Source organism: Mauremys mutica, chromosome 17 (assembly GCF_020497125.1).
Source record: "Mauremys mutica isolate MM-2020 ecotype Southern chromosome 17, ASM2049712v1, whole genome shotgun sequence".
Taxonomy (NCBI): Eukaryota; Metazoa; Chordata; order Testudines; family Geoemydidae; genus Mauremys; species Mauremys mutica.
The window spans coordinates 15,094,752-15,157,595 of NC_059088.1; the positions used below are offsets into that span (position 1 = coordinate 15,094,752).

The 62,844-nt window shown below is 51.8% G+C and overlaps 2 protein-coding genes across 4 annotated transcripts; both read left to right on the plus strand.

Moving 5' to 3' along the window:
* The first annotated feature begins 4,453 nt into the window (after positions 1-4,453).
* LOC123351655 (trypsin-like) lies at positions 4,454-28,553 on the plus strand. Its single transcript, XM_044991154.1, has 5 exons — positions 4,454-4,577; positions 7,419-7,578; positions 26,491-26,744; positions 27,957-28,093; positions 28,356-28,553. Exons 1-5 carry the CDS (start codon positions 4,538-4,540, stop codon positions 28,533-28,535), a joined length of 771 nt encoding a protein of 256 aa, XP_044847089.1. The 5' UTR covers positions 4,454-4,537; the 3' UTR covers positions 28,536-28,553.
* A 25,695-nt stretch (positions 28,554-54,248) lies between these two features.
* On the plus strand, positions 54,249-57,808 carry LOC123351657 (kallikrein-14-like). Of its 3 annotated transcripts, none has more exons than XM_044991158.1 (4): positions 54,249-54,581; positions 55,999-56,252; positions 56,856-56,995; positions 57,629-57,808. In XM_044991158.1, exons 1-4 carry the CDS (start codon positions 54,427-54,429, stop codon positions 57,779-57,781), a joined length of 702 nt encoding a protein of 233 aa, XP_044847093.1. In that variant the 5' UTR covers positions 54,249-54,426; the 3' UTR covers positions 57,782-57,808. The 3 variants fall into 3 exon arrangements, with proteins under 3 accessions (XP_044847093.1, XP_044847094.1, XP_044847095.1); XM_044991159.1 differs by having other exon boundaries at positions 54,250-54,581; positions 56,859-56,995; XM_044991160.1 differs by lacking the exon at positions 54,249-54,581 and adding an exon at positions 55,611-55,615.
* Positions 57,809-62,844: the final 5,036 nt, after the last annotated feature.

Below are 62,844 nucleotides of genomic sequence, written 5' to 3' on the forward strand. Positions count from 1 at the left end.
TAACATGATCCAATAGGCCTAACATGATAGGTCTAGCATGATCCAATGGCAGGGAAAGTTGAAGCTAGACAAATTCTGACAGGGAATGAGGTAGACATTTTTAATGGTGAAAGTAATTAAGCATTGGAACAGTTACCAAGGGTTGTGGTGGATTCTCCATCACTGACCATTATTAAATCCAGACTGGGTGGTTTTCTAAAAGCTCGGCTCTAGGAATTATTTGGTGGAAGTTGTCTAGCTTGTGTTATGCAGGTGGCCAGACCAGATGATCACAATGTCTGGCCTTGGAATCTATGAACTCCCATGAATATTTTTGGAGAGTTCAAAATGTTTTCCCGTCTCGAATTGGGGGACACAGTCAAAATCCTGAAAATATTCATGAACCGAAAAAAGGATTTTTTGGTCTCCATTTTGGGTCAATGGAAATATTCTGTTTCGATCATTTCAAAATGTTTTGTTTTGATTCTGACCTTTCTTTCTTCTTTTTCTCACTCTCATTAGCTTCAACTCTGCCTTCTCTGAGCGAAACTCCACAGATCGAGCTTCTTCAGTCTCTGGCTCTCAGGCAGGTTTTCCAGCTCTTGGATCTCTCCCGTTGCTCTTCTCTGAACCCTCCCCAATTTCCTGACATCTCGTTTGATGTGCAGCCCCCTAGAGCTGGGGGAATCTCCAGTCATGATCTCCTCAATGCTGTATCCACAGAAGATCCCACCTTCCAGCTCCTACTCGCTCTTCCCCTGCTTCTGCAGCCCAGGGTTGCACTCAGCCTCTTAGCCAAAGCATCTCCCAGGGAGCTCATGGGCTGTTGGCCCCATCAGGTCTCCTGGGTCCTTCCCAGCATCACCAATCTCCAGGATACAGTCCACCACCTTCAAAATAACTTACTAAGAATGGAACCTCTTTGGAGGCAAGGACCATCTTTTTGTTCTGTGTTTGTGCAGCACCTGGCGCAGTGAGGTCCTGCTCCATGACTGGGGTTCAGAGGCACTTCCACCATAATAACAAGAATAATTAATTAATTAATAAGTGATAACTGCCTTGGAAACCAGAAATATCCCCATTTATATTAGATCAATCTAGCCCAGACATTTTTTAAATAACTGACAGAGCTCCTTCTCCGCCTCAGTCGGTTCCGCGCTTCCGTTTAGTGGCAGGCCGGGGTACACACCTTGCCTGAGCAGGCTTCCTCCCAGGCTCCTTGACGAGAGGAGGGGAAGCCTCTTAGTCTCTGGTAGCCCCTCCGGGCGTGGTGGCGACAGGCCAGACCCTCAGTTCAGTCTCTTCCCTCTGGTGGGGTCTCTTCCCTCAGACCGTAGGGGCCCAAAAGCGCTGTTCGCCCTGTTGGGCAGGGTTTCCCCTGCCCTTTGCCCCTGTACCTGTGGGGTTTCCTCCTCTGCACCGCCCAGCTCACCAGCAGCTCGCCTTCCTCCCACAGCTTCTATCCTACACCTCTCTCTGGCTGGAGGGGAGGCTCATAACAGGTTCTAGCAGGCCCTTGATTGGCCCCAAGTGTCCTAATTAGCCTGGAGTTATCCCTGTTCTGTTACCAAGGGAAAAGGGACCTGCTTCTCCTGGGGCTGCCTTCCAAAACTCTCCCACAATCGACTCAGCCAGCCCGAGCGTAAGTTAGCGCCGGCACGTTCCGATCTGTCTCTGGGAGGTGGGAGTCTAGCGTGCCCGGCTCCCTGCTGCACAACAGCTTGTAACCCGATTCCCCGTTCACTCCCCATGGCATAAATCAAGAGTAACTAACTTCATAGCAGTTGGTGGCGGAAGATATGACTAGATCTGTCTCTGAGGCCGCTTCAGCCCTTGTCTCCTTGGTTCAAGGGCACTGCTGGGTACCAGCCACTGGCCTCAAATTAATATGGGAATGAGGAAGCCAAGAAGGAGGCAAAGTAAGAACAGAGGGGGGGAACGGCACACGATTTGTCTCCTGCTTTCTGTTCCCCGGGGGGTTGCATTGTCCTGCTTTTCTACCCAACCACTGTTTTGCCCAGCAGCAGACTGGCTCCCAGGCAGGTTCTCGCTCCCTTAGACCTCACTGCCTCCTCTTTGCAACAACCCCCCCTCAACGCTGCCAGTTCAGTCTCTCGTACAGGCTGTCTTATTGCTGTCACTTCATGTGGGAACTTGGCAGCCAGAAAGGCAACACTCCCTCTGAGGGATAGTAGCTAACAAGGGATAGGGCAGCTCCTGGGATGACACACACAGAGCTATTTTCAGAACCTATTGCACAAACGGCCAGTGGGATTTGAACCTTCAGCCTTCACGCATTTCACAGTCAGTTCGGGCCTTGTCTGTCTTTCCCCTGGTTTCCCCAAGGTTTTATACCCTATCCAGCAGGACTCCTGACTGGAGTATTTTCCCCCCCCCCAATTTGGATGGTTCCACTATTTAACTCAAACGCCATCTAAACTCTTGGGTGGAGAGCAGTCTTGGTTAATTGTTCAGTTATGAAGGCTTCCAGCCAGGGCTGGCTTCAGGACGCGCAGGGCCTGATTCGAAAGAGCTGCCGCCGAAATGAAGATAGCGGCGGCAATTTGGCGGCCGCTCAATCGGTTGCCGCCGTTTCCGGCGGCACTTCGGCGGAGGGTCCTTCCTCGGCAGCAGTTGTCTTCCAGGGCCTTACTTTGCGGGGCCCCTCTTCTGGACGCTGCGGGGCCCTCTTAGGCGCGGGGCCCAATTGATGGGAATTGAAGGAATCGGCCTAAAGCCGGCCCTGCTTCCAGCCCACTTCTCTCGACCCTAAAGGGAAGGAAAAATTGCAAATCCTGCTATTTTGCAAGTTGTATGTAAAAGCCTGGATGGGCTTGTGGGAAAGGTACTAAACTTGTCCTCCACAGATCTGTGTTTGATACCTCACGCTGCCACAGACTTCCTCTGTGACCTTGGCCCCATCTCTGCCCTGCCCTGGGCCTCAGTTTCCCCTCTGTACAATGGGGCTAATAGCACTGCTTTACTTAAAAATAATGCCAGTGCCAGGGTGAATGCCCGTATTTGTTTGCCTTATTATTGCTAATAATAAAAACAATGACACCAAGCACTTATCTCGCTTAAGTTGATTAGAACCAGGTTTGAGTGAAACGGGGCTAGGCCAGGGTAAAGGAGAAAAGCCACACACCCAAGGTCTCCACAGCTGATATCTGATTCTAGGACAACATAAAGGGGCCCAGTTTTCAGAGCAGTTGAAGGTCAACCCTCAGAAATCCAGGCTGCTTTAAGTAACGAGGCGCAGTCCAGACACACAGCGAGGGACGGTCCCTGCCCCAGCTGGGATCAGGGCCCTGTCGTGCCAGAACCGCAGGCGGGCAGTAAAGGATTGTGAGTGATTTGTCTGTGGGCAGTGAAGGATTGTGGGTAATTTGCAGTTGGGCAGCGAAGAAGGATCATGGGTAATTTTGAGTGGGCTGCAAAGGCTTGTGGGTGGTTTGCAGGTGGGCAGCTTTGTTTTTGGTATTAGGAAAGGCCATTTTTTTGCCATTAAAACTCCAGCCTAGGACCTGGGTTCGAATCCTGACTCCCACCTCAGACTGCGGGGGCAAGTTACTGAGTCTCATCGTGCCTCAGTTTCCCTACCTCTAAAACAAGGATGTGGGGTGGGGTGGGGTGGGGGGGGGCACTGTAAGGATAAAGTCCACTGATGTTTGTGAGGCACTGGGATTCTTTTGGGCATGAGGGTAGGGGGAGACAGATACATCTGTAGATCAATGTGTGACACCCATGACCAAAGCAGCATAGGTGTAGACATGCTTAGACCTTTTTATATATTTTGCTAGATGCATTAATTAAACCTACCCATCTTCAGATATTTCCCTGCCCTCCCCCCATCAGCTGGGCAGCTGGGGAAACTGAGGCATGGAGCAACTCAGGGACCTTCTCGAGGAGTCGGGGCAGAGGAGGGCATTAAATGCAGCCCTGCAGCAACCCCAGGTGAGGGCCCTAATGCTCGGCCTGCCGGCTGCCGGGGCGACGCTGCCACCGCTGTGCGAGCTGGGCTGGCCTGAGGGAACATGGCGCCCTGGGCAAACGTGTTTTTTGCCACGCTTTCTTTGCGTTGGAGACCAGCAGCATGGGGCACGGGGCGCGAGGACCAGCTCCTGGCCCCAGAGCCCAGCCCCCAGGCTCGCCCGCACACAGCCCAGGCCCTCCAGCTTGCGCCACTCTGACGGCGCCCTCCCGCCAACCACGGCACCCTGGGCGGTGGCCCACATCTCCCCCCCGTAAGGCCAGCCCTGTGTCCGAGCCTCGTGGCGCCCACCCCAGTGGTCTCTGAGTCACGGATCGGGGGGCCCAGGAAGGCCGGGGAAAGCGAGGGCAGTTTCTGCTCTGCCTCTGGGGCAAGGCACCCACCGGGAGGGCGTGTTCCCTGCCACAGAAACTTCAGCTCTTCCTGGCCAGGTGCCAAGGGAAGGCGGGGCCGGCGGGGATTTAAGGGTGATGAATTTCCCTGCTAATAAACCATCGGCTCCTCGCCGCCCAGCCCCGTGCAGCCAGGAGGCCAGGCCGCCGAGCCGCCCGCGCGCCCGCCTGAAACATGGTCCTGCTGGCTGCGGCGATGCTGCTGCTGGCTTCAGGTGAAAGGGGGCTGGGGGTGAGTGTGCGTCTGTGTGTGTGCGGGGGGGCAGCTGTGCGTTTGCGGGTGTGGGCGTGCGCCTGTGAGTGTGGGTGACTGTGTGAATGTCTGTGTGCGTGAGGGTGTGCGTGTGTGTCTGTATATGGCACAGGCAAGTGTGTAAGTGTCTGTGTATGAGTGTGTGTGTCAGCGTGTGCAGGGATGTGTGTGTCTGTGTGTGCATATGTGCGTATACATGAGTCAAGTAATTGTGTGTGTGTGTGCATGTGTGTTTCTGTGTCTGTGTGTCTAGCCACAGGGCTGTGTATATGTGTGTGTGTACATGTTACATGTGTACATGAGTGTGGGGGCATGTGCACATGCATGTGTGTGTTACCATGTGTGCGTGTGTTACAGTATGTGTGTGTAACTCTGTGTGTGTTACTGAGTGTGTGATACTGTGTGTGTGTTACTGTATATGCATGTGTGTGTTACCAAGTGTGTTCCTGTGTGTGTGCATGCATGTGTTTGTCCATTACTGTATATGTGTGTGTTATTGTGTGTGTGTTACTCTGTGTGTGTGCATTACTGCGTGTTACTGTGTGTGTATGTTAGAGTATATGTATGTGCATTACTCTGTGTGTGTGTGTGTTTTACTGTATATCCATGTGTGTGTTACTGTGTCTGTGCATGCATGTGTTTATCCATTACTGTGTATGTGTGTGTTGCTGTATGTGTGCATGTGTCACTGTTTATGTGTGTGTTACTGCGAGTATGTGTGTGCGTTACTGTATGTGCATGTGTGTGTTACCGTGCCTGGGTTACTGCGTGTGTGCCTGCGTGCGTACGTGTATGCCAGGGTGTCTGTCCGCCTGTGAGGCAAGGCAGGAGCCCCAGCATCACCGAGCACCCGTTGGGTGACCCTGGGCGCTGGCAGAGCGGAGCTCGGAGGGACAGCTCGGGGGCTGGCTCTCGGGGAGGGACATGGGGGGTGTCAGACATGAGGGGATGGCTGGGCAAGGACAGTTAATGGCTCAGGAAGAATGTTTGTGCATCCCCAATGTACTCCCCTGCCCCACGCCTGGGCTCCCCACCCCACATACTCTCCCACCCCTCCCCCTGTGCTCCCCACCCCACATACTCCCCCACCCCCACCCCATGTACTCCCCCGCTCCACCACCCGTGCTCCCCATGCCACCTACTCCCCTGCCCCCACCCTGTGCTCCCTACCCCACGTAGTCCCCTGCCCCCACCCCTGTGCTCCCCACCCCATATACTCCCCCACCCCCACCCCATGCACTCCCCCGCTCCACCACCTGTGCTCCCCATGTCACGTACTCCCCTGCCCCCACCCCTGTGCTCCCCACCCCGCATACTCTCCCACCCCTCCCCCTGTGCTCCCCACCCCATATACTATCCCACCCCCACCCCATGTACTCCCCCGCTCCACCACCCGTGCTCCCCATGGCACGTACTCCCCTGCCCCACCCCTGTGCTCCCCACCCCGCATACTCCCCCACCCCCACCCCATGTACTCCCCCGCTCCACCACCCGTGCTCCCCATGCCACGTACTCCCCTGCCCCCACCCTGTGCTCCCCACCCCACATACTCCCCCACCCCCACCCCATGTGCTCCCCACCCCGCATACTCTTCCACCCCTCCCCCTGTGCTCCCCACCCCATATACTATCCCACCCCCACCCCATTTTCTCCCCCGCTCCACCACCCGTGCTCCCCATGCCACGTACTCCCCTGCCCCACCCCTGTGCTCCCCACCCCGCATACTCCCCTGCCCCACCCCTGTGCTCCCCACCCCATGTTCTCCCCTGCCCCCACCCACTGTGATCCCCACCCTACATACTCCCCTGCCCCACCCCACCCTACATACTGCCCCACCCCATACCCAGTGCTCCCCACCCCACGTACTCCCTCAGCCCACTCCCGTGCTCCCCACCCCACTTACTCCCCTATGCCACCCCCTGTGCTCCCCACATCCCCTGCACTCGAGCCTACTCTGCCATGAGCAGGAGCCTCCACCAACCGTTTAATATGGTCTACATGTCTGTACATCTTCAAACAAGGGGTGAGACCCCTGCACTCCCCCATAGATCCCCCATGATCCCAGCTCCCCCCATCCCTCTGCCCTGTCCCCCTGCAGCATTCCAGGTCCCAGCCCAGCCCCAGAGGCCCCTGCCTGGCTCGGCAGTGGCTCCTAGGAGAAGGCGCGGACAGGGGGTCTCCACGCGCTGCACCCGCCCCGAGCGCTGACTCCGTAGTTCCCATTGGCCTGGAACAGGGAACCACGGCCAATGGGAGCTGCGGGGGTGATGCCTGCAGGCAGGAGCAGTGCGCAGAGCCGCCTGGCCGCCCCGAGCCTAGGAGATGCTGTCAGACATGCCACCGCTACCGGGAGCCACCCATGGTAAGCGCCGTCCAGCTGGAGTCTACACCCCTCACCGCCTCCTGCAGCCCAACCCCCTGCCCCAGCCCTGACCCCCCTCCTGCCCTCAAACGCCCTCCCACACCCCAATCTCCTGCCCCAGGGTCAGCCTGGAGCCCCCTCCTGCACCCCAACCCCCTGCCCCAGGATCAGCCCATGCGCCGAACCTCTCAGCCCCACTCCCCAACCCAGAGCCCGCACCCCAATCCCCTGCCCCAGCCCGGTGACAGTGAGTGAGGGTTGGGGACAGCCAGCAACGTAGGGAGGGGGGCTGGGCCTCCGAGGAAGGGCGGGGCAGGGGCAGGGCCTTGGGGAAGGGGTGGGACAGGGGCGGGGCAAGGGTGTTTAGGTTGATGCAATTAGACAGTCGGCAACCCTAGTTCGGACACTGACATTTCCCCCCCCCACACACACACACTTTAGTGGCTGCTGAGGACGAGCGGATCATCGGGGGACAGTCCTGTGGCCGGCACCAGCAGGCCTACCAGGTGGCCCTGATGGGCTCCCCCAACACCGTGCGCTGTGGGGGGGTGTTGATCGACCCCAGCTGGGTGCTGACGGCTGCCCACTGCGACACCGCGCGGTAAGGAACCCAGGGCCGGGAGGGGGGACGCAGGGAGGGGATGCGGGGGGGGGTGTCGGTTAGGACACGAGCCAGGCACTCAGGACACCCAGCTTCCATTCCCTGCTCGATGCTGACTTCCCTTGGGCAGCTCACTGAGCCGGCCTGCGCCTCAGTTTCCCCCATCCGGACAATGGGGATAACAGCCCTGCCCTGCTTCACAGGGGGCTGGTGAGGGGAAAGAGGCCTAGACGCTATGGCGATGGGAGCTGTGTAAGGACCCCAACTAGCTGTGCTGGTGGATGTGGGAGGTGTGAGATTCAGAACATGTTTCACCTCCTCCTGCTCTCTGGCGGGGCCTTGGTTTTGTGGAGTGTAAGAGCTTCCAGGCAGGGCCTCTCTGGCTGTATCTGGGCAGCGCCCAGCACGACAGGGCCCCGATCCCACCCGGGGCAGGGACTGTCCCTGGCTGCGTCTGGGCAGAGCCCAGCACAGCAGGGCCCCAAACTCAGCTGGGGCAGGGACTGTCTGTCTCTGGGTCTGTGCAATGCTCAGCACAATGGGGCTCTGATCTGTAAAGGGTACTTGGAAATGTGACCTAGATCCTCAAATGGCATAAATTTGCTCCAGTGGGGTTACAACCAATTGCCACCAGCTGCGGGATCTGGCCCAGCGTTGCTATTTTACCACTAGTCCCCCAGTAGTTAGTGGTGCTTTTCTCCAAGTCCCAGCCCCTGGAGTCCAGTGACTATGAGAGTATCTCGGCTTCCATTGTAACAAGAAAAGTAAGTTTCCACCTTCCTAGTTGGGGAGAAAAGCTGGAAAATTTGAGAAATCGAAAGAGTCTGAAACCAGGTGGTAAATTTAAACAAATAATAAAAATCTGCGCTTCTTGCTGTATTTGGTCTGTAGTTTTAAAAAATTGCAAGTAATTTCCTGATTTTTAAGCCAATCTTGTGATTTTGAGGGGCTGGACTCATGACTTTGGAATGTGTGGGGTTGGCAGTTCTGGAAGCAGAAGGGAAATTTCTCCCTCGATATCCATTTCGATGCTGTGCAAAGAATCTATTTTTCGGTCCACTGGCACTGCTGAAAAATCAGGGGGAAATGGTTTGGGGTTCACATTTTTCACAATGTACAACAAATCGAAAAGTATAACAACACTTTTTTGTTTCGGGCGGGATGGAATGTTTTGTTCGGCCTGAAACGGAAGATTTCATTTTGATACTGAGCGTTTTTTAATGTTTTTTCAAAATCAAATGAAGGGAAATTTTGAACCAAAATAATCAAAATTTTCAACTGTCGACATGAAACATTTTGGGTTTTTTCATATTTTGGTTTTAAATGAACCATTTGGAAACCGACACGAATTGGTAAAATAGTGTTGCCAAATCTGGATTTTTCACCAGAAAAAATGGTCTGGCTGAAAAATATCCAGTCACGATAAATGTCATTTCTAGCATATTAGCAACCCTGATTTCCCCAACATGTAAGCCCTTTACTATACCATAGTATAGTAATGACGATCTGGAGTTAGGCTGGGATTTGAAAGCCAGCCACTGGGTTTTGATGCCCGGTTCCCATTTATTTGACTGGGAATTGGGCATCCCAATGCATTAAATGGCTTTGAAGTTATCAGCCAGCATTCACAGTTTGCAACATTATGGCTAGAAACAATAGACCATGCGACATCTGCTTCTGATGGAATGATTTATTGTATATTACCAATCAGGGATGAGAGTTAAATCACGTCTCCTATTTTAACCAACCAATAATGCATCCATTAGGAGCACGCATCATGAACTGTTCAGGAAAAAGAAGAGGGTTTATCCCGAGTCTCACAATATTTGATCTTTTTTCCTAAGGCTTCCATTGGTGGAGACAAGAGAATCTCAGTTTTCATTTTTCAGAAGTTTCTAGTCTTCATGAGTGCAGCAGCAAAAAGAATCCAAATTGCTCCAAAAACAGAACACAAACAAAAAAAACCTTAAATCTTTTATTTCAAAATAACTGATGATTTTTAAGCCAATCTTTTGACTAGACTTGGACAATTCTTTTGACTAAAACCTTTTTTTTTTATTTTGGTGAACAATGCAGATATTTTTCATCTAAAAAAGCAGATTTAATTAATTTAATTAATTCATGTTGATTTCAGGGGAAAAAATCCTAAAATATAAAAATTCAGAAAAAAAATCAAAATATTGCATTCTGACATTTTTGAAATGACACGTTTTAATTTTTCAATTCGAAAGGACTTTTTTGTTTAGAAATTTCCTGCAGGATTTTTTTTTAAATTAAATATGTCACAAAAAGATTGAAATGAAATATTTAGTTTCAGGACAAACGAAACATTGTTTGGCCTGCGATTATTTTTTCAGCTTTTGGATTCTCTGAAAATTTAGAAAAAATTCATTTTCAGTTCAACCCAAAATAATTTGGGGGGGGGGGGTTTCAGAATTGCCAGTGAGTGAAAAATCCATTCTTTGCCCAGCTCTTCTAATGATTTGGGGGCCTGACTCGTGATTTTTGAGTGCTTCAGGTTGGCAACTGGGAGAATTTCTCCTTGTGGAGAAGCTTGTCTATACTTGCAGTGTTTTGTACTCAGTTCAAGGGGGAAAGACAGATGCAATATGTCAGTGGGTGAACCAGAGGCTTGGGGAGGCGAGCCCTCGGCCCAGTCCACCCCTTCTGCTCGAGGACTGCCCCCCCTTCCCCCGCCAAAGTCCAGAGCCCCTCCTTCCCCCTCCCCTGGCCCCAGGCCCAGGGCCGGCTCTAGGCACCAGCAAACCAAGCACGTGCTTGGGGCGGCACATTTTCAAGGGCGGCATTCCGGACTTTTTTTTTTTTTTTTTGCTTCTGGTGGCCCTGTTTAGCCGCTCCGCCCTTGCTGGGGGGCCTGAAAAAATTTTTCACCGGGGCCCGAACCCGCTCTCGGCGGCCCTGGGCAGCAGGGGGTGCGAGTGGGGTGGGGAGAGAGAGCCCAGAGCTGGGGTGGCAGGGGGTGCGAGTGGGGGGGGAAGAGAGAGCCCAGGGCAGGGGTGGCAGGGGGTGCGAGTGGGGTGGGGAGAGAGAGCCCAGAGCTGGGATGGCAGGGGGTGCGAGTGGGGTGGGGAGAGAGAGCCCAGGGCAGGGGTGGCAGGGGGTGCGAGAGGGGTGGGGAGAGAGAGCCCAGGGCAGGGGTGGCAGGGGGTGCGAGTGGGGTGGGGAGAGAGAGCCCAGAGCTGGGGTGGCAGGGGGTGCGGGAGGGGGGGGTAGAGAGAGCCCAGGACTGGGGTGGAAGGGGGTGCGGGGGGGGGGGAAGAGAGAGCCCAGAGCTGGGGTGGCAGGGGGTGCGGGTGGGGGGGAAGAGAGAGCCCAGGACTGGGGTGGCAGGGGGTGCGAGTGGGGGGGGGAGAGAGAGCCCAGAGCTGGGGTGGCAGGGGGTGCGGGTGAGGGGGAGAGAGAGCCCAGAGCTGGGGTGGCAGGGGGTGTGAGTGGGGTGGGGAGAGAGAGCCCAGAGCTGGGGTGGCAGGGGGTGCGGGTGGGGGGGAAGAGAGAGCCCAGAGCTGGGGTGGCAGGGGGTGCGGGTGGGGGGGAAGAGAGAGCCCAGAGCTGGGGTGGCAGGGAGTCGGGTGGGGAGGGGGAGAGAGAGCCCAGGACTGGGGTGGCAGGGGGTGCGGGTGGGGGGGGAAGAGAGAGCCCAGAGCTGGGGTGGCAGGGGGTGCAGGTGGAGGGGGAGAGAGAGCCCAGAGCTGGGGTGGCAGGGGGTGCGGGTGGGGGGGGAAGAGAGAGCCCAGAGCTGGGGTGGCAGGGGGTGCGGGGGGGAGGGGGAGAGAGAGCCCAGAGCTGGGGTGGCAGGGAGTCGGGTGGGGTGGGGAAAGAGAGAGCCCAGGACTGGGGTGGCAGGGAGTCGGGTGGGGAGGGGGAGAGAGAGCCCAGAGCTGGGGTGGCAGGGGGTGCGAGTGGGGGGGGGAAGAGAGAGCCCAGAGCTGGGGTGGCAGGGAGTCGGGTGGGGGGGGGGAGAGAGCCCAGAGCTGGGGTGGCAGGTAGTGCAGGTGGGGGGGAAGAGAGAGCCCAGGGCAGGGGTGGTAGGGAGTCGGGTGGGGTGGGGAAAGAGAGAGCCCAGGACTGGGGTGGCAGGTAGTGCAGGTGGGGGGGAAGAGAGAGCCCAGAGCTGGGGTGGCAGGGGGTGCGGGTGGGGGGGGGGAGAGAGAGCCCAGGACTGGGGTGGGGGGGGCAGCCAAAAAATTTTTTGCTTGGGGCGGCATAAAACCTAGAGCCGGCCCTGCCCGGGCCACCCAAACGCCTCCAGCCCCAGAGTGCCAGGCAGGCGGGCAGCACGCAGCCCCCAGCCCTGGAGCGCCGGGTGAGACCCATGGCCCCCAGAACCTCCAGCCCCAATGCCCCCAGCCCTCCCCCATCCCAGGGCAGGTGGCCACAGTGCCCCCAGCCCTGCAGTATCAGCAATGCAGCCCCGAGCCCCGGCCCCAGTGCCCAGGGGGACCCCAGCACTGGGCAGCCCCAGCCACCCCAGCTCCCAGCTACGGGCCGGCTTCCCTGGCCCCAGCCCCAGCCCCAGGACTCTTCCCGGAAGAGGAGCAGCCTGCCTGGGCTGAGGCCAAGGGGGAAGCAGCAAGTGGGAAGGGGGGTTTCTCAGGGCGGGGCCACGCAGGGCTGTTTGGGGGGGCCCAGCTTTGCTCAGCCTAAGATACGCGCTGCCCATGTGTGTCAGAAAAATGACGTGTTGCAAACGATTTGCTCAGCTCTAGAAAGGAATGACATCAAACAAAAATATTACATATGCAATGTCCCCTTTATGCCTTTCTCTCCATTTGCAGAATGGCACCTAAGCCTCCCCCCCCCTAAAAAAAGTCTTGGGCCAAATCTATTCATTGACTTTGTGTTCAAGTCACCAATAATTTAAGGGCAACCAAAACGCCATTTTTCAGCAAGTAAATTATTCACGGTCCAAAAAACATTTGTCCAGAACATTTTCTCTTTGTGACGCTTCTTCTATTCTAGGCAAAGTTAGCACTGTGCGGCCAGTGAATTAGGCCCACAGCCGGGAGCTCTTTTGCGTTGGTAAATCACCAAACTAAAGTGAACCTTTTGAGGAATTAATTCATAGATTCCAAGACCAGAAGGGATCACCTGGTCTGCCCTCCTGTGGCACAGGCCAGAGAACGGCCCCAAAATAATTCCTAGAAACGCATCCGCTCTTGATTTAAAAGTTAGCAGTGATGGAGAATCCACCATGACCCATGGTAAGTTGTATAGATTTCAATTTACAACATTTCACAAAATTGTGGGGTTGAAGCCTTTTTTTTCCCATTTAAATCTATTAAAATTTTCACAGTTCTGGGGGGGAATCGGACAGCAGGGGCTTAAGACAATAATTATTTAATGACACTAGACCTGGAAATTCAAAAAGTTAAAACACAAATGGGCAACATCACACGTCGAAACCTACAGAGTAAATATCTTGAAATCAAAACTCTAATTAGTTCTCAAGCAGCATCTTTTTTCAATTTTGCCCCTCTGTCCATTTCGATTATTGTCAGTGGAAATGTTCTTTCATCGGTTTGTGTGTGTGGGCCGTGAAATTGCGGTTTACTGACATTTAGCAATGAAAATCGAGTCCTTCCAAGCCTAATAATGAATGACAAATTAAATGGACCGGGGGAGGCTATGTATAGTACCACTGGCAACACTCAGCTTATGCTCCAATACGTCTGCTAGACTATAAGGTGCCACAGGACTCTGTCGCTTTTTACTAGTAACACTGGAGAGGGCTTACACTGGGACAGGTGCTGAAAGTCAGGATTCCTGGGTTCTGTCCCCAGCTCCGGGAGGAGAGTGGGGCTTAGTGGTTAGAGGACTGGAAGCCGGGTCTCCTGGCTTCTATCCCTGGCTCTGGGAGGGGAGCTGGGTCTAGTGGTTAGAACGGGGGGGACTGGGAGTCAGGACTCCAGGGTTCTATTCAGAGGAGAGCGGGGGCTGCGACACTGAGCTTAGGGGAAGGCGGCGGCTGCTGTTTTCCCCAACAAAAGCTACGTTTACCTTGTCCTGACATGACTGAAGGCGCCAGGAATGTAGCAATCCCAGCACCTATCACAAGACTGGGCAGCTATCCAGAGGGTGAGTCTATAATCTTATGGACAGCACTTAGCCAGACTGGAGCGTGGAGAGTGGACTGGAAGGGTGGCCCTGTGGTTAGGCCCCTGGCCTAGACTTGGGGAGAGCTGCGTTCGAGGCCTTGCTCTGCCACAGACTTCCTGGATGACTTTGGGCAAGTCACTTAGCCTCCGTCTGCCTCAGTTTCCCTATCTGTGCAACAGGGAGAATAGTCCTCACAGCTAACGAGGCAGGATTTCCGAAGGATGCCCAAAAACTTATACCCATCGAAACAGACGACACAAAACCCACAGTGCCGAGTCTCAGCTGATTTGGTCTGCAAGGCTAAGAACTGCAGTGGGGATGTTTGGATCCGGGTTCTGAGACCCTCCTTTTCTTGGGGTCTCGGAGCCTGGGCTCCATCCCGAGCCCACGCCTCTACACTGCAATTTTGTAGCCCCTCGGCCCAAGCCCTGGGCCAGCCATGCCATGGGTCTTTTATCGTGGCGTAGATGCACCCTAACTACCTTAGCCCCGCCCAGCCTTTGCCTTTCCCTCCGAAATCAGTTCCTCTGCCTTCTAGATCATTTCCCGGCCTCTTGGCTGGAACGCCCTGCGTCTCTTGGCCTCAGTGCCTCGCTGGGCGGGAGTTAAGCACTGAAATACCTTGAGGGAGCTGAGGCTCAGCACCTCGCCCCAGACGTGCTGCCCAGAGCGGAACAGAGCCGTGCAGCGTCTCGGTGTGTCTTTGTGCAGCACCTGGTGTACCTGTAATCAGTAATAACATGAACAATCTGCAGTAAGTATGCAGCCCAGAGTAGCAATGACCTTTTGCATGTATTTTCGGTTGCAGTCCTATCAACTGCAAATCTCTGTCTAATTTGCTGTCTGCCCCGCTCCCAAATTGCTTCTGCCTTGCTGTCTAATTCCCGTGGTCTCAGCTCCCTGGACTCAGGGCTCTTTTAAACACCATTAAGTTAGCACAGTAGCCTCCAAGGACGATGTCCACCTGACATTTCCCCCTGCCTCTAGGCCATTAACACAATGGGGCAAGATCCCCACCTGGTGTCAATTGGCCGCAGCTCCATTGGAGTCAATGGGGCCAGATCCCAGCTGGGGTCAATGGGCCGTAGCTCCATTGGAGTCAATGGGGCCAGATCCCAGCTGGGGTCAATGGGCCGTAGCTCCATTGGAGTCAATGGGGCCAGATCCCAGCTGGGGTCAATGGGCCGTAGCTCCATTGGAGTCAATGGGGCCAGATCCCAGCTGGGGTCAATGGGCCGTAGCTCCATTGGGGTCAATGGGGCCAGATCCCAGCTGGGGTCAATGGGCCGTAGCTCCATTGGAGTCAATGGGCCAGATCCCAGCTGGGGTCAATGGGCCGTAGCTCCATTGGAGTCAATGGGGCCAGATCCCAGCTGGGGTCAATGGGCCGTAGCTCCATTGGAGTCAATGGGGCCAGGCCCCCAGCACCTCTCTTCCTTCCCCAGCAAATCTCTGCTCCGTGGCTCAACGCTTGGATCTGCCATTACCCACACAGCTGACGATTTCAAAACCGCCTTCACTCCCTTGAATTCCACAAAGGTGATGCTGAGTGGGGGCGTGAGACGCAGACAGAACCACCCTGTGTAGGTGTCTCTCTGTAGCCTCCGGCAGGAAGGGCTGGAAATCCAGAGGGTTGGTATGGCACAAATGCAGGCAGGGAAAAGATTGTCCCTTGCTTTCAGATGTCTGCCTCACTCAAAGCCAGCGGTGTCATCACCTCAAAGCCCTGAGAAAAAGCACCAGGTTGGCATAAAAAGCCCTGAGACTGGCTTTTTAGCCAAGAAATGAGATAAGCATCAGAAAACCACAAGACTGATTTAAAAATCATGAGATTGGCATAACATCAGGAGATTGCTTTAAAAATTACCGAACTGGCAGGAAAAAATCATGAGATTATAATGACCTGGGGTTAAAATTATGAAACTGTGATTAAAAAAAAAAATCATGAGACTGGCAGAAAAAAAGTTGTGAGATAGGAATCCAAAAATTAGTTTGACATAAAAAAACCCCACAAGATTGATTCAAAAATTCTGAGATTGGCAGAAAAAAATCATGCGATTATCACTGGCAGCGGGGAAGCTGTTTGTAATGGGAAACTTAGATCTTGAAGCATGAGCCCCTGGGGAAGCAAAGCCAGATGTGGTGCAGGAAGGTCAGATGTGGCCTCTGGACTATGTTTGGCCGGCAGCCGACACGACATCTATAGATTCTGCAGGTTCATAGCTTTCATTAAAACGAAGGTAAATGTCTCGCCCTGGTGGCTGCAGAGTATAACTGTGGGTATAACTCATGGGGTGATGTCCTCATCTCAGCTGGGGTCTGTGCAGCACACAGCACAATCAGGTCAGCAAATGTCCCTTGTCCTTTATTCATCTAATTGGATCACTTCAGTGTCAATGTGATCTATTTAATCACCGATCCTTGTGCTGGATGGAATGGGTGGGGGCAAGGAGATTGGGAGTTAAGTGCCTTCTGTTTTCAGTGCTTGAAAAATACTACATCTCTCATGATGCACCGTGACTTGTTAGTTGCCGTAGTGCAGCATGGGAGATGTAGTCCCGATGGGAAGCCCAGCCCATAAAGGAAAACAGTGGCATGCGCGACTAAACTGCAGTTCCCATGAGGCACTGAGGCAGTATTTCCAAACTGAAGTTTTGCCATTTTTAGATACAACATGCTGGTTTTGGGGCGTTCTCTTTTTGATGCAATGTCTAAATTCTCCCAGAAAGCAGACACTTTTCACAGTAAATTTTGCATTGTCAAAAAAACAATTTTCCACCAAAAAACGAGTTTCCAATGAAAAATTTGGACCAGCCCTGATGGAGAAAAGGGAAAAAGGAAACAAAGAAAAGGAAAAAAATGTGGATGTGAGTGGGGGAGGGAGTGTCCACAAAACTCCTAGATCCCACTCACCCTGTGGCCTTAAGTGGCGAAAAATTGGAGGAAACCCAAAATCTGAATGTCTGATTTTATACCTCGGCCCATCATTAAACATGGAATTAGGCCTTTTCTTCTGAATGAATGCCATCTCCATAGTCTGCCCCCGGTGGCATCTGGGAAACAATTAAAGGCCTTGTGTACCCAACTGGATTTTCACACCTGCATGTCTATGCCAACTGGCATGAGCGTTACTGACAAAGAGCGCCCGAGGACGGTGAATGCCGGCCAATGGTATCAGGGCAACGAGGTGTATGTGAGGAGTATATAAGAGCAACACAGGACTTGTTAGAGATGGAACAATGGATCAGTCCAGGCCAGGATCCTCACTCACTCCTTGCTGCCCTGGATGCAGACTGGTATCCACCACCCTTCCCTGCCCTCCTGAATCAAACCCATGGACCCATCTTGCCCAGTCTCCCCTCCCACGTCAGGTCAGACCCATGGATCTGTCTAGCCCAGTGTCCCTCACCCCAGATCAAATACAGAGGCTCGTCGAAGTGGGTGTCCCCCACCCCAGAACAGAGAAGGTTCAGAGAAGAGACATGAGAATGATTAAAGGTTAGAAAATCTGCCTTCGAGTGAGAGACTCCAGGAGCTCCGTATATTACAGCATAAGAACGGCCACACTGGGTCAGACCAAAGGTCCATCTAACCCAGTATCCTGTCCTCTGACAGTGGCTAGTGCCAGGTACCCCAGAGAGAATGAACAGAACAGGGAATCGTCAAGTGATCCATCCCATTGCCCATTCCCAGCTTCTAGCAAACAGAGGCTAAGGACACCATCCCTGCCCATCCCAGCTAATAGCCAATGATGGACCAGTCCTCTGGGAACTGATCAAGTTCTTTTTTAAACCCTGTTATAGTCTTGGCCTTCACAACATCCTCTGGCAAAGAGTTCCACAGGTTGACTATGCGTTGTGTGAAGAAATACTTCCTTTTGTTTGTTTTAAACCTGCTGCCTGTTCATTTCATTGGGTGACCCCTAGTTCTTGTGTTATGAGAAGGAGTAAATAACATTTCCTTATTTACTTTCTCCACAACAGTCATGATCTTATAGACCTCTGTCATATCCCCCCTTAATCGTCTCTTTTCCAAGCTGAAAAGTCCCAGTTTTATTAATCTCTCCTCATACGGAAGCTGTTCCATTCTCCTAATCATTTTTGTTGCCCTTTTCTGAACCTTTCCAATTCCCATGTATCATTTTTGAGATGGGGCGACCACATCTGCACGCAGTGTTCAATGTGTGGGTGTACCATGGATTTATATAGCGACAATATGAGATTTTCTGTCTTATTATCTATCCCTTTCTTAATGATTCCCAACATTCTGTTTGCTTTTTTGACTGCCACTGCACACTGAGCGGGTGTTTTCAGAGAACTATCACACTGACTCCAAGATCTCTTTCTTGAGTGGTAACAGCTAATTTAGATCCCTTCATTGTACATGGGCGGTTGGGATTATTTTTCCAGTGTGCATTGCTTTGCATTTATCAACACTGAATTTCATCTGCCTTAACAAAGCTTAACAAAGAGAAGGGTGACGTGATCCCCATCTATAAGCACCTACATGCGGAACGAATATTTGCTAATCATAGAATCATAGAATCTCAGGGTTGGAAGGGACCTCAGGACCTCAGGTCATCTAGTCCAACCCCCTGCTCAAATGGGCTCGTCAGTCTCGCGAGGTAGGTCTAACACCACCCAGCGGCTGAAAGCTGAAGCTAGGCAAATTCAGACAGAAAAGATGGCATAATTAACCATGGGAACAATTTACCAAGGGTCATGGTGGGTTCTCAATCACTGAAAGATTTTAAATCAACACTGGGTGTTTTTCTAAAAGATCTGCTTTGGGAATTAGTTTTGGGGCAGGTCTCTGGCCTGAGCTCTGCAGGGAGTCAGACTAGATGATCACAATGAACCATTCTGGCCTTGGAATCTATACCTCTATGAATCTAGCTTAGACACATGGTCCATCTAGCCTGGTGTATTCCCTCCCCCGACTTCTAGGATTGCCACCTGGCCGGTTTTTGTTCTGCCAGTTCAAAGATTTAATATGCCAGTGACACAACCTGGGACACGTTGGAGCGCTTCCCAATTCCCACCCCTGTAGTCCAGCTTGGGCTGCGTGAGGATAAGGTAAGGAAAACGATAACATCAGAATACATATATTGTGGGCGGTGTTTTGTTGTTTGTTTGTTAGCCCAGCGTCCCCCATCTCCTCACCCCATTTCAGACACAGGGGACCACCCGGCCAGGTATCTCCCAGCCTTCAACCCATATCAGATCCATGGTCCAGCCAGCCTACCCTCCTGCAACTTTGGGCTTGGCAGAATTTGGCTTTTATTTTTTGATCATTTTGAAGGGCAATATTGATGCTTCTTTGTACGTTTTTTTTTATTATTTTAAATTTTCACAGCTGTGCAAAATGATACGTTTCCAGCATCTTTTTCCCCCTGTTCTTAGTTATTTAAATTTTCGTCATTGCGGGGGGCAGACAACGGGGAGGAATCAGATGATTATTTAACGGTAGTAGACGTGGGGAGTCAAAAAGTTAAAGCTCTGTAGCCGTTAAAACACAAATTGCCGGCATCGCCTGGCGATCCGGACAAAGCAAAGAGCCTGAAAACCAAAGGGCTCGAGCCGCACTTTTCTTACTTTGCCTTTCGCTATATTTTGATCATCATCCATAGAAATATTTTCCCCACGGTTCATGTGTGTGCCGTGCAGTCGCCACTGATTAATAAAAATCATATCCTCCCAAGCCTACGCATATTGCATGTGAGGAATTCCACCTTGTTTCCCCTTTGCCAGATGTCCTGGAGCTGATCTGAGCTGGCTCTAATTTATTTGATTATAGAAAAGATGCACTGCAGCAAGACACAGCACAAGCCCAAGCGGATTTGCCGAGGAGGTTAAAGTTTAGAATCTTTAAAGGGGGGGGGGGAAGTGGGGCAATTTGCCCCAGGCCCCGGGCCCCTCAGGGGCCCCCACAACAGTTTTTTGGGGCCCCTGGAGCAGGGTCCTTCACTCGTCCCAGGGGCCCCGGAAAACTCTCGTGGGGTCTGGGCCCCCGGAGTGCCAGGTCTTCGGCGGTAATTCGGTGGTGGGGGGCCCCCGCCACGGGTCTTCGGGCCACTTCGGCAGCGGGTCCCGGAGCGGAAGGACCCCCCGCTGCCGAATTACCGCCGAAGCGAGGGCCCCTCGCCGCCAAAGACGCCAGGCCCCCTGAATCCTCTGGGCAGCCCTGCTTCTGGAAAAGCTGCCCTGGTTTTAACTCAACTGTTCTTAGGTCCATCTAGAACGGTGGTCCCCAAACTGTGGGATGGGGCGTGGAGGAACATCCGGGGGGGCATAGCGAGGCCCATGCCCCCAGCCCCTCTGAGCTGTGGCCCTGGCTCCATTCTGAGCCCACGGCCCTGGCTGTGGCCCTGCTTCCAGCTGCAGCCCAGCCCTTGGCCCCCACTCTGAGCTTCTGCTTGGCCACCGGCCCCCACTCCCAGCCCCTGCTCTCAGCCACCAGCCCTCTGGCCACTGCTCTTGGCCTCTGCACCTGGCCGTGGCTTAGGGTTGCCAGGCATCCTGTTTTTGACCGGAACGCCCAGTCGAAAAGGGACCCTGGCGGCTCCAGTCGGCATTGCTGACCAGACTGTTAAAAGTCCGGTTGGCTCCAGGCAGGCTGGGGCACGGGAGGGGGTTGGGGCATGGGCTCTGGGCGGCGCTGACCTGAGGCGGCTCCCGGAAGTGGCCAGCATATCTCTCTGGCTCCTAAGCGCAGGGGTGGCCATGGGGCTCTGCGCACTGCCCCCCGCCCACAGACGCCGCCTCCGCAGCTCCCATTGGCCACGGTTCCCAGCCAATGAAAGCTGCAGAGCGGGCGCTCAGGGAGCAGCGCGTGGAGCCTCCCTGACCTCACCTCTACCTAGGAGCCAGAGGGACATACCGGCCACTTCCGGGTGAGGTGAGCCTGAAGTGAGCACCGCCTGCCTGCACCTCAAACTTCTTCCTGCGCCTCAACCCGCTGCCCCAGCTCAGAACCCCCTGCCACACCCCTGAAGCCCCTCCCACACTCCGAACCCTTGGATCCACCCCCCAGCCCGGAGCCCTCTTCTGCACCCCAAGCCGCTTAACACTGGCCCCACCCTAGAGCCCTCACCCTGCACCCCCTCCTGCACTCAAACTCCCTGCCCCACCCATGAGCCCCCTCCTGTACTCCGAACCCCTCAGCTCCAGACCAGTCTCCTCCTGAATCCCAAACCCCTCATCCCTGGCCGCACCCCCAGCCGGAGGCTTCAGCCCCTCCCACACTTCAACCCACTGCCCCAGCACAGAACCTCCTCCCACACTCTGAACCCCTCATTTCTGGCCCCACCTCAGAACCCGCACCCCCAGTCGGAGCCGGGGCCCTCCCTCCCTCCCACACCCCAACTCCCTGCTCCAGCCCGAAGCATCATCCCACCCTCCGAACCCCTCATCCTCTGCCTCACCCCAGAGCCCGCACCCGCAGCCAGAACCTTCACCCCCTCCTGCACCCCTGCCCCAGCCTGGTGAAAACACACAAGTGAGTGAGGGTGGGGAAAGCAAGCAATGGGGGTGGGGGAATGGACGGGGGGGCCTCGAAGAAGGGGGCAAGACAGGGGGTGGGGCAAGGTTGTTTGGTTTTCTGCAGATAGAAAGTTGGCAACCCTACCGCAGCTGTCAAGGCTAATTCCTCACTCTGGCACTCCGAGTGCAGGAAGTGGGGCCCGCAAGGATTCTAAAAATGAACACTGGCCACTCCAGGCTGGTATTAAACTCCCAAGGGTACAGCTTTTCTCTGACCCTGGATTGGTAAATGCTGCCACCACCCCAAGTGCAGACCCCCTTGGAGAGCCCAGGAAAGAGCACTTGGGAATCCCTTCCTGTGAGGTGCCCTCAAGCCCGTTCACACACACACACACACACACACACACACACACACACACACACCGGGGAAGAGCTGAGAAAGACCAAAAAAAAGGAAATCAGCTGTTTTCACCAGCTAACTAAACAACATGTGCACAACCTCTTAAGACACAGAAATCCAATCCTGTTCTTTAAAAAGGTAAATTTTATTTTTAAAAAAAGAAAGAAAATACATTTGGAAACTCAGGCATTTGCTAGATTTTAAAAGAGCAACTACAAGGATTAAGCACCAAGCATCGCTTTCTTGAGGTCCCGCTTAAAGGTTACAGGCAAAACAAAAGCACCTGGGTTTAGCACAGAGGCGTCCACAAGCCATAAAAAAATAAAAAGAGTTAAACCTAATCACGTCTCCCTAGACATTTCCTGATCTACTTACATATCTGGGGTTTCAAATGAGTAGTTTCTAGGTATGATACCGAGGATTTTTCATACCGGGCCCCAAGCTTCTTACAACATCGCTCTGCCCTGTCTGCCTCTCCCCCGGGAGAACAACAACAGACAGACAAAGGGGGGGGTGTCTTTTTTTCAATTATAAAAAGTTCTAGCCTTCTCATTGGCTCCAGGTACACTCACTTCCGTTTACCTCTGCAGAGCAGTGAGACTTTTTCACCCTTTACACGTAGAGCAATTAGAAAACAGCTACTAAGAGGGATTGTATAGCTACTGGCTGGCTGGTTGCCCCCCGCCCCTTCATTTATCATAGCGGCTCTGCTCCTGGCCGCAGCCCCCAGCCTGGCCATGACGCTGCTCCCGGCCTGGAGGCCATGAACACCAGTTACTGGTCAGGGGGACGTGAGAGGAAAGGTTTGGGCACCACTGGTGTAGATGTAGGGTGACCAGATGTCCCGATTGTATAGGGACAGTCCCGATTTTGGGGTCTTTTTCTTATATAGGCTCCTATTACCCCCAACCCCCGTCCTGATTTTTCACATTTGCTGTCTGGTCGCCCTGTGTAGATGAACTGGTGGGACACCCTGCTCCCCACAATGTGGACACACTGAAACTGGTTTAACCCTCACTCAAATCAGGTCAGTAATTATTTACAGCTTTGCTCAGGAAGAGTAGGCCTTAGTCACCAGATTGCTTGGGATGATAAATCTCACTCGGCGGCTTTGCGACCTGCCTCTGGTTGCAATCACCACCCAGTCACAACGAGCTGCTGGCGTCTCTGCTTAAAAGCATCCTGCGTGGAAAGACAGAGGATTAGGAGACTTTGCAAAGGGAGCCTGGCTCATCCGCCCTTCCCCTCCCTCTGGAGAGGTGTGTACAGCTGGGGCTGGTGAGAAAATGATTTTTTTTTCCCCTCCAGTGAAAATGGAGGGGAAAAAATCATCTTTGTGCACATTTTCCACAGGAAATTTTGAGGGCTTTTTAACAAAAAATCTAAGATCTGAAATATTTCAATATGGAAAGTCACCGCAGTGCCTTATGGGAGATGTTGTCTGGGTGTCTCACACCTCTCCACTTGTATTCTCATAGAATCATAGAATCTCAGGGTTGGAAGGGACCTCAGGAGGTCATCTAGTCCAACCCCCTGCTCAAAGCAGGACCAAACCCAACTAAATCATCCCAGCCAGGGCTTTGTCAAGCCTGACCTTAAAAACCTCTAAGGAAGGAGATTCCACTACCTCCCTAGGTAACCCATTCCAGTTCTTCACCACCCTACTAGTGAAAAAGTTTTTCCTAATATCCAGCCTAAACCTCCCCCTCTGCAACTTGAGACCATTACTCCTTGTTCTGTCATCTTCTACCACTGAGAACAGTCTAGATCCATCCTCTTTGGAACCCCCTTTCAGGTAGTTGAAAGCAGCTATCAAATCCCCCCTCATTCTTCTCTTCTGCAGACTAAACAATCCCAGTTCCCTCAGCCTCTCCTCATAAGTCATGTGCTCCAGCCCCCTAATCATTTTTGTTGCCCTCCGCTGGACTCTCTCCAATTTATCCAAATCCTTCTTGTAGTGTGGGGCCCAAAACTGGACACAGTACTCCAAACGAGGTCTCACCAGTGCTGAGTAGAGGGGAATGATCACATCCCTCGATCTGGTGGAAATGCCCCTACTTATACAACCCAAAATGCCATTAGCCTTCTTGGCAACAAGGGCACACTGTTGACTCATATTCAGCTTTTCGTCCACCGTAACCCCTATATCTCCTCTATAGGCTGGATTTCCTGGTCGGATTATATCTCCCATGATGCACTACAGTGTCTCCTCTAGCATAGGGTGAGCTGACAAGTGTTAACATCACACAGCCACAGTGTATCACAGGAGGTGTAGTTGGGTTGCATTGCGCTTCCATTCTCTTCTATAGGCCGGGTTCCCTGGTTGGTCTGCATCGTCCATGATGCAACCTGCTTTCAGGGTTAAATGTTGCTCTGCTGTAGTCCAGCTGGAGACCCTGGAAAGTAGAGGAGAATGGGGATGGAGGGGAGGACACAAGGTTCCCATGCTATAACTCTTATGAGGTGCAGTGGTGCCATTTCAGAATAAAACTATCTATCTATCTATATGTGGCCAAATTTTTAACGGTTTGGGGCATTTTTTTTGACAAAAATTGGCATTTTCAGTGGGAAATTTGTGTGAAAAATTGTATTGAGCCAGAAATCCAATACTCCCTCAAAAATATGCATTTTTAACCTGCCCTAATGGTAGTATAAACCCAGCCAGGGACTCCAGAAAAAAATGCACAAAAGCAGCATACTAGATTGGCTCTTCTAGGATGAGAAGATATTGTTGGGAGCCTGGAAGAATCTCATGGGGGAGATTCTCTTATGGGGGCTGAGATGAAATTCACAGCTCATTGTCCTTGCTGTGCAATTGACTTCAGACTGTAATCAATCTCTTCCTCGGTTTCCTCATCTGCGGTTAATGTCATTTGCTTCACTTTCTCACAGGGAGCTGTGTTCATGCGTGTGCGATGTTTGGAATAGTATATATATTATAATTATATAATGATAATAATAATAATTATATTCCCATATTCCATTAAGCATAATTATAATTAATAGAGTTGGATGAACAGCAAAAAAAAAAAATCCCTGAGCTGGGAAGAAGTGAAGCTTTAAACACGGCTCTTTGTTGATCACTTTAAACTCCTTACATGGCCCCCAGCACTGTGGTATCACAGTCATTGTATTTATCTTTCCAACAGCCCTCAGAACTAGGGCAGTGTAGAGATGGGGAAACTAAGGCACAGAGAATTTAAATGACTTGCCAAAGGAGGGAGTGGAATTTAGCTCCCCCTAGAGCAGCATAGTCGTACATAACCTTTAGGCCAGCCATCTTCTTTACTAAAATGGAGGTGCTTGTGTTAGTCCTTTGTTGTGCGTTTCACACACAGCATTACAGACGTGTGTTATTCAGTATGTGCTATGCACTAGTCTCCCATTGTGAAGAGTTATGGGATTACTAGCTCTTGTGGCTTGACAGCTGTAGATATGGCCACCGTTTTTCAGTTGAAAAGTAATTTTAGGTGGAAAAACGACTTTTTATCATACTGAATTTTTAAGCAGTCTCATTTGCAGCTAAAGTTCTCAGTTTTTGAACAAAAACCATACACTTGTACCAAAAATGGTTCTCAAAAATTATTTTTTTTGGACAGAAAATGGTTTTCAAAGACAGACTTTTTAATCAAAAACAGTTTTCAAAAAATGATTTATATTTTTTAACCAAAAGGGTATTTGAAACCAAAACACCCTGTAAATTGTTTTTGCAACTCTTTTTCACCAAAAATGGGTTTCAAAATTTGTACTAAAAGCATTTTTCGGAAAACAGATTCCCCCTCCTCCTCCCCCCCCACACACACACCAAAGGTATTTAAAAACATCACAATTTTTACCCCAAAAGTTTCTTTTAAAACAATTTTTTTCTCTGAAATTAGTGACACAAAAATGGATTTTTTTACTAAAAACACTTTCAAAAAGTGAAGCATTTTACCAAAAATGTTTCTGAAAAACAGTGTGGGAAAGATCAAAAACGGTATTAAAAAGTCAACTTTTTTTTAGCAGAGTTGATATTCAAAGAACATTTTTAACTGAAAATAGTTTTCAAATTTAAACAAAAAAATTCAAGTTTTCATCCAAAAATTTTCAAGTGGAAATTTCTACGAAAAGAGGCGGGAAAAATGTTTGGTTGGGTTGTTCTTTATTTAAATTCTTGCAAAAAGTATCACCATATTCCGAGCAGTTTAGATTCACAGAATCATATTTCCCAAGGCCAGAAGAGACAATTGTGATCATCTAGTCTCACCTCCAGTCTTGATTTAAAAATTCCCAATGATGACAAATCCACCACCAGACCCCTTGGTAAATTGTTCCACTGGTTAATTACTCTCACCATTCAAAATTTGTGCTTTATTTAACATCTGAATTTGTTTAGCTTCAGCTTCCAGCTAGTGGATTGTGTTAGACCTTCCTCTGCTAGATTGAAGAGCCTGTAATTAAATATTTGTTCCATATCTAGGTATTTATACACTGGGATCAAGTCACACCTTAACCTTCTCTTTGTTAAACTAACTAGATTGAGCTCCTGGAGTCTGTCACTATAAGACAGGTTTTCTAATCCTTTAATCATTCTCCTGGCTCTTCTCTGAACCTTCTCCAAATGATCAAAATCCTTCTTGAATTGAGGACACAGAATTCCAGCTATGGTCACACCAGGGCCAAATAGAGGTAAAATAACCTCTGTGCCCCTACTCAAAGTTCCCCTGTTTATGCCTCCCAGGATCGCATTAGCTGTTTGGGCCACAGCTCGTGTGCCACCAATTACCCACCATGACCCCCCAAATCTTTTTCAGAGTCACTGCTACCCAGGAGAGAGCCCCCAGCTGTAGAAGGAGGAAAGGTGGGAAGAGGGGAGGTCCCAGGTGAGGGTGCAGCTATTTTTATCTTGCTCCCTGTGCCATGTCCCTGCTGCAGCCCCATCTCCATTCGCCTGGGGGAGTACAGCCTGAAGACTAGCGAGGGGACAGAGCAGTGCATCAAATCAACCCAATCCTTCCCTCACCCCAACTACAACCTCACCTCGCACGACTACGATATCATGCTGCTGAAGCTGCAGAACGCCGCCAACCTCAACAACTACGTCAAAACCATCGGCCTGCCTGACAGATGCCCTGAACCCAACACGGAATGCCTGGTGTCCGGATGGGGCACGACCCAGACCCCTAAAGGTACAGGAGCAATCTGCAATGGGGCGCTGGCGGGGCGGAAGGGAGGTGGAGGGAATATGGGGTCCTGCAGGAATGAGGGCGAGCATCGCAGATGTTCTGCAGTGAGAGTTCTTTGAACACTCTTGCAATGGCCTTTCAGACCTCTCTGGAGCTCCTCTGACATACTACAGCAGTCATGCACTGGGTAGACACACTATTAGATAGGTGTTCCTGGCCAAGATAGATAGATAGATAGATGTGCATCATGATGGATGGATGGAAGTGTCTGAAGAGAGATGGATGGGTGTGGATGAGGGTGGATGGATGGATGTGTATGAAGAGAGATGGATGGATGATAGGTGCGCGTAAAGACAGATGAATGTGTATAAGAATGGATGGATACAGATACTTTCTGAGGCACTTTGAATTCTGTGACAGTAACAAATCAGATGTTTCTGTGTTTGTCCCTTCATTTCAAAGCCAACATTTTTCCAGTCTGAGTTCCTCCCTACCTAATATTCACTGCCATGTATCTACAATTTTTGTGACCATTTCCCATTTACTTTTCAACTGACTGGTCAAATTTTGAACGTTTAGAAATTCTGATGAGATTTGCAAATTTCAAAATTTTGACAAGATTTCCAAATTTCAGTTTTTCAATGTGACTACCAGATTTCAGTATTTCAATGAGATTTGCAAGGCAGTTTTGATCTTTCGACATGCTTGCCAAATTTCACCAAGATTTCACGTTTCAAAATCTCAACAAGCTTCCAAATTTTGAAATTCCAGCAAGAATCCAAATTTCCAAATGTTGATGCGCTCCCCAGATTTCAAAAAGTTGGCAAGATTTCCAAATTTTGACATGATTTCCAAATTTCAAACGTTTGATGCATTTTTTATTTTCAGTGACACAACTGTGGAAAAAAACATTTGGAAACAATGTTGCAATCCCCACTCTCCTTCTTCCCCTTTTTCCGCCAACTCTACCCACCAAGGCTGGGATTTTGTGCACCTAACTCACCTAGGCCTCTCTGAAATTCCCAGGGAAAGATTCTGCTCCCATAAGTTAGAATTTATCACACAGCCCCAATTCTTTCTCAGATGGAGCTCCTCTTGGAACCAAAGTGCTGAGTGGTGACTGAGACACAGATGCTGCTTTGCGTCTAGATGGGCGAAAGCGTTTTCTCTCACCCTTTAACTCATCAGTGAACTTCTGGGGACTTTTTGTTCCAGTGCAGTACCCCAACATTCTGCAATGTGGGAAAGTCTACATCGAGCACAACGCGGACTGCGATAAATCTTACCCCGGCGCCCTCACCGAAAACATGCTGTGTGCTGGTGTGAGGGAAGGAGGTGTGGATTCCTGCCAGGTAAGGGAGGGGCAGTGCTGAGGACAGTGTGGGGAAGGAGGACCCCTCAAATGAGAGCAAACCCCCTAGGTCACCTCTTGATAATTTTCCATCGGAATTGGAAATGCGTCTCAACCGGATCACTAATGGATCCCGATCTCCTTTGTAAAGTTCTTTGAGATCTACTGATGAGGCAAGCTCAGTGGTCTTAGCATGACCATGGAAATGGTTTCTCTGTCTCTCCCTACTTCCTCATCCCCCTTTCCCCCCACTCCCCGTGCAGGGTGACTCCGGCGGCCCACTGGTCTGCAACGGGAAACTCCAGGGCATCGTCTCATGGGGATCACAGGTTTGCGCGCCAAAAGGCAAGCCGGGCGTCTACACCAAAGTCTGCAGATTCACCGACTGGATCCGGGGCACGATAAGCGAGAATTCCAGCAACCGAGCCTCCATCGCCTGCTAGAAGCAAGCCACAGCTGCCACTGCCCCTTCCCCAGGAAACAGATTCCTGTAATAAACAGTGTGAAACACCCCTGTGGCTCATTGCCTCCTTTGCACCAGGACCGGATGTACCAGCCTCTGTCACTTTCTTGTCTGCATCTGCTCTCTTCCTCCAGCTGAGACATAGCCCCTCTTTGCCCTCCACATAGGAAGCCTTGCTTCGATGCACCCATGTGGGAGGTTGACAGTGGTGCTCGAACCCACAACCTCTACATCTAAAATCCTGGGCTGCTGCTGCCTGAGCTAAAAGAACCACCTCTGTTAGAAGGCTTATCAACTTCTAGATGCATCCCAGCCACCAGAAGAGGGGGACAGAGCACTACAATGAGTGGGTGTGGCTTAAACACAGAGTGGGTGTGGCATACATAACAGCTTTATCTAAATGGCCTGGAAAAAAGGGGTAAACAGTAAGGTGGCAAAGTTTGCAGATGATACAAAGTGACTCAAGCTAGTTAAGTCCAAAGCAGACTGCGAAGAGTTGCAAAGGGATCTCCTAGAACTGGGGGTGACTGGGCAACAAAATGGCAGATGAAATTCAACACTGATAAGCGCAAAGTAATGTACGTTGGAAAACATAATCCCAACTATACACATCAAATGACGGGTCGACATTAGCCATTACCATGCAAGAAAAGGATCTTGGAGTCATTGTGGAAAGTTCTCTGAAAACATCCACTCAATGTGCAGCAGCAATTTAAAAAAATCCAATAGAATGTTAGGAACCATTAGGAAAAGGATAGATCATAAGACAGAAAATATCATAATGCCTCTATATAAAGCCATGGTATGACCACACTGTTAGTCACCGTTCCCTGGTCCTTCTCGCATGAACAGAGAGCAACAATACCCGAGGTCCGAAGGTGCAAACAATTCGATGTTTATTGGGGTGAACTTCCAGCAAGCTTAAATTCAAGTTCCTTTTCCTTATTTTCGAATCCCAACTTACTTCCTGTTTGCCCCTAATTTATATAGTAATTTTTTCAGCTATACCTTAACCAATCATTCTACTAAAATTTACCTAACCAATCCTAACGTATTGTAACATGATTAGCTAACCAATTATATCCCACCACCTTAATTAGTTTACACCTAGCAAAATTAATTATACAGCAGTCAGAAACAATCACAGAACCAGACAGAGACCATGCAAATAAACATACAAAACAATAGAGAAGTGAGGATTTCACAACGACATCTATACAGACATAAGGGTTCTCCAGCTGTGTCTATTGATAAGTGAGTTCTTGCCAGACAGAAAACTATCAAACTAAATTTCTAGGCTCTTTCCTTTCTCTGGAGGTGATAGATCGAATCACCTTCCTAACAGCCCCAGATTGCCTTATTTTAATATGACTAGTTTGGAATGTGAGGACGTGACCATACATTTTCCAGTTTATGGCTGCTAAAGAACCAGGCCTCAGACTGTCACAGTAAGAGAAGGCCACTACACAGACCGTGATTTTTTATTCTTTCTTTTATACCTCTATAACTAGCTAAGTGATAAGAATACACCTAAATTCTTAAAGTCTAGGCCTTTGCAGACAGGCCTGAATATCTATATCCTAACACACACCTTGACTACTATGTGTAGTTCTGGTTGCCCCATTTGAGAAAAGATATATTAGAATGGGACAAGGTGAAGAGAAGGGCAATAAAAATGATGAGGGGTATGGAACAACTTCCATCTGAGGAGAGATTAAAAAGACTGGGATTGTTCAGCTTGGAAAAGAGACACCTAAGGGGGGATATGAAGGAGCTCTATAAAACTATGACGGGTGTGGAGAAAGTAAATCAGGAAGTGTTATTTACCCCTTCTCATCACACAAGAATTAGGGGTCAGCCAATGAAATTAATAGGCAGCAGGTTTAAAACAAACAACAAGAAGTACTTCTTCACCCAACGCACGGTCAACCTGTGGAACTCATTGCCAGGGGGTGTTGTGAGGTCAAAATTATAATAGGATTCAGAAAATAACTAGATACGTTCCTGGAGGGTAGGTCCATCAATGGCTATTAGCCAGGATGGTCGGGAAGGCAACCCCATTCTCTGGGTGTCCCTAAGCCTCGGACTGCCGGAAGGTGGGAGTAGATGACAGAGGATGAATCATTCATTGATTGCCTGTTCTATTCATTCCCTCTCAAGCACCTGGCACCGGACACTGTCAAAAGACAGATTACTGGGCTACGTGGATCATTGGTTTGACCCATGTGGCCATTCTTATGTACCAACAGGTTATGCCAGTTGAAATTTTTTCCTAGAGAAAGTTTTGCCAGCAAAAAATATGGTTGTAGCCAAGATTTTTTTGCGAGGGGGGCAAAATGCCAGCTCTGAGGTGGGTGGAAAATCCGATTTTTCCCGTGAGAAACATCCAAAGGGAAAAAACACGTGAAACGTTCCAACTTAAAATCTTGTTTTTTGTTTTTATAACCAAAACAACATTCTAAGTCAAAGCAAGACAGACGTTTTAATTTCGAAATGAGGAGTCGAATCAGTTTGAAACATCAAATTAAAAACCAACAGCTTTTCAATCAAAAATTTCTCATGGGAAAAAAAAACATTTTTATGTGCAGTATAATGATGCTGTTATACCTCCATGGTAATAGATGGCGCACTTTATACCTACCAATTACAAACACACACAACATTGACAACTCTTAAGATTTAATCATGACCCTCATGATTCTTAGTGTATTTCTTAAAGCCTCAGTTGCTGGTGTCATGATTACAGACGAGCTAATAATGGATTATTCAGCTCGGTGGCCAAAATTTAAAAAAATCTGAGAAAAACAAATAATTTCAGATCAGCCCTGAATGGATTTTTGTTGGTTTTTTTCTCACTGAAATTAAAAACAAAAAAAAATAATTTTATGTTGAATGATTGAGGTTAGGGGGGTATTGGTTTGTTTCATTTTCAGGTGGGTTTTGGTTTCTTTTTTGTGTGGTTTTTTAATAAATCTAGCTAAATTGCAAACCGAAACATTGTTTTGAAACAAAAGTTTGAAGCGTTTCATCTGGAAATCATCTAAACAAAATGTTTTGTCTTTTTAGAAAAAAAATCTTAGATTTTGGTCAGCTGAAACTATTTGCCTAATTCGACTGTAAGCACAAAATAGTCGACCTCGAAACTGCATTTTTCAGCAAATAATCTATTCATCTGAAAAAATTCAGCTAATGCTAATTATGACAATGCATGAGGATCTTAGCGTTTCCTCTAGGAAAAAAAAATAAAAACATACATCTCTAGCCCTCACCAGGGCCGTCTCTAGGTTTTTTGCCGCCCCAAGCAAAAAAAAATTTTGGCTGACCCTCATCCCAGCCCTGGGCTCCCCCCCGTACCCCCCTGCTGCCCCAGCCCTGGGCTCACACACACACACACATCCCCCGCCGCCCCAGCGCTGGGCTTCCCCCTTCCCCCCCACCAGTGCCCCCCCGCACACACACCTCCTGCCACCCCAGCCCTGGGCTCTCCCCCACCACCACCTGCACCCTCCTTCCGCCCCAGCCCTGGGTCACTGGTAACTCGCTCCCAGGGCAGGTCATTCAGCAGGAATTTTGGATGTGCACAGAACACAGACAGGATTGGTTCCCATATGGTTTCAGAGCTGCAGTAAAATGGAACAATTTTCAGCTTGTGTAATTGGAGGATATCCGGATGCATATTATAAGACTGTCCTCCATAAATGAGGAAAAGTTGAGGTGCCTTTATTATTCTTTTGTTCCACTCTTTCTTTCTATGGGGAATTTGCCAATGCAATATCACTGTCTTCCTTTCAAACAAACAAACAAACAAACAAACAGACAAAAAGGCAATGGCTTTTGAAAATAGCAATTCCAGTCCTAATAACCACTGGGAGGCATTTCTTGCTCATTTTTATCCTGCTTTTTCTACAGCAAGTTACAGTGGATCAGTATATTTGATTTGGGAAAAATGAAGTAACAGCTGCCCAAACTGAGCTTGAGCACTCCTGAATTTTGAGGTGTTCAAACCTGGAAGGCAGGTGCTGGGTGTGTGCGGGGGCGGGGGGGGGGAGCTGTGGGCTCCGTGGAGGAGCACGGCAGCATGTATGCAGCAGCGTGTCTGGAGCTGCGCGGAGCCAGACACACTGGTCTGAGTGGCACAGTAAGGGGGCTGGGGGGTTGGAAAAGGGGTAGGGTGTTCTGGGGGGACAGTCAAGGGGCAGGGAGAAGGGGGTTAGATGGGTTGGGGCGGCAGTCAGGGGACAGGCAGCGGTTGGAGAGGCATGGGAGTCCCAGGGGTTTGTCAGGGGACAGGTAGGGGGTGGGGTCCTGGGGGGAAGTTGGGAGGGTCTCAGGAGGGGGCAGTTGGGGACAAGGAGAAGGGAGGCTTAGATAGGGGATGGGGTCCCAAGGGGCAGTGAGGGGCAGGGGTCCCGGGAGGGGGCAATCAGGGGACAAGGACCAGTGGCGCTTAGATAGGGGGTGGGGTCCTGGGGGGCAGTTAGGGGCAGGGGTCCCAGGAGGGGGTGATCAGGGAGCAGGGGGGGTTGGATGGGTTGGGGTTTCTGTGGAGGGCAGTCGGAGGGAGTGGATGGTGGCAGGATGGGGCTGGGGCTTCCCTCCCCGTGGAGTGTCCTGTTTTTTGAATGTTAAAATATGGTCTCCCTACCAGTCACAGCACTGTGCCGCATGAGGTCCCCCTCCTTCCTTTCCAGTTGGTAGTGGCTAATGGAATGCTGGGAAATGTAGTTCTTTCCCTGCTCCAGGGCTGACTCTATAGGCAGGGAGCTAACCAAGGAACTACAGCTCCCAGAGTCCCCCGTTGGGTCTCAGCTCCCATGCTGGATCTCTGCTGCCCCTGCAAATGGGCTGCCCCAAGCAGGTGCTTGCTTTGCTGCTGCCTAGAGCCACCCCCGGCCCTCACAACTGCAAAGAAAAGCCTGAAAAAATATTTTCCCTGAATCACTAGCTATCAGAGTCATGGAAATGTGAACCAGTTATGGCCCTAATGCAGTCGTCCCCAGCCCATCCGTGGCTCCACCCCTAGCCAGACCCCACCCCCAGCCGTGGCTCGGCCCCCAGCCACAGCTCCACTCCCGGCTCCAGACACACCCTTAGCTGTGGCCCCCACCTCAGTTCCTGGCTTCTGGCCAAACCACAGCTCTGGCCCCAGCCTTGCCCCCCTTACCTCTGTCCATGCACACACCCCCCTCCGAGCATGGCTTGCAGGGGGACACAGCCCGGGTAAGGGAGGGTGAGATGTAAAAAGTTTGGGGACCACTGCCCTAATGCTTCAGGAGCCAGAGGCAAATAAAAAGAGCCCAACATTTAAAACAAAAAATCTCATGACTTTTTACGTCAATTTCATGACTAGGCGGGGGGGAGGGGGGAGGCTTTTTATGTGCCACTCATAATGCCACTCAGCATGTATTGCATCGAGCAATGAGAAGAAGAGCTCTGGGTGGCTCAAAAGCTTGTCTCTTTCACCAGTAAAAGAGATTCCCTCACCCTCCTTTGTCTCTCTGTCAAGCAAACAGCTCGGAGACCAGGTCTGATTGTCTCCTTACAGCCTTGTAAACCCAGATGCCTCCTCAGTGGCGTGGGATAGCGGAAGCAAAATTCTGCCAGAGACGAAAGCAACTCATACACCATGCAAAAGTGGCCCTGGGGTTCATAACACACTGTCCCTGTCCAATTTGCGTGATTTTATTGCCATTCTTGTGCTTTTAGGTGTCTTGCTAAGAGCCCGTGTTGGCGCAGTCAGGTGATTTGGAGAGATGCTCGGCTTTCATTGTAAAAGAAAATTAGTTTCTAGTCCTCCTGGTGGCAGAGAAGAGCTGGACACTGTAATTTTTCTTGACTCCCGAGCTCTCGAATTCAGGAGCTTACTGGGGAATTTCAGCGTCCACTTATGAAAACAAAAGAAACAAGGACATTCTTCATCCTGGTGTTTTAGGAGAAAAGCTGGGAAATGAGACACCCCCCCACCCAGAAAGGGTCAGAATCCCAAAGGAACAAAACATTTCTTTTTTAAAAAAAAACCTCATGATTTTTAAGCAAAATCTCCTGATTTTCCAGGATCTGAATCGTGATTATTTTAATACTACCCTGGCTAAGGGGCATCCTTCTTTAACGGGCACAGTTTCTAGATCAGAGGTCTCAAAGTCCCGTCCCGCGGGCCATCTGCGGCCCGAGAACCTCCCCACTGCAGCCTGTGGAGGAAAGACGCAGGCAGACACGCTGCCGGCAATGTCTGCTGCAGGCACCGCCTCCCACAGCTCCCATTGGCTGGGGGAGATGGACAAAGGTATCATCACTAGTCACCAGGCAGAGTCAGCCATGGAGACAGCATCATTAGTTGCCGGACAGAGTCAGCCATGGAAACAGCATCATTAGTTGCCGGGCAGAGTCAGCCATGGAGGCAGTGTCACTTTTTTCCACAGTGAATATAAACAAGTCAAAATACCGAACACGGCTATCTGATGCACACCTTGCTGCTGTCCTGAAGGTTTCCACTGCTCAGTCACTGAGGCCAAACATCAACAAACTGACAGAACCGAAGCGTTGCCAGGTGTCTGGCAAACACTAAAAACTCTCTGGCAGATGAAGAATTGTATAAAGTTGTATGAGAGTTTTATTATTGCTAAGAAATATGAAATAAACAATACAATATAATTTTTTTTTCTGCACACCATCTTCAGTGACATTATTGGCCTGCTGGGAGGATCTGAGGACTGGCACTGGCCCTAAAGTAAATTGAGTTTGAGATCCCTAGTTCTAGAGAATTCTGCCTTAGGTCCCTGCATGGCCCCCGTTAGCATCCAACCTTTTCACCTCACAATCTTTAAGGTGTTTCTTTGTAACTGTGAGGCGAGGCAGAGCTGTTATCCCCCCTGTTCAGAAGGGGAAACTGAGGCACTGACTGAGGGATATTGTGGCCGGCAGCTTCAGGGAGCAGCAGTAGTGCCCCATAGAAGGAGAACACAACTGTGTTCCTGCCTTAGCTGTGTGACCTTCAGCAAGGACGTGTCCCTGCTCTTTGCCTCAGTTTCTCCTCCCCCCCCCATCAGGAGGTGAGGCAATGATTAGATGAATGTGCAGTATGTAAAATGGGAAGGAACTTTTGCCTACTTAGATTGTAAGTGCTTCAGGGCAGGGACCATCACTTCTTCTAGGCATCTTTGCAGCGCCCAGCACAACGGGGCCCTGATCTCGGTCGGGGTCTGGGCAGCGCCCGGCACGACGGGGCCTGATCTCAGTCGGGGTTTGTGCAGCGCCCGGCACAATGGGGCCTGATCTCAGTCGGGGTCTGGACGGCGCCTGGCACAATGGGGCCCTGATCTCGGTCAGGGTTTGTGCAGCGCCTGGCACAATGGGGCCCTGATCTCGGTCGGGGTTTGTGCAGCGCCCGGCACAATGGGGCCCTGATCTCGGTCGGGGTCTGGGCAGCACCCGGCACGACGGGGCCTGATCTCAGTCGGGGTTTGTGCAGCGCCCGGCACAACGGGGCCTGATCTCGGTCGGGGTCTGGACGGCGCCTGGCACAATGGGGCCCTGATCTCGGTCAGGGTTTGTGCAGCGCCTGGCACGACGGGGCCCTGATCTCGGTCGGGGTCTGGACGGCGCCTGGCACAATGGGGCCCTGATCTCGGTCAGGGTTTGTGCAGCGCCTGGCACAATGGGGCCCTGATCTCGGTCGGGGTTTGTGCAGCGCCCGGCACAATGGGGCCCTGATCTCGGTCGGGGTCTGGGCAGCACCCGGCACGACGGGGCCTGATTTCAGTCGGGGTTTGTGCAGCGCCCGGCACAACGGGGCCTGATCTCGGTCGGGGTCTGGACGGCGCCTGGCACAACGGGGCCCTGATCTCGGTCAGGGTTTGTGCAGCACCTGGCATGACGGGGCCCTGATCTCGGTCGGAGTCTGGACGGCGCCTGGCACAATGGGGCCCTGATCTCGGTCAGGGTTTGTGCAGCGCCCGGCACAACGGGGCCCTGATCTCAGTCGGGGTCTGGGCAGCGCCCGGCACGACGGGGCCCTGATCTCGGTCGGGGTCTGGGCAGCGCCCGGCACAATGGGGCCCTGATCTCGGTCGGGGTCTGTGCAGCGCCTGGCACACTTGGGAGTGCAATGGAAATCATAATACTTTGCTATCACCTGTTTCATCTCAGATCGTTCCCTGTAACAGGGTGGCCTCGGGCCAGCCAGCCCTGAGCCATTATCAGACGCAGCTGAGATAAGGAGCAAGTGATTATAAAAACCAGCCAGTGACTCAGCTGAGGGGTTGGGGATTCTGGGGAAGGAAGGTTTTCCCCGAGGACAGAAGGCTCCATGTGTAAAGCCTGGGGCACCATAGCTGGGAAGAAAGCTGTAGCTGGAAGTTTTGTTTGCCTTTGGGGAGTTTGTGGCCATTTGGAGAATAAACCAGGACCCAGGGTTACAGGCTAATTTGGTGCAGCTGATAATCCCCCAGGCTTGGTGAGGGAGCCAGCGTCTCCTACATGGTGCAGAATGCAGGCGTGATGCTCACCCCCAACACCAGGGGAGAGCATGGGCCATTGTGGGTTTCAACTGGGAAACTGAGGCACGGTGCTGCACAGCTACCTGTAGAATACAGGGGAGGCAGGGATCACCTGTCTGACTCCCCCACTTCTTTTTTTTTCTGTTTCTTTGTCTTTAACCCCTTCTCCCAGCATCTGGCATCTCCCCTCGCTTGAGATCGGCATGGGAAAAAACACCTGATTGGCACCACTCTGGCTGACACATGGTGGCGTAAACACGAGAGGATCAAACACGCTGCAGAGCTGGGATTTGGCATTTGCAGATTTCAAGGCCAGGCAGAAGGGCCCCTCTGCCTAGCCAGTTGGCCCTCCCGCCCAGCCCAGGCCAGAGAACCGCCCCCAGCGATTCCTGCCTCCAGCCCAGATTCGGGGGTTGAGCTAGAGCAGTGGTTTTCAACCTGTGTGGACTCCCGGGGGTCCACAGACTGTGTCTATGATTTCCGAAGGGGTTTGCACCTGCACTTGGAAATTTTTAGGGGTCCACAAATCAAAAAGGTTGAAAACAACCGAACTAGAGGGCCCTTAACTCCACCCCTTGGCATGTGTGTCCTTAACTCCACCCCTTCGTAGATTTCAAGCCGGGATCTTGTGGTTGAGCTAGAGCGGAGCTTTTAGACGCCTGCTCTTGCCGGTAAGGCTCCAAGTGAGGGCGAATCCACCTCATGCCTGGGGCAGTTGTTCCCAGGGTTAATTCCTTTTTAATTGCACTTGATTTACAAACACATGCCGAGGCGAGCGGGTTGCATGACTCATCCCTCCGGCTCTTCTCAGCAGCATGCTCGGCCTAATTACCGACTTGTCGGCACGGGAATCACTGCAGATGGCACAGGATACCATTGCAAATCTCAGCACACCCCCACCCACCCCTCCGCACACACACACTCCTTTCCCCGGCCTCTTACTTACCCTGATCCCCAGGGTGGAGAATTCCACACGGAAGGACAATTCCCTTGGCGGGGCCTGGACGATTTCAGAGCTTGGCCTGGCAGCTTTCGGGCATAGATAGATAGATAGATAGATAGATAGATAGATAGATAGATAGATAGATAGATAGAGGGGGTGTATGGGGATAGATGGATAGGTAGATAGATAGAGGGGGTGTATGGGGATGGATAGATAGATAGATAGATAGATAGATAGATAGATGATGTTTGGGGGATAGACAGACTGACTGACTGACTCCCAGTGCCCTATTCCAGCTTCATCTGCACCTCCCAAACCGTCACCCTCTCCCACAAACACCCATCACCTCCTGATTTCAATTTCACCACAAATAGATTCCCTCCACCTCCAGGCTCCAACATCTCTCCCAGCCTCTGGAGCCCGCGTGTAGGCAATGCTGCCCTCTCGTGGTTCGGCATCTCAAGCACTGTGTCTGTCCAGCTGTCTGTGGTTCCTTTTTCTTTGCACTTTCTCCTTTCTCTGGTTTTCCCTTTTCCTGCTCTGGGACTTTCCGAACCTCCCCTGCTTCAGCAAAGGGACCAAGCCACTGAAGGAGAAATGTAACTCCGCAGCACTTCACAGCTGTGACTCAACCTATTTTGCATTGTGGGCCGCAGGTTGAGAACCCCTGCCAGGCACACACTGGCCAGGGGCGGCTCCAGGCCCCAGCATGCCAAGCGCGTGCTTGGGGCGGCAAGTCGCGGGGGACGCTCTGCCGGTCGCCGCAAGGACGGCAGGCAGGCTGCCTTCGGCGGCGTGCCTGCGGAAGGTCCGCTGGTCCCGCGGCTTCGGCAGACTTCCCACAGTCCGCCGAAGCCGCGGGACCAGCGGACCCTCCACAGGCAAGCCGCCAAAAGCAGCCTGCCTGCCGTGCGTGGGGCAGCAAAATCCCTAGAGCCGCCCCTGACACTGGCCCACCCAGCCCTGTGCTGCCAGCATGCCCCTTCCCCTGGGGACACACCCGTACCACACCAACCCCCTGCCCAGCACCCTCCCGACTCCCTGTGCCCAGTGCTCCCCCGTCCAGAGACACCCCCACCCGGACCCCCGTGCCCAAAGCTTCCCCATCCAGGACACCCCTACACGGACCCCTGTGCCCAGAGCTCCCCTGTCCAGAGACACACACACCCCGCACGGACCCCCATGCCCAGCGCTCCCCCATCCATAATGTTAAAAAAACAATGAGTCAAAGTTTTTCAAACACCGCTCCCCAAAAACGGGTCATGTTTGAACCCATAAAATGGAAACACTTGTCAAACTGTTGGGAGAGGGGGAGGATTACAAGATTCCTTTTCCATTTTTCCTACCAGCCATGCCGTGGTTCCCTTCTGGATCTTCACCCAGGAGCGGCCGTGTAAATTGGATACATCCCTGTGTTGCTAACGGAAAACTGGCATTACCCCGGGAGGCTGGAAATGTGCTGTGGTGAGAAAACGAGGCTGGAAAAAAATTAGCAGATAAATTGTTTTCTGCGCTAATTATGCCTTCTAATCATCCCCGTCAGAACATTCATTCATTGTAGGAGGTTGTGGCTGGAAAGCTGCAGCTCTCTGCAAGGTTGAGTGGAAGGACTTTTTGGAGAGGTTTATTGGTGCATCTGTGTGTTATTCAGAGGTACCATTTCCATGGCTCTGAGTGCCGTGCCGAGCCCTGGACATCCATTCTCTGTCCAACACAGCTCAATAGCCTGATCAATCTGGAGGCAAATATAAAATTGTCCCTGGTAAAATTTGCAGATGACATGAAAATCAGTGGATTTTGCAGATCGCTGGCAATTCCGAAAAATCAGGGAAAAAATCGTTATGGGTGAAACTGACATGGAAAATTCTGGAAATTTCCAGCAAATCCAAAAGTGAGGGGAAATATTATTTGGCATCAAACCAAAAATGAAAAATTGGGACATTTTTAGCAAATCAAAAATTTGTAGGAAAAACAAACCATTTGGGGTGAAACTGAAAACTTTTGAAATTTTCTGTAAATTAAAAAGGCAGGAAAAAATGTCGCAGGTCAAGCAAAGTTTCATTTTGACCCTTTTAAATGATTCTCGATTGGTTTTCTTTTTAATAAACTGAAGGACATTTTGAAACAAGAAGTTGTTTCAACCAAAAGAATTGAAAGGTTTTTGTCTGAAAAATGCAGGGGGTTGGACTAGATGATCTCCTGAGGTCCCTTCCAACCCTGATGTTCTATGATTCTATGTGGAAACATTTTGATTCTTCGCAATTTTTTCTTTTTTTCTCTCTCTCTCTATTGAAACAATTCAGCGAAACAGACACAAATCCAACCTACATTTCAGAGTTGCTGAATCTGTATCACAGGGTAAACTCGGCACAATCAAAGGGGATTCAATAGGGACATACACAAGGTCATAAGAAGAGACACACATGGGCAGACCAATGGTCCATGTAGCCACTATCCTGTCTTCTGACAGTGACCAGTGCCAGATGGCAGAACAGGACAACTATTGATCCAGCCCATTGTCCAGTCCCACCTTCTGGAAGCCTGAGGCTTAGGGACACCCAGAGCACGGAGCTGCATCCTTGACCATCTTGGCTAATAGCCATTGATGGACCTATTGCCAGGAACTCATTTAATTCTTTTTTGAACCCAGTTAGACTTTTGTCCTTCACAACATCCCCTGGTTGTTGTGTGTTGGGTGAAGAAATGCCTCCTTACCTTTGTTTTAAACCTGTTGCCTAGTAAATCTAGGAACCAAGGATATCGGTCATACGTACAGGCTGGGATTCTCTGTCTGGGACTCTGAAAAGGACTCTGGAGACCTGATGGGATCCAGCCAAACATGGACTCCTGTGTGATAGTGAGCAGGTGCGGAGAGTCTGGCTACAAAGCTGGTAAGACCCACACTGGAATGTTGTGTCCGGTTCTAGTGTCGGCATTTTTAAGACTTGAAAAATTGGGGTGGGGAGGTGCAGAGAGGAGCTATGGGGGCGGGGGACACCTTACCATGAAGGACTGGAAGAGTTCGATCTGCTCAGCTGATCAAAGAGAAGATCAAGAGGTGACTTGATCACCGTGTAAAAATACCTTCACGGGGAGAAAACCTGGGGTACCAAAGGGCTCTTTAATCAAGTGGAGAAAGAACAAGACCCAACGGCTGGAAGTTAAAGCCAAGCGAAATCCAGTTAGAAAAAAGGCCCCATTTCATAGCAGGGAGGGTGATTCGCCATTGGAACATGCTCCAGTGGTGTCAGAACAGGACCTGGCCCATCCACTTTTTGCCAGGGCAGACCCTGGGTCCCCACCTCCTTCCCCTTCTCTTCCCCCTGTGTCCCTGCCCCCTGGACTTCCCACCCAGGGTAAGTAGAGGGTCCGTGCTGCAGCTCCCCACAGCTGCCCACGTGGCTCATACCATGGCTGGGCTGCAGCCGGAGACAGAGGCACGGCGCAGAGCCAATGTCAGGAATCGGAGCCGAGGGTCAGAACTGAGCTACCCGAATTGAGGCAACACAGGGCCAGGGCTGGGAACAAGCAGGTGAGGAGCTGTCGGCTGACTCTTCCCGCCGAGCAGACCAGCTGCACTCACTTGTTAGGTCGCCGGAGACTGGACCTGATTCCTGACAACTGCTCTAACCATTGGACTATCCCCCCTTTCCAGCCAGCTGTTGTCAAAGCCTTGATCTGATCTGTTTGTGGCACCTTCACACACTATATCTAAGCATAAAATCCTCTCTGGCTGGTTGCAACATCACACAACTTTATTTTTTAGAATCCAGAACGAAACCACACAAGCCCCAAAAACAGAGTGAGACGAAGCAGTCTGCTCCCGGAGGTGGCGAGGCCCAACTCACTCCCACCTTGCTCTAGGCTGGCTCTTGGCAGACCAACTCAGATTGCAAGCTTCCCTACTGAGCCCCCCCAGCCTGCCAGCAGGACCAGGAAAACCTCTTGCAAATGAAAACAATCGATTGTCACGTGAACACAGTTTTCCATACACCACGAGATCTTGCAAAGAGAGCATTAATTTGCGCTTGTTGGGTGTGACTGCGTGTCTTGAAATGATACCTTCCCCATGCTTCTTTTCTTGTTTCTCCCAGCCGCGCCCCATCATTATGGGATCTTGGCGAGATCTAAATGTTGAGGGTTTGGGATGGCAGCGTGTGTAGCTGTACCGGCATTGTGTCACACTCCCCGCAGTCCTTGTGGAACCGGCTGCAGGGAGCTCTGCCAGCACGCCCATTGCGGCTGCACTGTCACCCCTTTGGCCCAAGTGGCACACCCAGATTCGGGGCTTGGCACACTTGTGCCCGGCAGGAGGAATTGCTGCCATGAGTCAGTTCATTCCCCAAAGACCATCCCCCCAGACCTGGTTTCCTGAGCACCGTAGGCCATTCCCTGGCTTGGAAATCCCCACGCCTACCCCTCAAGAGGTCCTATGCCCAAAGAGCTCCATCTCTCGCTTCCTCCCAGGGTCTCCATCGCAACTCCTGCCTCCCATGTGGACTGGCTGCTGCCGAATCACCTCACCCCTGCATCTGCAACCAGAGAGCTCTCTTCCCACATGGCTCCTAGTGCGAGTGCCTGCCCTATGTCAGAGGAAGAGTGGGACGAGCACCCACTCCACAGCCTCCTGTTCCCAACCAGTCCTCCACGGGGCTCAGCCACTGATCTCAGCCAAACCTGTAGGTACCCAGGAAGCAGCGACCGGAGAACTCAGCCTCTCACAGGGCATCAGGAGACCTGATGGGCTAGGTATCTGCTGGGGGGTTGTGACCTAAAGATCAATCTATCCCCATATAATCTATCTATCTATCTATCTATCCCCATGCACCCACTCTACCTATCTATCCCCACACACACCCTCTATCTATCAATCTAATCTATCTATCCCCATATGCCCCCTCTATCTATCTATCTATCTATCCCCATGCACCCACCCACTCTCTCTCTATCTATCTATCTATCCCCACACACACCCTCTATCAATCTAATCTATCTATCCCCATATGCCCCCTCTATCTATCTATCTATCTATCCCCATGCACCCACTCTATCTATCTATCCCCATGCACCCACCCACTCTCTCTATCTATCTATCTATCTCTCTATCTATCTATCCCCACACACACCCTCTATCTATCAATCTAATCTATCTATCCCCATATGCCCCCTCTATCTATCTATCTATCTGCCTATCTATCTATCTATCTATCTATCCCCACACACACCCTCTCTCTCTCTCTCTCTGCCAGCTCTAGTGCACTGAGATACATGTTCAGGCACCGAACAGTTAAAGGAAACAAACAAGGCAAAGACCCTGTTATCTCATCCACACCCCTCTCCCCGGTGCCCACTCTAGGATGCTCCCAGTCACATTCTGTCTTCTCTCTTAGGCTGTTTAGGGTCCGGATCCCGACCTGCTGTATGGAGTCCAATGGAGTTATGGCTGATAAACCCCAGCTGGGATCTGACCCATTGCTCAACTAGGGGTCTGGCCCCATTCAGTCCTGTGGAGCTACAGCCCATTGACCCCTGGTCCCATTGACTCCACTTCTCTTAACAATAATTATTTATTATTATTATTATTACATTTCACGCAAACACTTTATTTATTTATTCCTTGCTGCGGCAGTGCCTCGACACAGTGAAGGATGAGTTCCCCCCTGTAAAGAAAATGGGAGTCTGAACTCTTTGTTTTGTGTGCAATATGCACCTGAGCACCCCACTCATTTCAGGACAGAATGGCTGAGTGACGCTGGAGTGGTCTTCGGAGTTTAAAGACTATTGGTTAATTAATTTCCGTTTTTTAAATACTGATCTTCCTTCCCCAGATTCACATTCTGAGCAGTTCGTGGGGTTTTTCCGACCCCTCTAGCTTACAAACTGCCAACTATAGAGAGTCAAAAATATTGTAATTAGTGAGATTTCAAGGAGGTCTCTGGGGTTCTGTGATTATTTTGTTAAATAATGAACAGGAAAAAATAGTACATTTTTATGTCATAAATGTTTGATTTATGTCGTGTTTAGCTGGTGAAGATCAGCACTCAGCTGGGACGAGCCTAGCTGTTTATGATGCGGAGAGTTTTACGAAGGAGGCTCTGGACAGCTGGTCTCTCTCCTGAAGCAGAGTTACGGTTTTCTGAAAAGCCAGCCAGAAACTGGAATTTCTCTTGTGTGGGGAATTCCAAACTTTTGAATTTTGTTTTCATTCCAAATTGGAACAAACACGTGAAATTTCCCCTGAACGAAGATTCCGAACATTTTGTATTTTGAACTTTCTAAACATTTCACTTTGGCAATGACAAATTGTCATTGTGCGAAAGTAAAACATTTTGTTTCTATGATGTTGAATCATTTCAATTTCATAAAAGAAAAGTGTTACATTCCCATCATGCTGAAACATGATAGTAAATGGCGTATATATAATATTAAATACAACATATAAATATAACATCATAAAATTAATGCTGTATGTTATATTTATGTTCACATGTTTCCGTTTTATATGATATTATATTCCTATTAATATTACTGTATATTGTATATATTATTATTAATATATTGTATAAAAGACTGAATTCAATTGTATGTAATGTTGTTGTAGCTGTGTTGGTCCCAGGATATAAGGGTATGTCTACCCTTATGTCTATCCGGGGGGTAGCGATTGATCTATTGGGGATCGATTTATCACGTCAACAAACCTCGATGCCAACTCTGCCCACATATCTACACCAGCGACACCATCACGGAACCTAACCAGATCAGCCACACCATCACCGGTTCATTCACCTGCACGTCCACCAATGTAATATACGCCATCATATGCCAGCAATGCCCCTCTGCTATGTACATCGGCCAAACTGGACAGTCTCTACGGAAAAGGAAAAAAGGACACAAATCAGATATTAGGAATGGCAATATACAAAAACCTGAAGGAGAACACTTCAACCTCCCTGGCCACACAATAGCAGATCTTAAGGTGGCCATCCTGCAGCAAAAAAACTTCAGGACCAGACTTCAAAGAGAAACTGCTGAGCTTCAGTTCATCTGCAAATTTGACACCATCAGCTCAGGATTAAACAAAGACTCTGAATGGCTTGCCAACTACAGCAGCAGTTTCTCCTCCCTTGGTTTTCACACCTCAGCTGCTTGAAGAAGGCCTCACCCTCCCTGATTGAACTATCCTCGTTATCTCTAGCCTGCTTCTTGCTTGCATATATATACCTGCCCCTGGAAATTTCCACTACATGCATCCGACGAAGTGGGTATTCACCCACGAAAGCTCATGCTCCAAAATGTCTGTTAGTTTATAAGGTGCCACAGGATTCTTGGCTGCTTTTACAGATCCAGACTAACACGGCTACATCTCTGATACTTATCGCATCTAGTGCAGACACAATAAAATCGATCCCCAATCGCTCTGCCGTCGACTCCGGAACTCCACCGCGTGCCAGAGGTGGAAGTGGAGTCAATGGGGGAGCGGCAGCGGTCGACTCACCGTTGTCCTCATGGCCGGGTAAATCGACCTAAGATACGCCGACTTCAGCTACGCTGAGTTGCGTATATTAGGTCGACTCCCCGCCCTAGTGTAGACCAGGCCTTAGAGAGACAAGGTGGGCGAGGTAATATCTTTGATTGGACCAACTTCTGTTGGGGAGAGAGTCAAGCGTTCAAGGTACACAGAGCTCTTCTTCAGGATAAATTCATGGAAATGACACAGTCAACGCAAACCAGCAGCAATTACCAAAATGCAACTTTGCGGTTGTGTTTCACCTTATCAGTACAAAACCGCAACGTCAGCATAAGTCGTTTAGACTTTCCCCCATTGAAAATTACGTCAGAAGGGAATCGTTCCTGTGAAACGTCTGGATTTCAATAAAATACCAATTCCAATGGAAACCGCTCTTCAGAATTTTTCTGCCAGCTCTAGATGTCTGTGTTGTGTGATAGTTACTGCAGCCAGGAAGGATGCGCCTCTGGGCAGAGGTGTGAGACATATGCCATGTTGGATATCTTAACTTTTTATTTCCTTGCTTATGTGTTAGGTATGCGTAGGCAGCCCTTTAAATAGTTTGTGAGCCCTCTAGTGGTGCTCACCATGTGGTTTAGAAGCCTCTGCGCAGGTGGCTTGGGCAGGGCCACTTTGTGCGTATTTAGTGAACAGGCTTATCTGGGGTTTTCTTCCTCTCGTTTTGTTTTGAGAAGAGCAGCAGACGCAACAACATTGTGTCATTATTGTGTCTGTGTTCTTTACCCCCAACAGCTATGGATGGCATAGTGTTTTTGTGTACAATAACAGTAATGATAGACTACAGCTAAGCCTGGAAGGATCAGATTTTTATCAGTAAATGTCGGTAAAAACCTCAGTTAGCCGAACACACCGAGAGCTACAAAAACACACTATCTTTGATAATAACAGCAATGTACAGGTAAGAAAAATGCGGATTGAGGACTCATTGGAGTTGAGTTTAAGGGTAGTTCCTTTGTCTAGTTTGGCGTGCACTGGTGAGAACTGGTGTTTTAATGGTTATGACTCTTTAACACTTGAAATCCCAACCTCTACTGTCGGTAAATCACTACCGTCTCGTCCCACCTTGCCTTCCCGCAATGCTGAACATTTACCTTGCTCAACATAATTTTTAAAAAACGCTGAAAAAGAAACCTCGATGTCGTCCACCAAAATTATACAAAATAAATATCGGATTTCCCCAGCTGAACAACAGGCTAACTCGCAGGCAAGGGTTTTTTCTCCAATGGAATGCTGATTTCTCTATGGGCAAAAGAAATAAGACACAATCCTAATGGCACGTGTGTCTGGGGGCTCTCTCAGGCCTCCCCTTTAATGCAGTGCGTGGCCCAGGATCAGCGCTAAGCAAATAATAATGGGGTGCCGAAGAGAGCCGGTGGCATGATGGGGGTGGAATGGCTGCTGTTGAAATAGCACTGTGGTAAACAACTGGTGGTGGATCTTTCTTTCTTTCTTTCTTTCTTCACCCTGGTCTACACTTAAAATTTAGATCAACTCAGCTACATCGCTCATTCTCCACCAATTATGTTACACTAATAAAATAATACCAGCAGGATCTTATAAGAGGGATTCGGCAAATCACCACGTTTATTGCAAATACAACAGGATAGTACTGACAGCTGTTAAAATCATTCACTCACACAACCATTCACACAGGTTCTGCAATGATCAGTTATAGTTACCAGCCTTCAGTTGCTCATGCCAAGTCACTGGCCAGGTGCCCTGGACATGAGGTTGGAGCCGAGCCATTGTCAGATGCGCATCCGATGCTCCTGGAGGATAGTCGCAGAACCAGACTCAAAGATCACAGTTCCCTGGTTCCATTCTTATAGGTCTTTGGTTCAATGTAAGTCTATGGGAATTGCTCTGTCATGATTGAGATAACCATCAATCAGCTCGATCAGCGGATGGTACATTCATGACGGGCAAGTGTTACACATATGTTATCTTTTATCTCTTCTTGATGCGCCCTGGGCAGATTCCGGCTTGCCCTTCAGGGGTCATCCGGTTTCCTGCGTTATCTTCAGCCAGCAGATAGGTGTGAATCTGTCTTGAGTGTGGCTGCTACTATTTCCTGATCCATCATCTACCTGTCACAGACACTCACTTCCACTCACCCAGCATGCTCACATTTCAGCGTTCTCACATTCCAGCTTAACACGTTTGATTTACATGTTATTCTGTTTTCTCGCTCCCTTTATGTTGCTAAAGAACATGACTACAAGATTTACATAGGCACAATCAAAATTCCAAGGGTTGGTGGTAAAACAACATTGTTTCCCCAAAGTCCTTATCACCCCCTGTCTTGTCTCTCTAGGCCTCAGATAATTAGTGTTTTTGTCCTTGGGTTAGTTACAGAAATTGCTATAACAATTTACAGGAAGGCTAGAAAGGCAGGCACTACTCCTTTCGATTCACACTTTCTACACATCTAACATTGGTATATAATGTAATACATATCGATCCCAACAAGGGGTGCAGAAAAATTCACACCCCGATCACCGTAGTTAAGCCAATTTAACCCCTGATGTAGATGGGGCAAGGCCAGTGGAAGAATTTCTCCTTCGACCTAGCTACCCCCAGTCGGGGAGGTGGATTACCTGTATCAACAGAAAACACCCTTCTGTTGATCTAGGAAGCGTCTACACTACAGCAGCATGAGCCTCCATACTGTAGACATGGCCTCGTTCTTTCTTTCTTTCTCTTATGTATCTATTTCTCTTTCTACCTACTGTATTTATCTATTTCCACTTCTTTCTTTCTTTCTTTCTTTCTTTCTTTCTCCCAGCAGTAGGTAGCCCTTGCTCAATCTGTGACTCTAGCCAAACTGGAGCAATACTCTCATAAGGTTAATTAAAGAGGGGGGAAATAGCCGACACCTCATCATTAGGAGATTAACAATGGCAACAGAGGCGTTGCCTCGCCCATAAAGCCACCCAGCTGCCCCAGGGGGAGGCAGTGATAGGGCGCAGGGTGGTTAAAAGCAGCACCACCCGCGGAAGAGGTAGGAGAGCCGTGTGGGGGGACAGGAAAGGAGGCCAGGGTTGGTTCTGCCAGGCTTCCATGCACGATTTGGGGTGAGTTTGCAGCCGCTCGTTGCCTTTGGAGCTGCTCTCCAGGATACGGCCAGACCCGCCTGCTGGATTCTCTGCAGGAGGTGGAGAGAGCTCCCGCCCGCGCAGGGACATACAGCCAGAACGCAGCCATCCCTGCTCTCGAGGCGACAGACGAGGGGCCGGGGAGCGCTTGGCCCTCGCGGGGAGCAGCCTGAGACGTAGAACGGGCTGGGAACATCGGTAAAGGGGCCTGGGCTTTGCTCAGAGGGAAGGATGGGGGAGAAGGGGGAGCCATTGGTTTGGGGGAGGCGGAGGGCTGGGGCCGACTGTGCGCTGGGTGAAAACGTCCTTCCTTGTGTTTGTTTTAAACCCACTGCCTGGTCATGTCATTGGGTGACCCCTGGTGCTTGTGTTTGGTGACGGGGTAAATAACACTTCCTGCTTCGCTTTCTGCACACCAGGTACGATTCTATAGCCCTCTACCATAGCCCCCCTTAGTCATCTCTTCTCTGAGCTGAACAATCCAAGTCCTTTTCATCCCTCCTCAGACGGAAGCTGCCCCACACCCCTCGTCATTTCTATTGCCCTTCCCTGTACTTTTTCCAGTTCCAATCTATCTATTTTTCAAATGGGGCGACCAGAACTGCAGGCAGGATTCAAGGTGGGGGTGTCCCGTGGATTTATACAGTGGAATTAAGATACTTTCTGTCTCCTTATCTCTCCCGTTCCTAATGGTTCCTAGAGTTCTCTTTGCTTTTCTGGCTGCTGCTGCACACGGAGTGGGTGTTTTCCAGAAACTATCCACCGTGACTCTAAGATCTCTTTCTTGAGCGGTAACGGCTATTTTAGATCCCATCACTTTGTAGGTATATATGGGACTATGTTCTCCAATGGGCATTTCTTTTCCCTAATCAAATGGATTTCATTTGCCATTTTGTTGCCCAGTCACGCAGTTTTGTGAGATCCCTTTGTAACTCTTTGCAGTCAGCTTTGGATTTAACTATTTTGAGTAATTTTATCTATCTATCTATCTATCTATCTATCTATCTATCCCCATCCACCCCCTCTATCTATCCATCTATCTAATCTATCTATCTCCATCCACCCCCTCTATCTATCTATCTCCATCCACCCCCTCTGTCTATCTATCTATCTATCCCCATATGCCCCATCTATCTATCTATCTGTGATGAGGATCCCGGGGTGCAACCTGGAACAGGGGTACCGCTGAGCCCTCTGTCCCACCAGCCTGGGCTCCCTCTCCCACTGGTATGCTGATGTCAAGCTACGAACCTCTGACAGGCCCTGCACTCACACAGCCATCCCCAGGCTGGGACACGCCCAGCTGGGTTACATGACTGATCTCCCAGCCCCTCATGAACCACCAGTAAACAGGGAGGCTCCAGCCAATTCCCCCCACTCCAGCCTTGCACCCCAAGACGGTACCATTTTGCATTGCTCAGAAGCCTGGCCAGGGTAAGCTCAGTACTTAGTTCGCCACTTGGTCAAAGGAAGGTGGACGTGCACCAGCCTTTGCAACCCGAGCAGATTTCTCAAGCACGTTAGACAAACTCTCTGGTAAGGATAAAACAATTAAATAAGTTTATTAACTACAGCGAGATTAAGTTTAAGTGATTCTAAGTGGTGGTCGGAAAGATCAGAGATAGTTACCTTAAGGAAGTAAAATGTAAACACGCATTCTAAAGCCTAAACGTTTCGTCTACGCAAGAGGTGAATCAAACAGCTTTTCTCACCCCGGCAGATGGTACAAGCCGCACTCCTGGGGGAATTCTGCACCAAAACAGGAACAATTCTGCGCACAATATTTTAAAATTCTGCACATTTTATTTCTCAAAATAACACTATATAATCACACCAGTTTCAATTATTTTGGTAATTTATTTTGAAATACTGTCAGCAAGTATGTCTGTAACAATACAGACACACACAAAAATTTCCCCAGGAGTAGAGTTAAAGAAACCCCTATGATAGCCCAATCCCTGTTTCTCTGCCTCCTCCCGCTACAAAGCCCAGCAGGGGAGCCAGAAACTCACCCCCCCCCTTCCAGACCCCAGCCACGGGGGTTGCCAACTTTCTGACCAAACAAAACTGAACCCAGGTGTTGTGTTGGGGGGGGACTTATGTCACTGTGTCTCTTTTATACTTTCTCCCAGCTTGCTGGAAAGATCTTTGCTGTGACATGTGTTATAATCCGCCGCCGGGGCATAAGTGCCTTTCCCCCAGCAGTCTATAGGATAGTGGATTGGGTACTGATGCACCATGAACACTCTCTGGCTATTGGTGGCTACTGCTTTGTTGTAACTGAAAGCCAGGCTGTGGGCGTCTCCCAGCCTCACAACATGTTTCAGTAGCACATGTAGCAATACCCCGTAACCTCACCTACAAGGCGAGCACATCCAGTCCAACAGGAGATTACGATTCAGCTGAACAAGACTTGAAAACAATACTTCACAAGGCGTGCATGGCCCAGACCAGATCATAATTATAAGACAGTGGTGAATATGGGGGATCCAGGGTGCTGCTTTGAGGTACACTGTGTCACACTATCCCTATACACACCCTCTATCTACCTATCTACCTATCAGTCCCCATACCTCCCATCTATCTATCTATCCCCATACCCCCCATCTAGCTATCTATCTATCTATCCCCATGCCCCCCTATCTATCTATCTATCCCCATACACCCCCTCTATCTATCTATCTATCTATCCTGACAATGGAACCGCTAAAAGATGCAAGCATTGAGGACAGGTGGGGCCCAGGAGTATAGCAGGAAAAAGGGGACAAGGGTGAGAAAGGGGAGATTTCTGTTCTCCTGGAAGGCAAAGGGCGTTTGGGGAAGGGACTAGCTCATGGTTCTGTGCCTGTACAGCACCTAGCGCCACGGGTCCTGGGCCCTGCCTGCCACTCAGAGCTGCTACCGTAATACACCTAATATAGAACAATGATATATACAGGCAGCAAGGGAATTCCCTCTGTGAAGGAAAAGCTGATGGCAAGCTTCAGGAACATTGCTGTAGCCATGAAATGAATCAAGCTCTGAAACATGGCCCAAGAGAGGTCCAAGTACCATGGGGGTTCAAAGGGGTACGGAGCTGGGTTACTACTCAGGACACCTGGGTTGTAATCTCTTCTCAGCCATTACGGGGGCCACTCAGTTGGCTTGTCTGTGCCTCAGTTTCCCCCATGTGTAGAACAGGGATCACGATACTAACAAGAGCTGGTCAGCAAATGCCCATTCATTGAAATCGAAACTTGCCATGGAAGCGGCTTGATTGTGATGAAGTTTGGCTGGATTCATGCCTCGTTTCCTGGCCGCTTGCCTGCTGGGCTACCTCAGAGTCAAGGAGACCAGGACAGCCAGGGTCTGAAGCACAACAGGGCCCTGATCTCAGCCGAGGCAGGGCCTGTCTCTCGCTGTGTCTGTGCAGCGCCTGGCACAACGGGGCCCTGATCTCAGCTGGGGCAGGGACTGTCTCTCGCTGCATGTCTGGGCAGCGCCCGGCATGATGGGGCCCTGATCTCACAGGGAGGTGTGTTGCGATGAGGTCACCTAGGAATCGGGTCAGGATTTTCCCCTGCTGTCTAGCACCCATTAGAGTCAGCAGATGCAGAAAGCTTATGGCCCATCAGAACACCCCCGCTTGGAGCAGGTGAATGATGCCAGGGAGCAGGGGAGCGCCGCAACCAGGGGGCAGAGAGAGGAGAAGAAGAGGAGGGAGCAGGAGCTGCTGGGCAGCCAGGCGCAGAGAAACGTGTCTGGGTCTGGGTAGTGCCGTGTGAGCCCAGAAAGGAGGGAGGGCGTGAGAGAGCCGCTGGCTTCAGAGAGGTCAAGGTGAGCAAGGAGATCAGGGCAGAGCTTGGCAGAGTGGAGAGGGAGGAGCCGGACTGGCACGGACCTGAAGGACCAGGAATCGAGGCTTTGATTGCCAGGGTCATGTGGGGCCAATGACTGGTTGCTGGCCCGGGGGATGTGTTCCTGAGTACAAGAGAGAACGAACTTGGGTTTGGATCTAATTGTGACCTGAGGGCATCTTCAGATCCACACAGGATGCTGGTGGCAAAGGTGCTTTCATCCCACACATGTTAGTGGGCTCCACCGAGAAATACCTGAAATTGATTGCAGGGGGGAGCCACACTGCAATGACACTAGAGGCAGGGCATCTACACTGCAATTGACACTGGAGGCGGGGCGTCCACACTGCAATGACACTAGAGGCAGGGCATCTACACTGCAATTGACACTGGAGGCGGAGTGTCCACACTGCAATGACACTGGAGGCAGGGCATCTACACTGCAATTGACACTGGAGGCCGGGCGTCCACACTGCAATTGACACTGGAGGCCGGGCGTCCACACTGCAATTGACGCTGGAGGCGGGGCATCCACACTGCAATCAATTCTAGGGGCGGAGCATCCAGCCTGCTATTGATTTAAGAGAATTGTGGGGCCACAGTAGTGCACTTTAAGAGTTAGATTTGGTGAGGGTGGAGAGAAGCGAATTGGTCTGGAGGGGGAGCAAAAGGGAGGGCTGTTTTGGGGGTGCAGGTGGGAGAGATTGGGGGGATGAGGGGGTGTTTCTTCAAAACCCTGAGATTGTGGCTTGGGGGCAGAGAGGATGGGGGCTGGGGCTTAGGATGGGGGAGACATTTCAATGTTTCCTAAGCCAGTTCCCACCACCACCGAATTTCAGCTCCAGGGGAAATTTCAAAATTTTGGTTTTCATGGCAACAAATTTTTGAGATTTCCCTCCAGGAAGAAAATCCCCAGCTTGCTGCAGCCATACGTCGAGGGGGGGACGTAGTGGGAAGGTGACACAAAGGAACATGGTGGTGCCAGATCATGACCATCTTCTCCTGGGCGACGCTATGCCAGAGGGACCCGGGTGGCGCTGGGGATCAGCCAGGGAGTAGCTTGCGGGAGGCACAGGAGAGGAGGCGATAGCTGGGGCTGCGAGCACGGGCAGGGCTGTGGGCATAGCCTGTGCCATGGGAGGAGCAGGGGCAAAGCAGTTGTGGGTGGAAAGGAGGAATCCCTGCTCCCCTGAATGATGCCCGTTTGGTCTCCCACTTAGTGACTTGGCAGAGAGACCCGCTTCAATACAGTCCTTTAGCAGCATGGCTATGGAGCTGCTGAACATCGTGTTGCTGCTAGTGCCAGCAGGTAGGCGGGTGTGTGTGTGTGTGAGAGTGTGTGTGTGTGTGTGTGTCCCTGCTGCCCCCTGCTGGAAAGGATGAGCCCCTGCTCTGTGTGTGTGTGTGTGTGTGTGTCCCTGCTGCCCCCTGCTGGAAAGGATGAGCCCTGCTCTGTGTGTGTGTGCATGCATGTGTGTGTGTGTCCCTGCTGCCCCCTGCTGGAAAGGATGAGTCATGGTGTGTGTGTGTGTGTGTGTGTGTCCCTGCTGGAGGGGATGAGCCCTGCTGTATGTGTGTGTGTGTGTGTGTGTGTGCATCCCTGCTGCCCCCTGCTGGAAGGGATAAGCCCTGCTCTGTGTGTGTGTGTGTGTGTGTGTGTGTGTGTGTGTGTGTGTGTGTGTATCCCTGCTGCCCCCTGCTGGAGGGGATGAGCCCTGCTCTGTGTGAGGGGGGTGGTACTCTTCAGCCCTCCTTTGCTTCCATTTATCATGTGGGACAATTCCCCTCTCACTCCCCCGGAGTAAATCAGGAGTAACTCTGCTGCAGTCAATGGGGCTGGCTCATTAGAACACTGGTGTGAGACTAGAACCTGGCCCTTGGTTTTTATTGCAACTGTCTCCACACACACACACACACACACACTCACTCACTCTCCAGCGGTGCAGTGCCGGGTGTTGCTCTTCCCTTGCAGTGATGGCACAGACGGACACGCGGATCGTCGGGGGCTACCCCTGTGAGAGAGCCCAGCCCTGGCAGGCCGCGATCTTTGATTCAAACCGGCTGTACTGCGGAGCGGTGCTCATCAACAAGGAATGGGTGCTGACGGCTGCTCACTGCCAACTGCCTGGGTAGGTCGGAGGGGAGGGGTGTCCCTGCTGACCCCTGCTGGAGGGGATGAGCCCTGCTCTGTGTGTGTGTCTCAGGGTCTGGGCAGCGCCCAGCACAACGGGGCCCTGATCTCGGTCGGGATCTGGGCAGCGCCCGGCACAACGGGGCCCTGATCTCGGTCAGGGTCTGCGCAGCGCCCGGCACAACGGGGCCCTGATCTCGGTCAGGGTCTGGGCAGCGCCCGGCACAACGGGGCCCTGATCTCGGTCGGGATCTGGGCAGCGCCCGGCACAACGGGGCCCTGATCTCGGTCAGGGTCTGCGCAGCACCCAGCACAACGGGGCCCTGATCTTGGTCAGGGTCTGCGCAGCGCCCGGCACAACGGGGCCCTGATCTCGGTCGGGGTCTGGGCAGCGCCCGGCACAACGGGGCCCTGATCTCGGTCGGGGTCTGGGCAGCGCCCGGCACAACGGGGCCCTGATCTCGGTCGGGGTCTGGGCAGCGCCCGGCACAACGGGGCCCTGATCTCGGTCGGGGTCTGCGCAGCGCCCGGCACAACGGGGCCCTGATCTCGGTCGGGGTCTGGGCAGCGCCCGGCACAACGGGGCCCTGATCTCGGTCGGGGTCTGGGCAGCGCCCGGCACAACGGGGCTCTGATCTCGGTCGGGGTCTGGGCAGCGCCCGGCACAACGGGGCCCTGATCTCGGTCGGGATCTGGGCAGCGCCCAGCACAACGGGGCCCTGATCTCGGTCGGGGTCTGGGCAGCGCCCGGCACAATGGGGCTCTGATCTCAGGGTTTGTGCGGCACCTGGACCAACAGGGTCCTGACCTCAGTCGGGGTCTGTGCAGTGCCCAGCACAACGGGGCTCTGATCTCAGTCGGGGTCTGTGCAGCACCCAGCACAACGGGGCCCTGATCTCAGTCGGGGTCTGGGCAGCGCCCAGCACAACAGGGCCCTGATCTCAGTCGGGGTCTGGGCAGCGCCCAGCACAACGGGGCTCTGATCTCAGTCGGGGTCTGTGCAGCGCCCAGCACAACGGGGCCCTGATCTCGGTCGGGATCTGGGCAGCGCCCGGCACAACGGGGCCCTGATCTCGGTCGGGGTCTGGGCAGCGCCCAGCACAATGGGGCTCTGATCTCAGGGTTTGTGCGGCACCTGGACCAACAGGGTCCTGACCTCAGTCGGGGTCTGTGCAGTGCCCAGCACAACGGGGCTCTGATCTCAGTCGGGGTCTGTGCAGCGCCCAGCACAACGGGGCTCTGATCTCAGTCGGGGTCTGCGCAGCGCCCGGCACAACGGGGCCCTGATCTCGGTGGGGGTCTGGGCAGCGCCCGGCACAACGGGGCCCTGATCTCGGTCGGGGTCCAGCAGCCTGATCTGTCAGCTGTTTTGCAGTCAGTTTCCCCAGACAAGCTGCTGTTTGCTTTTCTTTCAGCATCACCACTGTAGTGGCGGGCGAGTACAACCTGCGGCAGCTGGATGACTCCGAGCAGCGCCGGGTGGCTGCGAAGCTCATTCCCCACCCCAACTACAACCGCGCCACCAAGGACAACGACATCATGCTCATCAAACTCATCACCCCCGTGCAGACGAATAACAACGTGCACCCCATTGCACTGGCCCGCAGTGCTGCCTCACCAGGGACTGTCTGCCAGGTGTCCGGATGGGGCACCACCACCTCCCCACAACGTACGCTGACCCATGTGACACAGCAGTGAACGTGGGACCTCTGGGCTCTTAACACATGAGCTGCTGAGTCAGCTGCCTTAGTCATGGCTGCAGCCCACTCAGCCACCACTAGAGGGAGACATTGAGTCAGTCACATGTCGTCTTTGTCCCCAAATTATTTTCCAGATATTGAGAAAATTTCCCATCCTGAACCGGGAGGAAAAATTATATTTTTGTTATTTAAAATTTTCAATTCGGGGCCCATCGTTATCTTTGGTTTCAATCACTTTAGAAAGTTTCCTTTCGCTTTCAAACTTTCCCCTCTTTTTTTTCCCTAACATTTCAAAATAAAAAGTTGTTTCCACTCACACCCCCTCCCCCTCAACATTTTCCAGTTTGAAAATGTTGAAAAACTCGACAGTTTTGAAACTCTGTTATCCAACAAAGGCTCGAGTCGGGAAAGTGGCCGAAAACCCCTGTTCAACAAACCAGCACGTTTGGGTGCAAAACCCATTTATTGAGCAATTCCCTACCTGCGCTGATTTTCCCTTTTCATTGCCCGGATGGTGCAAATGAGAATTCAGAGCCATTTATCACTGATTGTTCTTTTTCTTCTGCATCCAGCAGCATCATTCCCGGCCTTGCTGCAGTGCGCCAACCTCAGGATCGTCTCAGCGGCGGAATGTCGAAGAGAGTATTCCAGCTTGGTCAGTGACAACATGCTGTGCGCCGGTGTGCCACAAGGAGGCATCGATTCTTGCCAGGTCTGGGGCGTCGTTGCGGATACATTGGGTAGATGCCTGGGAAATGGGTTTCCTGTCCCGTGAAAAAATTCAGCGCTGACAAATTGTCATTTTTCAATGGGAAAATGTTTTGTCAAAATTTTCCCAGCAAGCTCTACTTTTGACCTTGAGTGACAGAAAGAGGATCAGGGACTGTAGCTGGCAGAGAATCGGTATTGTGGGGTCCACGCCAACCCCTTCTCAGCCCCTCACCGTGTTGTAGCAGCATGTGGGGATGGGTGTTGGAGAAAATTCCCCATGCGTGGGGCATCAGGGATCAAACCTGCCTCTGCTGGGCCTTCAAGGAGGCCAAGCAACAAGGAAGGAGGCCGAATGTACCTGTGAGCAGAGGGCCACAAAGCGGGGGCAGCTGGGAATATTAGGGGCAGGGTTTCAGCACTGCAGTTGACACCAGGGCGGGCCCAGCCTGGGTTCCGCCCAGTTCTGGTCCATGTGATGCTTTATGCAAATTATTTCAGCAGTTGATTTGCATATTTGCCTATCCCTCTCCAAACGCATGCTTGCCTCCTCCCACCCCACTGAGCCATTGACCCCCCCCCATGGGCATGTTGGGGAGGGGTACATGGCTGGTGACACGCAGTTCTATCTCCACAGGGTGACTCCGGAGGTCCCCTGGTGTGCGGCGGGAGCCTCCAAGGCATTGTGTCGTGGGGGCTGGAGGAGTGCGCCCAACCTAACAAACCAGGTGTCTACACCAAAGTCAGCAACTACATCAACTGGATCCAGCAAACTGTACGGGGCGGGTGAGTCGCCCCGGGAACCCCAATAAAACATGAGAGACACACCCATGCCTCCGCCTCTTCTTCCGTCCTCAGAGCCCCAGGTTTCCGGGGCAACAGCGGATGCAGCGCTGCCATGGTGATGGGGCTGGCGGCCCCTCGGTCCCCTGAGTGCATCTAGCTCTTGGGTGGAGCTGGCCAGAGCAATGGAATTTCTGTTGATTCGGAATCGGGCTCGAATCCGAAGGAAATGTTGAAATACTGGAATTTCCTGGGCAAGGAAATGTTCCCCCAAATGTTTGGGGTTTTTTTTTAATTGCTGCTAATACACTATGCCTATCGTCCAAGGCCAGAAGGGGGCTCTGGAGAGCGGAGATCAATTCACTACCCTGACACAGCCGCTCCACGTGTGACTGTGGGCAAATAGCTTGGTGCCTCGGTTTCCCATCTATAAACTGGAGATTGGTGCACTGCCCTGCTGCCCAGGGGTGTTGTGAGGATAAATACATTAAAGGTTGCTCAGATACTAAGAGAAGAGGGACAAAATAAGCACCTAAGATTGACAGACCCCTCGGGTGAAATATCCATTCCAGGATGCAGGAACACCAAGCTACCAGGAATGTGGGTCAGGCTGGGGGGGGCCAGTGCCCTGGAGAGCAGCTACTCTGGGAAGGACCCAGGAGTTCTGGTGGAACCAAGAGCCCATGAGCGTCCCAGTGATGCTCTGGCTGGAGAAGCAGGGGGCTAGCGAGTAGGAGCCAGGCGGCAGGGTCCCCTCTGGTACAGCGGCAAGAAGAGCATGAGCGGAGACTGCGCCCAGCTTTGGGCCGGGGCGGGGGGGGGCCTGCATGTCAAACAAGACATCAAGCATTTGGGGTTCAGCAAAGAGCAGGAATGATCCAAGGGCTAGAAAACCTGCCTGGGAGCCAGACACTGAAAAGAGTTCGTGCCAGCGAGTTTCTCCCAGAGAAGGTGGAGAGGTGATTCGGTCTATTGGCAGCACCTTGTGGAGGAGATTTTGGGGAGCAGAGGGCAGACAAAGGCAGAGCAACGCCTGACAGCTGACAGACAAATCCAGACTGGAAACAAGGGGCAGATTTCCCCCAGCGAAGGGAATTGATCCTTGGAATGTGTGCCCCAGGGATGGGACAGATTCTCCCTCCCTTGGAGTCTTTCCATAGAGATCCATAGGGATCTCCATGGAGATCGAGCTCATCCACCAGATATGGGTTTGAAATCGATGAAGGGGCAGAGTTAAGGGCACACACGCAAGGGGGCAGAGTTAAGGGTGTGCTAGCTCAACCCCGAGACCTGGGCCTGAGGCGGGGATCCGTGGGAAAGGTTCTGCAGCCTGGGCGAGGCTGCAAGGCAGAATGGTTCCTTCTGGCCTATAGATTCGTGGGCTGTTGCTCCGATGCTAGTGTAGCATCAATACACTATGGCACTGAGGGGCTTGTGCGTCCTCCCACACCCCACAACATCCACACAGCCCCTGTGTGGAAGTGAGTATCAGTATCCCCATTTTGCTGATGGGTAAACCGAGGCACAGAGTGATGACATGAATTGCCTGAGTTCACACAGGGACTGTGTGGAAGGGAAAAGAGTTGAAGCCAGATCTTATTAGGCCCAGGTCAGTGTCTTAACCCCCGAGCCAAACTCCCTACAGAGACAAACACTCATTCTTTATTCTGAAACCGGTCTGCCCCCATCCATTTAGCTCCTTGCAGTTGCCCAGGGCACCATCTCAGGCTGTATTCTGGCTTGTGTGTTCACCTGACGCCCCAGATGTGTCCAGCGCCGTGGGAAAGGGTTGCCCCCGCCCCGTGTTAGAAACAGCCTTTAGCTTTCACAAGCTATAAAGCAGGGGAACGGGAAATCGGCTGCTGTGGATTATGGGAGAACTGCCCGAATCTCCCAGAATGCAATGCAGCCCATTGGTTGAAATCCTCCCAAGGCAGCTGGCCCCGGATCACCAGCCGTTGCACCAGTCTTTGAAGTCGCTAAGTGCCTCGTAAGTGGCCTGGGCCCTGACAATGGTTGTCATTATGATGCCGTAGTTCTGTTCCAACTCCAGCTTCCATGGGAATGACGCAATGGAGCAAATGTCTTGCCTGCAGCAGGCCATAAAACCGCGTCCATTGACTCGCCGCCAGAGTAAATGATTTCCAAGGAATAAGCTTAATTAACGTGGATGTTCCAGTAGAATGGGGGTGGGAATAATTTTTGCAGGGGGGCCACTCCATGAATTTTGGTAAATCATCATGGGCCGCACATTTCTACACTATTAATGGAGGGGCTGCAGGGGCTGGGAGGGAGTTTGGTGCAGGAGGGGGCAGGGGATTGGGGTCTGGAGGGGCTGCAGGGGCTGGGAGGGAGTTTGGTGCAGGAGGGGGCAGGGGATTGGGGTCTGGAGGGGCTGCAGGGGCTGGGAGGGAGTTTGGTGCAGGAGGGGGCAGGGGATTGGGGGCTGGAGGGGCTGCAGGGGCTGGGAGGGAGTTTGGTGCAGGAGGGGGCAGGGGATTGGGGTCTGGAGGGGCTGCAGCGGCTGGGAGGGAGTTTGGTGCAGGAGGGGGTAGGGGATTGGGGTCTGGAGGGGCTGCAGGGGCTGGGAGGGAGTTTGGTGCAGGAGGGGGCAGGGGATTGGGGGCTGGAGGGGCTGCAGGGGCTGGGAGGGAGTTTGGTGCAGGGGGGGATTCTGACCTGGGGCAGGGGTTGGGGTGCAGGAGCGGGTGCAAGGTGCAGGCTCTGGCCGGGAGGCGCTTACCACAGGCAGCTCCTGCCTTGCCGTAGCCCCACACCGCTCCCGGAAGCAGCTGCAGCCGACTGCTGCTGGCACGTCTCCGTGCGCCCCTTGGGGGGAGGGGGCAGCAGGTCTCCATGCGCTGCCCGCACCCGCAACCACTGCCCCCGCAGCTCCCAATGGCTGGAAATCAGCCAATGGGAGCTGTGAGGACGGCGCTGGGGGCGGGGCGGCGCACGGAGCTGCCTTCCCCCCGCACACACACCAGGGACACGCAGAGACGTGCCAGCAGCAGCCGGCTGCTCCTGGGAGCAGCGTGGGACCTCGACAGGCAGGAGCAGCCTGAGCACCCCGCTGCGCCGCGGGACTTTTAGTGGCCCGGAGTCGGAGGGGGCAGAGGAGGCCAGACTGAAACGTTCGACGGGCCGGATCCAGCCCACGGGCCATATTTTGCCCGTCCCTGCGGTAGAACCTAGAGGCCAGGATTAGAGTGAGGAGACGCTGTTCAATCCAGGGGTTCTCAACCTCCTTCTTCCTGAGGCCCCCCCACATGCTATAACAACCCCACTGCCCACCGGCGCCACGACAACTGCGTATGAAGGCCAGGGCCAGCGTTATGGGGTAGGAAGCCAGGCAGTCGCCCGGGGCCCCAGGTGACGGGGCTTGGGGTGGTGGGGCTTCGGCTTGCTGCCCTGGGCCCCAGTGAGTCTAGTGCTGGCCCTGCTTCGTGGCCGCTTCAAAACCCGCCCGTGCCCGCCCCCGGGGGCCCCGGGCCCCTGATTGAGAACTGCTGCTTTAATCAACACTTTTTCCCCCCATGAAAAGAAATGCAGCTTCAGCACCACGGAAACGATTTGTGTTCAAGTTCCCCACCTTCTCTCGGTCAGAAAACACCAAAAATAAAATCTGCTCGTACTTGACATGTCAACTTCTTCTCCACCTCGGCCTGTTCGGGTTCGAAACGCCGGGTGACTTCTCGCAATGTGCTGCCCCAACAGGATTGTAAAAAGCGTCAAAGGGCTGGACGCTGACGCTCAGACTCGTAGCCTTTAAGGCCAGAAGGGACCATCGTGGTCATCTAGTCTGACCTCCCGTGCAACGCAGCCCAGAGAACCTCGCCCACCTGCTCCTGCAATAGAGCCCTGCCCTCTGGCTGAGTCACTGACGTCCTCAACGCACATTTAAAGGCTCCGAGTTCCGGAGAATCCACCATTTACACTAGTGTAAACCCTCCAGTGACCCGTGCCCAACGCTGCAGAGGAAGGTGACGCCGCCCCCAGGGTCTCTGTCAATTTGACCTGGGGGAAAATTCCTTCCTGACCCCAAATCTGGAGATCAGTTCGATCCTGAGCATGTGGGCGAAACCCACCAGCCAGACCCCTGGGAAAGAGTAACTCAGAGCCTGCCCCGGGTGCAGTGTCCCATCCCTGGGTATCAGACATATTTGCTGCTAAGTCACAGAGCGGCTACATGCCGTTGTAGGCAAGCTCATCACACCATCCCCTCATGAGCGGCAGGTATCAAACAGCCTGCATGGCCCACCCATGTGCCACCCCCAGGTAACCGCCTCTCAGGCAGGTGGATTCCTACGCCGAGAGGAGAACCCCTCCTGTCAGCATAAGTAGCGTCTACACTGAACTGCTCCAGTTTTAAGGGTACCATAAGTGCTGACTCGGTGGGCTCATGCACCCACACAAAAAAATAGGGGGTGCTGAGCACCCAGCAGCCACAGTGGTTCCGCCCCAGAGCTGGTCACGCATCACATGTTGGGCGGAGCCCCGCGGGAGGCGCTCAGAGCAGGGGCGGCTCCAGGCCCCAGCACGCCAAGCGGAGGGTCCGCTGGTCCCGCGGCTTCGGAGGACCTTCCACAGGCACGCCACCGAAGGCAGCCTGTCTGCCGTGCTTGGGGCGGCAAAATGCCTAGAGCAGCCCCTGGCTCAGAGGAGGGGCAGAGCGGAGGGAGCGGCGGGCGGGTGGGGAGAGGGCAGGGCAGGAAAAGGCAGAGTGAGGGCAGGGCCTTGGGGAAAAGGCAGAGCGAGGGTGGGGCCTCCAGGCAGAGCAGGGCTGGAGCACACACCCAGAAAAATCAAGTCAGCACCTGTGAAGGGAAGATTTACCCTACGCGACTGCCACTGGCTGCCTGAGCCCTAGCGGTGATGATGCCTGGGCAAACCTGGCTGAGGCACAGGGGATGGGAGCCAGGGCCTCCAGAGCTAAACGCAGGAGCTGCCAGGCTGGGGCTCCATCTCGGACCATTTTTAAATCACAGCTGGGTGTTTCTCTGACAGATCGGCTCTGGGAAGTATTTGGGGGCATTTGCGACACAGGAGGTCAGAGGGTCCCTGCTGGCC

Excerpts from the sequence above, each read along its gene's own strand:
- LOC123351655 (XM_044991154.1), top strand. The coding sequence starts at position 4,538 with ATGGTCCTGCTGGCTGCGGCGATGCTGCTGCTGGCTTCAG. Across the intron at positions 4,578-7,418 it reads GATGCTGCTGCTGGCTTCAG|TGGCTGCTGAGGACGAGCGG; the intron begins GTGAAAGGGGGC and ends CACACACTTTAG. Across the intron at positions 28,094-28,355 it reads GAGGTGTGGATTCCTGCCAG|GGTGACTCCGGCGGCCCACT; the intron begins GTAAGGGAGGGG and ends CTCCCCGTGCAG.
- LOC123351657 (XM_044991158.1), top strand. The coding sequence starts at position 54,427 with ATGGCACAGACGGACACGCGGATCGTCGGGGGCTACCCCTGTGAGAGA. Across the intron at positions 56,253-56,855 it reads CACCACCACCTCCCCACAAC|CAGCATCATTCCCGGCCTTG; the intron begins GTACGCTGACCC and ends TTCTGCATCCAG. Across the intron at positions 56,996-57,628 it reads GAGGCATCGATTCTTGCCAG|GGTGACTCCGGAGGTCCCCT; the intron begins GTCTGGGGCGTC and ends CTATCTCCACAG.